The following is a 72,089-nucleotide window of genomic DNA, read 5'->3' on the forward strand; positions in this document are numbered from 1 at the left end:
TGCCTCTACTCCCAGCTCCATACCTCATTCCAGCATTGGACTCAAGACTCATTATTTGTTAGGGTACAATTCGTTATGTGCAGTATATTGGGTTCTCAAATTAAAATTCAAATACATGTATTTGTCCTTCTAAAAGACAACACTATTTGTGTCTAACTGATCAATACAACTATGTGTTTGAATTTAATTGAAGAACTTAATGTATTGCATCTAAGATATTGGAATTATATTTTAACAACAAATAAAACAACTCACAACTAGATATTTTAATTTTTGAGAGCTCAAATGAACATATGTTGGTCAAGAACTTCATGGGGCTATTTCAAATCAATAGTCAATGACTTACTTTTCCTTCTTGGAAAATGTTAGAGCCATAACTTTTACCATGACTTTTGTCACAACTTGCTTACGTGACAAGTTGTGACTGATGGAGTAAAAATGATGAGTTCACAATTTCCCTACTCACGACTTATCATATATGTAAGTTATGACAAAAATTGTGATCCTAACATTATTTGCTGTCTCTTCTAAACATCAGTAGTTTAGTGCCCTAGCCATTGGTCTTACCATCACCACTAAGTTTAAAATGCTCTCCTGGGTCCGCTGATCATGCAAGGTAGCCTGATATGCGAGTTTACTGAGCCCTCGGAATTCAAATAGCCCGCCAAAAGTCAGCAAATGAAACCCATAATTTATAGATTCTCCATCTCTCAACCCATATGGAGAAAAACCCAGAGTCTAGCTTTTAGCCATCTCATTGAAACCAAGAAAGCTCATGCCCATGACTTTAAATTAGGTACCTCAGCTGTTCAATCGAGCAAAGCCATACCATATCACTCTGAATCAACCGCATTCTTGGATGCTCGTAAACTGTTTGACGAAGTGTCTGACTTGAGCGTGGTATCTGCCACGGCCATAATTGGCCGCTTTGTTCGCCAGCACCGGTATGAAGAGGCAATATATCTCTTCTCAAGGATGCTTGTGTCAAATGTTAGACCCAATGAATTCACATTTGGCACGGTAATTCACTCATCAACTGCACTAGGAAACTTTAATATAGGCAAGCAACTTCATGCTTGCGCAACAAAGATTGGCCTTCACTCAAATGTCTTTGTTGGTAGTGCGCTTTTAGATTTTTATGTCAAGCTGAGTACCATCGAGGAGGCTCAAAGAGCTTTTGAAGATACCCGTGAGCCGAATGTGGTATCTTACACAACTTTGATGGGTGGCTACCTGAAAAAGGAGAGGACTGAAGATGCTTTTCGGGTTTTCCGAGAGATGCCAGTGAGAAATGTTGTTTCGTGGAATGCTATGATTGGTGGGTGTAGCCAAATAGGCCACAATGAAGAGGCTGTCAATCTTTTTATTGAGATGCTTAGAGAAGGGTTGATGCCTAATCAATCTACTTTTCCTTGTGCTATTAGTGCAGCTGCCAATATAGCAGCACTAGGAATGGGCAGAAGTTTTCATGCTTGTGCTGTTAAGTTCTTGGATAAGCTCGATCTGTTTGTTGGCAACTCTCTTATTAGCTTTTATGCCAAATGTGGATCCATGGAAGATAGTCTCTTGGTATTCAATAAACTTTCCGAAAGAAATATTGTTTCTTGGAATGCTGTGATATGTGGTTATGCACAGAATGGTAGAGGAGAGGAAGCCGTGAACTTCTTTAAAAGGATGCGGGACATAGGTTGTAAACCTAATAGTGTTACACTTCTTGGCCTATTATGGGCTTGCAACCATGCTGGCCTTATTGATGAGGGTTACTCATATTTCAATCAAGCAAGACTTGAAGACCCTAGCATGCTAATGCCTGAACACTATGCTTGTATGGTTGACTTACTCTCCCGCTCTGGGAGCTTCAGACAAGCTGAGGAGTTTCTTTGTGAATTGCCATTTGATCCTGGAATTGGGTTTTGGAAAGCATTGCTTGGAGGCTGCCAGATTCACTCAAATACGGAATTGGGGGAGTTCGCAGCACGAAAAATCCTCACTTTGGATCCTGAAGACGTGGCATCATATGTAATGCTATCAAATGCACATTCTGCAGCTGGTAGATGGCAGAGTGTGTCAACAATAAGAAGAGAAATGAAGGAGAAGGGCATGAAGAGGATTCCAGGTAGCAGTTGGATTGAAATCAAAAGCAAAGTTCATGTCTTTGTAACTGGGGACAAAAGACATCAACAAAAGGATGAAATTTATATGGTCTTGAGGTTTTGTATTGAGCATTTAAGAGAGGTTAAAGCTTCCAATTTTATCGAAGATGAGTTGAATTAGATTTGAAATGATTTAGAGTGGCTCAGCTTTATAAGTTGGAGTTGTAAATCTGAGAGGACCTTCCGAAGCAGTTTGAAGGAGATTTCTCCAACCTATTGCATGACAGTTCAAATGATCATCCACCTGTATTTTTTAGATGACTCATTAAGTCATTTAACAAGTCTAATGACTAAAAGTGAATGTGAATTTATGCTCATTTGGTTAAGTTCAATAAAGCTCCTACTGGTTTATCAATAAATAAATAAAGCTCCTACTGCTAACTTATTCAAATATATAATGTAACTTCTCTGAAGTTCCTAAAGTGGTTTGCAAGAAATAAGTAGAGCTTTCCTTGCAGGCTGTATCTAGCATTCCAAGAACCACTACTGGATGCAGCACTGGCAACATCGTACTCAACAACCAAAACCAGAAACTCGATTGGGGCTACCATGGTTTTGAGAGGATCTGCAAAACTGACATTTTCTCAAGGAAGTAATCTGTCCTAGTGACTGTATTTATTTAATATGTTATAAAAATTGTACATGGCATTTTTTTAGTATATGGCATTTTTTTCCTGCAATAGGAAACAGAATCTCATTCGCTAAACCAGAGATTGGTTATAACAAGATCCATTTGTATATGTAACTTTTTTTTCTTTTTTTAAATTTTTTAGGAGTGTATGTAACTCTTGAAAGTTGAAATTTGCCTTTGTTACTGTTGTGCAACTTAATTGAAAGCATTCTTGTATTTGATCTTATAAGCAGCAATCATGACATTGGTGTACCATTTACCAAGTAATAATATTTGCTGTCAGTCATTATGGTATTTTAAAGGGGGCAAAGGTGGAACGGTAAGTTTTTTATGCACATGATAAAAGGCATCAGCAAAGAATCATCAAAATAAATAAATAGCAACAATTAAATATAAATGCAAGAACTTGGTTCATTAGTATGATCTCACAGGAGTTCCAACTTTATCTGCATCTCAGTTATTTCTTAAACAGGCTTGTGGTAAACTACATTGCCAATTTTGTTAGGAACCTCCTAATGGGGATGCAAAGGAATTGTAGGGGAATGTATGAGAATTGTAAGGGAATTGACTTAATTGAAGGTGATCACCCTCCATACTCCATAGAGAAATATTAAGAATAGTGACGAAGCCATATTTAGACCGAAGGGGCCTTGGCCCCCATAATTTTTATGAATACACAGGACCGTTCTTATGAGCTTGATTGTTTCTTTTCTTAGTTTTGTGTCTGGGAAAATTTTTCTAGTTTTGTCTGACTGACTTGTTTTCTAAATCTTTTTGTACTTTACAGAATTTTAAGTCCAAAAATATTTTAATATTTGCTCTAATTCCAAGAGATCCCCATGTGTATGGTTTAAAAACATTACGCTCAAAAAAAAACTGATGAATGATTTAAAAAAAAAAAACTAATGGCTTTCCTTCTCTAGTTCTTGTATTCTTTATTTTTTAATAAATTAAAACTATACTATTTTGATGAATGATAAATATAGTATATTATATCGCATATAAATATAATACATTATTATTAATTTGACAAAAATATATGATTGGTTATTCACTTATTGGATTATATTCTTTCAATGATTGTAGTATTTTATTTATAATTCTATTCTAGACTATTGTACATAGAAAAATGCTATGTTCACAACATTTTACTATACTTTCACAATATTGCTACTTAAGATTTGTTTTGAAAATGTTGTAAACGTAGCACTTCTCATTATACATAATATAGATGTAATATATATATATATATATATATATATATATATATATATATATTAATATATAGAGGAAAATTTTATGATCTCATTTTTACTTGGCTCCCCCAAAGATAAATTCCTAATTCTGCCATTGATTAAGAGAGAGGAAATGTACTAAGCAATCAATTAGTTTATTCATCAATATCTAATGTTGAAATTACAATCATGTACTTATAGAAGACTAGCTCTAATCTTATTGGTCTACATGACTTAAGATAATTAACTAATTAAATGAACTTGTGCTCTAAGAATTACGCCATGTGTTAAATGAGGTACATGTGTACTCAATTCCCAACTAACTTATCCTTATCTCAATCAACCAACTTGCTAACTAACTAAAGGGAATACAACAATTACTAAGAGATTACAAGGCATATGGTATAATTTGGGGTTCCTAACAAATTTACTATTTATGGCATGCTGACAACATTTGCAATTTCAAACTCACAAGAATGATATAAATCTAGTGCTTGGTGCTCCCCTTAACAGAGAATGCATTCCAAAAAAAAAAAGTGCAGATGGTTCAAATACAACCCATAGCCCTGCAAAAACCGAATAAAAGTATATATGAAGTCAATGTAATTGCAGTTCCATCTCTCAACACGAGGTTCTTAGACATTTTTGAGTTTGAATTCCTTATCTTCAAGGACTGTTCTAACCATCTTATATCATTGCAATTGTGTTTATCACATCTAACATATCCACTTCATGATAATTGCTCTTTATCATGATGCAAGATACCAATTGATTTTGGAGTATATTAAAGGAAGATCAAGAGGAGTAAGCTCGATTCAAGATAGAAGTTGCTGTCTACATGCTGAAGCTGCTATACGACTTGCAATTCTATATTCCAGCTGTAAAGCTACAAGTAGTTTTGCATAATAACTTAGTATTTATGGAGACAACTGTCAATTACTAAAATGTATTAGTGGGACTTGTAGTTAATTCTATTGGGTGTGGTTTACCTTCAATACTTTTTAAAATGGACATTTCCTGTTATTTTAAATATACACTAGCAAGTGGTAGTAAGTTCTAATCTCCACATTTTATTTAGTTAATGGGTGATGTGACAATTTTTCATTAAAATAAAAGGAGATTCCAGTTAAAAAAGTACTGGAGATAAGTCAAACTCAATTTTATTATATTAGCTGTTAGGAAGTTGTTAAGCAGTTAGCAAATATCTGGTTAGTTTCTTCATCTGTTTTTGTATGCAGACACTGGTTTTATTATTATTCATTAACATTTTAGCCTCTGAAATCCTAAAGCAATTACTCCCTCAAATTCTAACAAAATAGACAGGATTTGTTTTAGGTTAATTTATTCAACAACAAGAAATATTATCGGTTAAGCGAAATAGGGGTCAAACCTTTTTTTTATAGGATTGAGGCCACCTTAACCTTTGCCTATTTGGTATTTTTTTAGAAATTTTTTTTTTAGATACATTAGAATTTCAATTATGATGTTTGTTTCTCAATGCAACTTTACAACTAAGAGCCAAGTTAACCAACCAACCAAAAAAAAATTAAAAATTAAAAATATGCAAATTACAAAAATAATCAATTGTTTGTCCAGAAAATGATAATGGGCCTTGACATCGGCCCAAAACTGTGGGCCCATGAACGTTCAGAGAGGCAACACTGTGGTCCTCAAGGGGACGACCGAGAGAGAGAGAAACAGTGGTCCCCGAAATAATCCAAGCTCTCGGGGCCCAGCTCTCTTTCTCCCAAACCATGGTTAGAAACACACCATCGATTCGAGTTTAGCTTCTTCGCTTCAGGTTAATCTCCAGATCCGCTCAGTCCACTTCTTCGAATTTTGATGAACCAAAAAAGCTAGAAGAAAAATTCTTTCAAATCCGACTCAAAAATTCGTGTTGGATTGGATTTGTTTGGTTTGATTTGATTCTGGATCAGCTCGAAGAATCTGTGAAAATTTTGAGGATCCAAATCTTAGAGAAATAATCGCGTCGTCTTCGTCGCTAAAAAGAGCGAAATTGGAGAAGAAGAAAGAGAAAATGGAGACTCAGAGGATCATAGAGTTTCCGCACAAAAACATGGATAAGCGCCCAAGGAAGAGACCGCGTTTGACTTGGGACATGCCTCCTCCTCTTCCTCCTCCAAAGGTAATATTTGTATTTCTGTATGGATTTTTGCGATCCTTGAATATGAACCATAGTTCAAATTTGCTACAGAGTTTCTAATTCTTCGCTTTAAACGAATTATATTTTTTAATTTACAAGAATAATTTTGTGGAAAATTTTGGTTTTTTTTTAAAAAAAAATACTATATATCTGTCTGTAAATTACAGAATTGCGATTTAGGTTACTTATTTACACGAATTGTTGATGTTAATTTATTTGAGCTATTGTTGTTATTTTGGTAATGCAGGTAATTCCAGGGATGTACTGTGGGCAGGAGTTTGGGGGGGCGGCGGCAATGCCTAATTATGGGTATGCTTCATCTATGTTTTACAGGGGAGTGCCTCCAAATGGCTCCCCTCCTTGGAGACCGGACGATAAAGATGGTCATTTTGTTTTCGTGGTTGGAGAAACTTTAACTCCTCGATGTGAGTTATCCTTTTTCAATATAGAATTGGAATATATTGCAATGTGCTTGTTTTTTGCTTGTGAAGTTGCTGAGTTGTGATGATAGCACTATAGGACACTGCCTGAAGAGCTTTCATATTTTTCATTTGGAAAAATGGTTTTTTGATAAGTTGTGTGGAAAATTTGTGGAAACTCTTGTAATGTGGCTTCCTGATTCTAACTTGGATCTGTGTTAAAGAGTTTGGATCTCCATTTGTTGTATTATGACTAAAACCTTGACAATCTGTTTTTCAAGTTTGAAAAATATGTATAATCCTTCTAAGTCCTAACATGGAATCGTTCATGCGCTCATTTATGCCATTGTGTTTTTCGTGGATTGACTTGTGTCTTTTTCTCATTCTGATTCTTGAGTGCTACTCATAACTTGCTTACCAGTGACTGACCTTTTCTCATCATAATTGCAGACAGGATTATTGGCAAAATGGGTGAAGGTTAGTAGTTCGATAAATTTTTCATTTGTCCTTAAATCTTTTCTATGTTTTGAATTTCATTAGTCTTTTATGAAGTGATTTCCACTTTATATGGAAATTTGTAAATGTTATCTATTTCTTTTTTCCTTTTTTTTTAAATTTTATTTTTAGGTAATGGAATGAGTAGATATTTCATGTACACAGGATGTGTACACAAATTCTCCTAAAAACTAACAAATATGAAAGAATTTCATTTGGAAAGAGAGGGTGTGTAGGAATTCTACCATTGAATATATATCACTAGCTCCAAGAATCGTAGACCATTCAAACAACAATCTCTCGAACAAAGTTTTCACTTTTCATCTACACAACTGAGACCTCCACATCAGTAAAAGTATGATTGTTCCTTTCTATCCATATTACCCACATGAATCATATGGGAGCTATTAAATATTGGATCTTAATGTTCAGTGATGTTTATAATCATCTCTGTGATCTTTTACTCGGAACTTATGTAGGGACATTTGGGCAAGTCTTGGAATGCGTCGATAATGAAAAGAAAGAAGTTGTGGCTATCAAAGTTGTCCGTTCCATACACAAATATCGAGAAGCAGCTATGATTGAAATTGATGTCTTACAGAGGCTCGCTAGACACGATGTTGGTGGCACCCGGTAAGGATGTTCTCTTTTTCCCATATTGGCTGTAGTACTTCAAAGTGATTTTGGTATAAGTGGTTTCATTCTTTGCAGTTGTGTGCAAATACGGAATTGGTTTGACTATCGTAATCATATTTGTATTGTAAGTATTTATTGGTACTTCTGATTTGATTAATTTGAAGGGGCAATGTATGTTCCTTCATGCCTGAATATTCTGTGAGTTAAAGAACTTGCGGATGAATTTAAATGGTTTCAACAGGTATTTGAGAGGCTTGGACCAAGCTTATACGATTTTCTTCGCAAAAACAGCTACCGTTCATTTCCCATTGATCTTGTTCGGGAGCTGGGCAGACAACTTTTGGAGTCTGTAGCATGTGTGTGGGCAATTCTTGCACCATTTTATCTGATTCATTCTACTTGATGCTCAAATATATTTAAAATGATACTGAGATTTGGGCATCTATTTACTTCATTTCCATTTTAAAAAGATTTCTCCATTTTCAAACCCAAACTTTTTTTTTTGGGGACAAGTGAGGAATTGATGATTTAGAAGATAACTATTTTCATTTGTTGACTCATTTGACTTGTTTATGTTGTAGTTATGCATGAATTGCGCCTGATTCACACTGATTTGAAGCCAGAAAACATTCTTCTTGTTTCCTCTGAGTATGTCAAAGTGCCAGATTATAAGGTATTGTTTGATTAAACTTGTTCTTTGTCTAGGCATATCATTTTTATTTTTGAATTTGAATGTCTGATCAGAGGAAGGCTGTTAACTAAATAAATACCTTATTTGACCTGATGATACAATTATTATATAATATTAGATAATAAGACAATTATACAATTATTATATGAAATCTGTTTTTTAAAACACAGATTTTTTAAAGAGGTACTACGTGATCTCATGTCTTATTTTGATTGGAAGACATGGGTGAATTTTGTGCTTTTGAGCCTGATTATTGGTTGAATTCAAAGCCTGATATTTCTTTTGTTCTTCAATGGCTGCAATTAAGTTTCTATCACGGTCAACAAAAGATGGTTCGTATTTCAAGAATCTTCCCAAGTCAAGCACAATTAAACTCATTGACTTTGGAAGTACTACATTTGAACATCAGGATCACAGTTATGTAGTGTCAACTCGTCATTATCGTGCACCAGAGGTTATATTGGGTAAATATTATTCCCTATAACACTACTGCAGTCAGTGTTCTGCTTCATTGCTTCTAGATAATTTTCGCTGTGGGCAATATCTGCAGGTCTTGGATGGAACTATCCTTGCGATTTATGGAGTGTGGGTTGCATACTTGTTGAACTTTGCTCTGTAAGTACCCTTCTGTGTATAGGTCCCCGTTCGTTTACAGTGTAGTCAAATTGACTTGATAAATTTAACAGTCACACATTCTACTGAGTATTGTTTTCGGTGATTCATTTGGGAGGTTTAATGTGGAAACTGACCTTTTATGATATGTGGCACACTTGAAACTCTTCTTCCACTGCTGAAATTTTCCATTGTTGTCTTTCATGTAATGTGAATGCTGGGGGCATCTAATTATTGTCTAGAACATTCATTGCAAAGATATTCTCATTGAATTTTATGAAATGGAATGTTAATGGTGAAGATTGACTTTGGAGCTATTGCTTTTATTAATATACCTGAAGCTAATTTAATATTTATATTTGGTTTTAGGGTGTTTTAATTATAGGAATTTTGGACTGCTTCTATATTTGGCTATAGAGTTTGGATGCATGTTACCTTTTAAATCCCTCTATCATTTATGAGCAGGGAGAGGCACTTTTTCAAACACACGAAAACTTGGAACATCTTGCCATGATGGAGAGGGTTTTGGGTCCAATACCCCAACATATGGTGCTTAGAGCTGAGTAAGAGTGACTATATTGTTCTTTCTGCAATGTTTCTCAGTTTCCTACGTGGGTGAAGTTCTTATGTTTTGTACTTGTCCCTGTCTTCATGTAGCCGTCGTTCTGAGAAATACTTCAGGAGTGGTGCACGATTAGATTGGCCTGATGGTGCAACATCAAGGGAAAGCATGAGGGCAGTTTGGAAATTGCCCCGCCTGCCGGTAATCATTCAGAATTTGCAGCTTCAGAATTGTTCATATAAATTTGGACCAGATTTGTCCATTATATTTATCTTTTACTTTGATGTTTTTCTTCAGAGGGGTTTATAAGATGTAAGAGTACAGTAATGCTTACTAGGAGTCTTGCATAACCAAGTGATCCTCAATAGCCCTTCTTAGGTTGATGTACCTGCACAGACCTTGCTAAATTCTGACTAGTTGGTTACTCTACCCAGCTTTTCTCTGTAAAAAGGCTGAGATTTCAGTTGCTATATAAGCATGCATTCACCAATTGTTGTCTCTATCTGAACCATACTAACTAGTTTGTAATTTGTAGGATCTCGAAACATAAGTCTCATACCATCTTGAAATGGACTTACTGAATTATCTATTTGAAAATTTTCTTTATTTTCACCCCAGTTCTGCCAATTTGCATCCAATATTTATTTAATCTTCTGTTGTTTTTTCTGCAAAGGCTAATAAATAAAAATTGATAAAAAAAGAAAGTCAATTGATTAGGTTCTGACATGTCAAAACACTTACAACTGTGCTAAACTAGCTTGTAATCTGTAGGATCTCAAAACATCAATTCTCATTACATCTTGAAATTGAGCTGCTGATATAGAAAATTTTCTGGAACTTCATTTTTCACACTGGTTCCGCCAATTTGATCCAATATTGTATTTTATCTTCTGTTAATTTCTGTCCTCATAGATAAATAAATAAATAATTATTAAAAAAAATCAATGGATTTGGTTCTGTTATAAAAACATTTGCTACGATGCTTTCTTGAATTACCTAGAGAAATAATACTAGTTTAGTTTGCTGCCATGTTATAACTTGGACAAACTTGTATATGGAAGATTTCTTTGAACCTTTTTTAATTATACACCATCTTCCATGTGTAATCATATGAACATTGAACCCTCTGTTGCAGAACCTAATAATGCAGCATGTTGATCACTCTGCTGGCGATTTGATTGATCTCTTGCAAGGGCTCCTACGTTATGACCCAGCAGATCGTCTGAAGGCAAGAGAAGCACTTGGACATCCCTTCTTTACTAGAGATCCAAGGAGATGTGCGTACCCCTTGTAATTGGAAGTCCTCATTCATGTTAAGTTGAGCATGAGCCATGTATGTCTGACATACTTGTGTTGTTTTGATTGTGTGGTCATTATACAATCATTACTGTATATTTTTAAGCGTCTTCTCTTTCCCTCGTGTGCCCATTAGTTTGTTTTACTGGTTTCTTTTTTGTATGGTGATCCCAATTGACCTGTCCATCAAAAGCTCAGGTTTCTTTGTTGTGCTAATTAGGAGAAATAGAAAGTTCATTAGTTCGCTGTTGGATTACTTTGGTGTGGTGTTTAGTGTATCATCAGTACTAAATCTGAAATGGGTGAACAACTTGCAATGATTTAATTCGGTTTAGAGAGGAAGCCTGGTTGGTTAATAATGTTTCTTGTTTAGCAGAATTGAATGTGGATCGACGACCTGGAATGGCTCTGCAGAGGAGAGGCTTCATTTCATATTATCAATGTTGAATGAATCAGCTAAGTAAATGCTATTCTCCTTTACCTTTGAGAGTATAACCTGGTTCCTTTTGAAAAAGGGTGGGAGGCCACATATGCATCTCTCTTGTTTGGTTGATGAGAGAAAATGAAGGGCAAAGAAAATGGAGTGATTTTCCATCTCTTATGTAATAGGGACATGATAGAATATTCAAATAAACTACCTTTTCTATGCTTTCATTATTTTTCTCTTCTCAACCAAATAAAGGAAATTTATATTTATTTATCATCATTTCCCTCTTTCATGTTTTGTGCCAAACACATTGTGGAAAGCTAAAATAATTTCCATCTTCTCACTTTTCATTCTCCCAACTAGACAAAGTCAGGTGGGTTGAACTGTAACTTAATCAGGGTTTGATTGTATCACTCTCTCCCTTTTTACATTGTTAGTACATATTATGTATTAAATGTGGATGGTCATGAAAAATGTGGATTGTGGATATTTTGTATGGAATATACATTAAGGAGTGTGAAACAATAATTTCTCAACTTGATTGGTCCCATGCAAAAGCCTCATTGGTTTTAGGTGGTTGAAAGCGAAAAAAATTTAGCTTGAATATCTTCTTCCTCCAATCCACTGTGTGACAATCAAAGAGACTGCATGTGTAATTTTAGTCACATGATTTTTATAATGAGTATTGTGACTTGTTTAAATAATACACATAGATAGTCTTATAAATCATCACATAATGGGTTTGAGGAGATTTCTCCAAATTGGTTTGGAGCTAAATCATTGTCCATTAAAAACAATAATTTTTAGGACAAAGTTTGGCTCCAAATGTGTTTGAAACTATCTTTTCCAACTCATTATTTGGCAAATTATAAAACTATCTATGTATATTATTTAAACAAGTCACATGACTCATTAAAAAAATTATGTGACTAAAGCTACACATGGATGGTCTTCAACGGCCACATGATAGGATGAAGCAAGAAAACTCCAAACATGTTTGGAGTCAAAACTTGTTCCTAATTTTTAAATCAAACATCATGTCTACATCCTTGAAAGTTATTGCTTGACTGACTTGATATGGTTGAGTATTACTTGTAAGAAAAAAAAAAGAATAATTTTTTTCTTGAATAATACTGTATAATTAACAAGAGAAAAGAAACTGCACATGAGGAGAGCCAGTTTCAAGTTCTAACTTCCAACAGACTCCTTGGGCCCCAGGAAAAAATAGGGACGAAGGAGATAGGAGTGTTTCCCTCAAAATTTACAAAGGAATGTTTATAGACCTATCAATAAAGGAGTTCAAAATCACTTGATTGCAGTGATGTATCTATGGAACAGTGAGGAGTTGTTGAGTTCTGAATTGATTGGATTACATCATTACATTAAGAGCATCTTCTTACAATATTACAAATTTATGTCCCAGCTCCAATGCTTTCTCCACTGCTAGGTAAGCTACTTTGGCTTCTGCTACGGGGGATCTTGGTCTTTTGCAATTTTTATCCATACAAAGATAACATCTTACATCTCCCTTATTAAGATTCTTGCCCATTGTTGCAATATTATTCACAAGATATGGTTGTGAATAATATGAATTTATGTGTTTTATCTTTAGGGAGCCTTAGTTTTTCTTCAGCATGTATGATCAAACTCATCCAATTATATAATTGAAGTACATGTCAAAAAATTTGACGTGCAACACAAGTCTGGAAAGTTCCGGACTTGGACTTGTTGCTGTCGATTCCAACCAATTAGTACCATTGTATTAATTAAGGCTGAAGAGTCTATTATAAGGACATGTTCAACTCTGCAAATAATAAAGTACGAAAGAAAGCAAATTGGTTGGCATCGACAGCAACAAGTCTGGAAAGTTTGGATCGTCTTTTCTGGACTCTTTTAACAGTCGTCTCACATGGTGTTGGGGTCACTCATGCAGGTTTTGTGTGCGGAGGACATTCACATAGTCTAGACTCTCTTACATGAAAATGAAATCAGTACAGTACATCTCAATTATGGCTTTTGTCATTCTCTCTCTCGCCAGTAGTTCATACTTCATCCCCTTCTTCCACATGGTGTTGGGGTCACTCATGCAAGTTTTGTGTGCGGAGGACATTCACATAATCTAGACTCTCACATGAAAATGAAATCAGTACAGTGCCTCTCAATTATGGCTTTGGTCATTCACTCTCTCGCCAGTAGTTCATACTTCATCCCCTTCTTCCACATGGTGTTGGGGTCACTCATGCAAGTTTTGTGTGCGGAGGACATTCACATGGTCTAGACTCACATGAAAATGAAATCAGTACAGTGCCTCTCAATTATAGCGTTTGTCAGTCACTCTCTCGCCAGTAGTTCATACTTCATCCCCTTCTTCCAGATCTTAGGCTTTGGATTCCTGGAACCAAAAAAAGAAAAAGAAAAAAAACAAACAAACAAACAAAAGTTTTTTTTTTTTAATGAGAAAAAAACGAAAGTACATATACGCAAAGTGTACGTGTCTTTGCCTTCCTTGGGCCAGAGTATGTCTGTCCTATATTTTGGGCACAAAAATGAAGAGATGTATGGTACTTCAGGGTCTCATACAAAAAATACGGTACTTGAGGGGGTTAAAATCTGTTTGATTACAGTTTATTTTACTGAAAATTAAAAATTTATTATTAAAATTATTATAGTAAAATAATTTTTAAAACAAAAACATTGTAGAAAACTTTTTTTTGACCGGAAAAAGGTAGAATAGGTATATTTAAATGAATAAAAGTACAAAAGGTCTAAGCAAGGTTTTTTTTTTTTTTTGACTGGAAAAAAGTAGAATAGGTATATTTAAATGAACAAAAGTACAAAAGGTGCAGGCCAGCTGTATGGCTCAGGACACTGTAGCAAATTTTAATAGTGCGTTATTCACAAGTTGCAGCTCCATGAACAGTACTGTGGGGTAACTAAAAAACGCAAACGCAACATTGGGGGAGAAATGCTGTATCCAAGCGTTATCGGGTCCGTTTGGATTGAGCTTATTGTTACTGAAACTGAAAACTGAAAACTGAAAATACTGTAGCAAAATAATTTTTAAATGTGTGAAAAGTACCGTGGGACTCATTTTTAATACTTTTTAATGCGTGAACAGTGTTACTACAGTACATAAACAGTACTGCTACAGTGCAAAACAGTAATTTTTGTCCACCAAAGTCAACATATGCGGGCAAAAGAAAAAAAAAAAAAAAAAAAAAAAAAAAAAAACGCCAAACCAAAACGTGGACGCAGGATTCCTTGGAATCCAAACGCCCTCATTATGCAAAGTTAGATTCATGTACTTAAGTACCAGTAAGAGGGTTGAGGGTTGAGGATTGTAATAATTGTCTTATTCGATTGAGTAAGGCTACAAACATAATAATTTTCATAATATTTTTTTTTTACCGTTATGTATGCAAGTTTTTTTGAATTCTTATTTCGATTCATCATTTACATTACCTTTTTAATCTACTAATAAGTGAAATCTTTTGTGCCTAACTTATTGGGTTTGATTCGATCAAACTTACAAGTTATTCATGTATGTGGCAGCCTCAATAATATAACCTTTAATGACAAGCAAGCCATGTCATTATCATTTCTGGCACTAATTGCAGGAAAATCTATTATTTTATCTGAATGGAGTAATATTTTAAGCTGCACAGAAGATTAATGTCAAGAAAGTGATCGGGTAATAATGCTTTAGCTAATACTACATTGATTAGATTTTGAAAGTCATGTACGCTATAATGTCACTTCTTCTCTGCTCTCGACTTTTCCCCAGTTGGAAGCGTGCAACTGTAATGATATAATTTTGCATCCTGCGTCAAAGTTTTATCAATCACGGGCAAGAGGGTACATCTTCTCACGCTACATTATATATATAGTTTGATAGGTAGGAAAAAATTTGATTCCTAAACATTTTTGTTGGAAACATCGTTCAAAAAATGTGAGTTAAGCTACAAGATTCTTGACCATACTACATACTAAATAAGCGCCGTAAGTTATAATATTTTGTAACTCCAACCTCCTTCTTCGTTGGAATACGAAAATTTTATGTCTTTAAATATGCTTATGAAAGATTAAAGACAATTGCACTTAGGGTGAGACTCCAAATGTAATATTGAATTTGATTTTATCAATAAACAATTGCTGGAGCATTCCTTTATGTGAGAAGGTAATGTCTTATATTAACAATAGTATTCAAGCGGTAAAGTGGAGACATGTTTCAACTTTAGGATGTTAGAAAAGATGAGACATAACTTTGATAAAATTTGAAAATAGAAAGAAGAAGAAAAAAATAATGTAGAGAAACAAAGCAGGCTTGATGGCCAACATCCCTAAAGAAAAGCTCTTAACGGCTATATATTTGCTATATGAACTATGTTACAATGAATCTATAGTAGAGTAATGTAAACCCTAGACAAATAGGATTACAAGACTTGCTAGGATTTTTTCTGCTTGCACATTAATTAGGATTATAGTTGAGTTTGACTAAGATTGGAGCTTGTTATCTTGTGTGGCATACTTTGATAACACGATAATTATCAGTTGTTCCAAATATATAAGATATTTGGAAAGAATGAACCCCAAGGGTTGGTCTAGTAGTTCCCAAAGCCTCATGAGATCAAATGAGGTTTGGGTTCAAAACCCCTAGGCATTATCTTGGGTTACACTCAAGGGATTCATCCCTATGATTACTTGATATATATGGAATAGGAGAATTATATACACCCAAGAGAATAATTAGATGTTCAAAAAATTCTAGACACCCACATTTAGTCAAAAAGAAGTATTAAGAAACAGAGAATTGAATAATTTATAATAGGACTAAAAGGTTAAATCAAGTTTTTGAAAATAAGGTGAAGGTGGGACTCACTCTCAACCAATTAGGCGACAGGTATTTTTGTGGGCGTGAGGGGAAAACAAAGATTCTAGTAACACAAAGTTTTTGTCACGACTGTCTATGTGGCAAACTGTGAGTAGTTGAGAAAATGTTGTGGATCTATGTGAATTTGATAGACAACTAGTTATAGTCCGCCATGTATGATAATTATGGCAAAAATTATTACTTTTTATGTGGAACTAGAATTACTTAGAGAAAAAAGAAAAGAAAAATAGAATTAGAGCAAACATTGCTTCTAATTTAGTGTTCAAGGTCTCTCTAGTGAAGTAATTAGCAGCCACCATGATGACGTCTGATTATTGAGGAATTTTGATTCTTTCACCCATGATTCATGATTCATGAATTCAAAATTTCCAAATATTTTTGAGTCCTTAACCAATTTCAACATCACTATGTGCATGCTGTCGGTACCAAATCAAAATGCACTATCTAAACTATTTAACAGCACATAATTTACTCCACCACCTTTTTCCAAGGTATCTAAATTTTACATTCATATGTATACTGCATATATACGAGTACTAAGTTACTAAGGTCTATGTTCATCAAAAAAAAAGTTACTAAGTCTATAGAAATTTTTAGGAGAAAAGAGACACGTTTATTTTTTGGTATAAAAACCATATTAAAAAAAATTTAATAATAAGATTTTCTAATAATCTAATTTATAAATTAGGTTAAGTTGAAATTCTTTTTTTTTTTTTTTTTGCAATAATTCATGGTTACATGCAATGGAAGAGAGAGGATTTAAAACTCGAATCTCTTGAAAACAACAAAAGGTACAAATCAATTGAACTAGACATCTCCTAACCAAGTTCAAATACTTTAGTATGTAAAGCACATTGTTTCCAAAACATAGCGCGTTTAAAAATTTGACTTCAAACTCACCTCTTACGATTATACTCATTTACTTTTCTTTAAAACAATCCAAGATCTTTAAAGTAAAAAAAAAAAAAAAATGCCATTCCCCTTACAATTAGGGTTAGGTCGAGTTGAAAATCCCATTAAATCTAACCCACTTTAATCCGGTTTGTGTTTGGATTTGGAAATTAGCTAGCTTATTTTTTAAGTCACTTTTTTTCTCATAAATTAGCTAACAATTTTTTTTTTTTTAATAGAGCAAATAAGTTCCTAGCCCACCTTGAAATATAAGAGTAAAATATTTTATGTATGCTTTTTTTTTCCCTTTCCTTCTTTAGCTTCTAAGTACACATTAGAACCTTTAATAGTACTATCTATTCCCACCACCACACACATTTGGCGCGATGGTCACTCCACAAGTATAAGTGCTTGTGGGGTGTGAGGGACAAAGGCTAGGATTCAAATCTTCGTGAGAGAGCTTCACACACATATACACTTAGATTAAACTAGAGTAGAATTTTTATTTAGTATCAAAAAAGTACCATGTGTTCCCATAAAAAAAAATATCTATTAATTGTTTAACACATAGACATCATGGATCCACCTCTTACCATATAAATCAAATTAATTATTAAATAATGTCAAAGTAGTTAGCAAATCGATCTATAATTATCTAAAATTTATAATATATTGTGGGGCCCAATGGTCTACGGGCCCGGCTCGCTCGCTTAGGGGGAGTCCACAGGTCACCAAACTAAAGGAGGCCAGGGCTCAAGCCCAAAAATGGTGAGCCCGATGTGGCTCAAAGATACGTCCGAGGACCTCTCAGTCCTCGGAAAGCCCAGAACCCCACTGACAAGAATGGGATACAGGCAAACTTGAAAGATCAGAAAATATCTCACGGAAATAGTCCTTAATACCCTTCATTGACATGACACCGCCCCAAACAGAGCCGGATTTTTAGGCTTTATGGACCATCTCTCACAATTCAGGGATTAGACTGATGGGACAGATATCTGCCCTGGAAAGATCGACCCTACACGTGGACGAGGGACGACGAACGTAGGCGAGTATAAAAGAGAATGTTATGTGACAAAAAAGGGGGACTCCCATGGAGCTTCTGGAGAAAAACTTGATGAAAGAGAGTGTCTGGATAATATACGCCGGACACCATGTAAAAACCCTCCGGCGGGTAACCGGGGACAGCACCATCGCTCCTCGGACATGATCCGAGGAGCCGAATCCTCCTAGAAACCAGATCGATGGGCCTGAATATCCAGCCCAAAGCTCTATCCCATATCGGTTCACCTCTGATCCGGCCCGAAATGTCGCCCTGTGACCCAACGCTGGCCTTTCAAGCCCACTCTCTACAAGTATTATTGTGAGGGACTTACCGCGTGCGAGCCCAACATCGCCGTCGGGCGGTTAAAGATTTTGTGTCCCTACATATATATATATATATATATATATATATATATATATATATATAATTGTTTGACTTTTAGCAGACATTCTAATATTTTTCCACACCATCTTTTTAGAGCTCACAATTTTACATGTCATTATTTTTCTATCCCTTTTTAATTGATTATAAATTATATTATATATTTAAACCCTCTATTAAAATCTTGTCACAACTTTTTTATTTTATTTAAATGGTATAATAAATAATTTCATATACAAACAATCAAACATAGTCATAGTAAATATCTACTAATAACTATCATAATTATTAAATTTCATGTTTAAGAAAAATGAAAGTGAAAAAAAAAATCATATTATGTTAAATTTTTCAGTGCATTGAACGGGTTACTAACTAATGATAATACATTTCATAAAATAAAAAACTAATGATAATACAAGTTTTAAACTTTTGTTGGCTTCTTCTTATATTGCCACATAATCTTTGAAAACCCATATTTCTCATTGAGCTTGAAATTGAATTCTATATATATCTCCAAAAAAGGTTTTTATCAAATTGTCTTTCTTTGTCTTTACAGCAGCCTTATAATGTAAAGCGCCTCAACAACTACCTTCACAGAGTTATTTGTTTTCTAAGAAGAAAAAATAGATTTGAATTCTTTGACATATAGCCAATATTTTGAAGTTTTAGATTTTCAACTACCAAACCAGTCAAAACCTTTTAAGCCTTCTTTATGTTTTCTAGCTAGATACTCTCTTGTGTATGCATATGTGTCCATATAAGAATTGGTTATTTTCGATAGCTTATGTGTATGATATAAAATAAAAAGCTAAAAATTAGTAAATTTTTTAAAATTGAAATATAAATTATTTAAAATAAAACTGAAAGGTAGTATGAGATTTATAAACAGTATATAAAATAAGCAAAAAAAAAAAAACTAACTTTTTTTTTTTTTTGAGAAGAAAAAAAAAAAAAAAAAAAAAAAAAAAAAAAAAAAAAAAAAAACTAACTTATAATCACCTTCCAAAGTCACGTAATTTGCTTTCTTAGATAAAGTTATGGAATATTGTAGCACTCTATGTATCATATGAGGTCTTTGTTGCCTCTGAGCTGCGCAGAATTTGTACAGTACCGTCAACAATTAGAGTATCTGTTTCTGTGTTCTACACTTCTACATACCGAGTTGAATTTTTTTTCCCCTATGTTCGGTTGCTGAATATAGGAAAGAAAGTACAGTCAAATATTTGCGTCTCATTTGTTTCATTTTCCTCTTTTGTTTGTTGAGAAACTAATAAGGATACGAAAATGATTTTATGTGCTGTTTTCTGAATTTTGGCATGTTTTCAACCAACTTTGTACATTTTTGAATCTGATGGTTATTTATTAGAGAAATGTTATGTCCATAATGTTTTCACAATATTTTTCACAACAAATTCTAAGTGGTGGATTGTTATTGATGAGGCAAAAAAAAGTAATTTTAATGATTGATTCAAATTATAACCAATAATAACAAATCATTTATTATTTGTTGTAAAAATGTTGTGAATGTAACACTTTTTAATTTATTATGCAAATCTATCTGTAATATTTCGGATTATGCTTGTCAAATATATCAACCCTACCATGCACCCAGGTTCGACTGGACTCATCTACACCTCTCAAACATTGGTTGCACGGTATTCCACACACCTTATGGGTCTGTCTACACTCTACACCCTTATGCATTGATTCCTCATTGGATTGTTTACTAGTTTCATTTTCAATTTTTTCTTGAATGGGTTCAGAATAGCCTCACTTAAGAGCACTTGGTATATAAAAATATAAAAACAGACAAGTATAGATTTCATACCAAAGAGTAGGGCTGTCCAGCTAAGACCCTCACCAGAAGGTACCATCTGAATCAAGGGAAACCAAACCGAAATTTGTCCGATCTAATCACTAGGTCAAATGACTTCAAGTCTCATCTTCTAGAATCCAACTTTTTGGTATACACGTGTGAGTGAATTCCTAAATTGAATAATGATGAGAATAATGAGTGGTTAATAAAACATAATTAAGCACATACCCATTGAATTTAGGTCTTTTGGGTTAAGGTGTGACGAAGTGTTCATAGTCCCTACCTAGCGGAGACAGAGCAACTCTAAACGGTCCACACATAAAGATCCTGAAGAAAAAAAAACCAACAAAGAAATGTTGCTAATGGTGCTAAAAAAACAGTGTGGTGCAACGTGGTTCCCATAGATGATGTGTTGATGAAGAAAAAAGCCCATAGGCAAGAGAGAGTGAGTAGGACTTGTTCATGACTCACGAAGAAGTCTTGGAGCCCACAGAGAGGTAGAGACTCACACGTGACTGAGAGATTGTTGGGTACACACATGTGAGTGAAGTCCCACATTGAATAATGATGAGAAAAATGAGTGGTTAATATAATATAATTGAGCACATACCTGTTAGGCTTAAGCCTTTTAGGTTAAAGTGTATCTCTATATGTTATATTAATTTTGGATTAAAGTGTGTTTCTATATGTTATATTATTCAAGGAAACTTCCCAAAGTGTTTATCTCCCCAATATAATATTGGGTTGAGTGACAAGTCTCCTCTTTCAAAATCAACTATGATTGACTATAATGGATCCAACAGAAAGCTATCGTTCTCCACCTTCAAAGCCATCATTCTTCAATGTGTGTAATTGTTCTCTGCAAATTTGGCAAGAACTATGCTAGATCTAGAAAGATCATTGCCAAATTTGGGAACATCACAGCTAGATCTAGTGAGTCTCCACTAGATATAGTAACTCTACCACCATGTGTTTTTACCACCAAACCTGAGGCAATTTTGATCAATCGGACCACCAGAACAAAGGAGCCTTGGAGGTCGATAACTCGTATTTTCACAGTCGGCAACAGGGTATGCAATTTCAAACTCGTCGTCATCAAGTCAGTTGTTGGTTTGATCTCAAAATCAACTTCAACCGACCTATGCACAGCCCTACCAAAAACAATGTAAAACTTATTTGCATTAATTTTATTCAATCAAAACAACAATTAGCGAGCATTTTCACTCAATCTTTGCTAAAGTACATTAGCGATTACCACCCATCTACATCACACCCCCTTAATTTAATTATAATGAAGTGATAAATTTGTTTATCTATTTGGGGATCTTTTCTCAATGCTTCTCTTTGGATATTTAGGCTTAGGATGAAAGTTACTCATCGTATGAACCCTTAGATTTAGTTGGGTATAGGTTTGACCTAGTCATCTTCATGTTTTTTATAGTAAGTATAGTGTAAAGAAAACTGTTCTATGATCACAACAAAATCTCACAATATTTTCACAAAAGTTGAGGTGTTAACCCGTCATAAGTCTAAAATAAAATAAATTATATGTGGGCTCACCACAGCTCAAAATAAGATTTTTGTTAAAATGTGGTGAGATTTTGTCTTGCCCACACACTTTCTCTTTTTTAAAATAAATAAATAAAAGCCTTCAAGTCTTCACCAAAACCCAAAGTTACAAGGATTTTCATTTTTCCATTGATAGCATCATCCGTTTTTTTAGATGCAATTTTAAGTGACCCCCCTTTGATCACACCCAAATGGAGAAATTTGAGGATTGCTAATCTTATAGGATTTGATTGTCTAAAGACTCTAAACTTTAAATATTAGCCTCTCTCTCTCTCTCTCTCTCTGAGACACAAGGAACACTACAAACGATGCTATTACCGTTAGGCTATCACTTGAATCTTGAATCTAATTTTTAAAAAAGTAGTATTTAAATTGGAAAAATTACAGTTCATCGTGTTGTATTAAATTTTGCATTTTATTTTCAAATTTAATTAGTTAGCTCAATTAGTAAACTCTCTGATGATTGAATAAGAAATCTGTGGTTCAATCCCTGGCTACACTAAAAAGCCAATTGATATTTTGGTTTAATGATAAAGAGTTATCATTATAAGCAGACGTCATAGGTTGAAATTAAAAAAAAAAAAACACTTATCCCTTGTAAACTTGTCATAAATTTGTCCTATAAACATTTCATTTGTTACAATCTAACCCATAAAATTTAGAATAAAATGAAATCTTTAATGAGTTGTTGGATTGAATCCTAACACTTTCACTTTAGTCTAAATCTTATAGTTTCAAATGAAACACTAAAAAGTTTGTGGAATTGAACTTAATAAAACCGAAACAATAGAGGCTATTTTTGCATATTGCAAATTTCCCGTTTAAATTTTTGAAGCTACTTTGCAGGGATAAAAAGATTCTTCGATAATGTTACCTAAGTACTGCTTTGTTGGCATATGATATATCGACAAGTACATAATGTTATTTTCTGGCGTCATGGTACCGTACTCTACTGCTCTCACAATGTCTGGGAAATATAAAAGAAAATGCCTGGAGTGCGTAAATAAACAGCCGCAGCAAAATATGTCACTGTCACTTCTAAGCTGTAAATTGGGCTAATTGCACCAGCAAATATGATTTATTTATCATTATTTGAAAAGTAATATTTTAAGCTGCATAGAAAAATTATATATTTACGATCAATTCTTACATAGTCCAGGAGCACTGCTCCGAGCTCTCATAAAGGGGATGAGCCCCATGTAGATCCCATGTGTGGATATATTGGGAGGTTCAACTATCTAAATTTTTTCTTATGTCTACATAGAAGAGAGAATCATCAATTGAGAGGTTCAACGGTGACTTTATAAATTCTTTGTAGAGTAGTTATTAAGAAATTTAAATTATAGGAAAATCTAAAAAGTTAGAATTTGAATATATTGGCATTACAAAAAAATAAAACACGCTAATACCTTAAGTTTTACAATTCTCTTTCACTAACAAAATGAAAAACAAAAAACAAAAAAACAAAAACAAAACAAAAATAATTGATGAAAGAAAAAGTGAGAACTAAGAATGCTAAGATGGGGTAATAAAGTGAGAGAATGTTTGAAATGATGAGAGAGAGAGAGAGAGCAACGAATGATACTTGTTGCGACTGTGAGCTTGGCCGTTAAGGAGAGCACTACTTGTGTCATCAAGGAGAACTCATGATCTCAATATATCTTTTTGCTCCGTTTTTTAGGAAAAATGAAATTATGGATTATTTTTATAAAATGAGTTGAATGAGTTACAAATATAAATAATTATGATTTTTTACTATTTTTTGTTTTTGAATAGACTTTTTGTTGAATATTTTGGTCATTTATTGTTATTTGAACTATCTTTACTATTATTTGGGATTTTATTTATTATTTGAGAGATTAAGGATTATGTTTGAGGAGTCAAAATTATTTTTGTTTAATCCAAATTCATGGAATTATCAAGTCAGGGTGTTTAATTTTTTTTTTTTTAAGGTAGACAAAACGCGTTAGTTAATATATATTTATATATTTCATATGAATACCCTAGGGCCTAAGCTCAATGTAGTGACGTTCAGCCACCTAAGGACAACACTTTACCCAAAAACTGAAGGAGTTTGAGCACAGTTATATTATATTAATCACTAATTCCTATTATCATTTATCAGGATACTTACTCATATGAATGTTCCAACAATTAATATAAAACAGTAATAGATGATTTCGGGAGGTGGAATAGACTCAGTAAAGTCGACAGAGGGATAATGTTATAGCTTACGAAACTCACGAACACTACAATGTCTCACTCACATAAGTCATAACCTGCTTAGAATAATAGAATGATAATTGATAAATCACACCGTGAGTTGGAAGGGCTTAATTATGGATTTCCATTTCTCCCTTCATCAAAGTTTTATGAAGATGATCTAAAAAACAAACAAAAAAAAATTATCAATATGCTTAGATGCACCTTGAAATATTTAATTGGGGTCAAGAGGATCTTAGAGTTCATCTTTTTTTGGGATAAGATCCCCTTTATTTTTTTAACAAATATGAAATAAGTTGTAACTTGTATTTATTAAATTTTGTAAAGTTTATATGAGTTTTTTAAAAAACTATTGGATTTCTTAAATCTTATATATCTTATATCTGAATTAAAATTATAAGGGACTGGAGGATTTAAATAGGAGTTAATCATTTCCCATATTTTTTTAAGTCACCACACATTCTTAAAGATAAGATAATCAAATAAGAGAAGTAGAATTTATATGAAGAATTTGATAAGATGTGGAATGAAATGACTTATTGTACTTAAATGGTGGCTAAAAATGTACTTAGAGAATCGAACGAATATAGGTAACCAACTAAAGGAGACTTAATGGTAGAATAAGGAGGTCCAAGCAACAATTAGTTAAAGAGAAAGCCATAGAAACTTACCTAAATATAAAGACAATGTTGCTTATGAAAATTATAAAGTATCAAAGAGGAATGCAAAAATATAAATATAAATATAATTGACCAATACGCTAAATGTAAGGCTTATGATAAATTATGTAGCAAATTGGAGACAAGAAATGAAATTAAGAAACTTAAACGGTGTCCAATGCATTAAAGATGAAGATGAAAGAGTGTTAGTAAAAGAGATATTTATTTTTATAAACTTTTTAGTGGAAGTGATACAAAATATTGGAGCGAATTGAGTAATCTAGTGGAGGATAGAAAGTGTAGGTTTATTTGAAGAATTAGGTTGACTGAGGTAAAAGATGCATTGAAGAGGACCAATATGGAAAAAGTTGTGGGACCGGAAGCAATCCCATTTGATGTCTAGAAGTGCTTTGATGATGTGAGTGTATTTTGTTTGACTAACCTTATCAATAAGATCTTAAGTGGAGGAAAAGTACTGTAATATCTATTCACAAGAATAAGGAGGATAATCAAAATTATACAAATTACTATAGAATTCAATTTATGAGTCTCACTATGAAATTTTGGGAGAAAGTGATTGAATATAACTTATATAAGTTAAGACTTAGGATACAAACAAAATATATATATATATATATATATATATATATATATATATTGGAGAATCAATTTTGTATTATGCTAGGATGATCTACCAGGGAAGTTGTAGGGTCACGTTTCGGGGCCTAGGCCCAACAGGTATGGAGTTCTGGTCCAAGGAGCCCAAGACAATGAATTTGTAGAGAGCGGGTTACAGAACTAGGCCCTAACAAAGTGAGTGTTAGTTAACTTTGGGCCATGCAACAATTGAACATAAGAAAATCTCCTTCACGTCCATTGGATATTCAGTCCGAGGATACGTATGGGGTGCACCTCTATTCCTAATCAAAGGCTATGGTCTTTCTCTCCTTCTTCTGCTCTAAGTTCTTCTTTTTTCCCCCTCCTCCTCTTCATAGGGAGTCCCCTCTCTTATATAACCCCATTGAAGTCATCAGAACCTTACACTTGTTGATCATCTGGACCTTCAATTGAGTGCCCCATCCCATCAGACATTTCCCCTATCTTTCTGTGAGTTGTAGTAGCCAAGGTAACACTGTTCGCTAGTCCCCTCCACATTAATGCGGCCAGAAAAGCAGCTGCCATGCATTTAATGTAGCAGCTGTGGTCTCTCCCTTAACATCCCATACTCTCTTCCCTCTCACAGGCTTGTGGGACTCATCCCTGCTACTAATACTCGTTGGAGTCGTTCTTTATTACTGGTAGGGTGCATGTTTGAGTCATACTTAGTACGTCCGAGGAGACACTTCTCCTCGGACGGCCTTTTAAACAAGTCTAGGCCCATAAGGATTGGGCCGGGAGCCCTTTTGGCGCCCACACCTTCTCCTCGGACACAGTCGAATTCTATATAGGGCCCAAGGCCCATTGTTTGACCTGGGGACTTTACCCCTACAGAAGTTATTTTCTTATTTTGAGAATATTATATTATATTTCTCTACTTATCATTTTCTTAATTAATTAAGCATTTGTTTACTTATATTAATTGATGTTTTTGAAATTAATAACCTTTTATTTAATCTTCTTCCTTAGACTAAAATCTTGACTTTACCTATTTTCAAAAAGAAATCTTGACTTCACCACTAAATTTAGAATCTCTTGCTTGACAAGGTTTCCAACCAATAGTCCTTCCAAGTGCTATTCGTCACCATCAACACCCCAAACTCAACATCATGGTCATCTCATATTTCATCATCTCCTTGCTACTGCCATCTCTTGAGGACCATATATGGCATCGCACTTGCTATATATCATTGACAATAAACGTCTCTTTTTGCCCAAGATTCTCTCACCACCACTATTCTCTTCGAGCTTGACGATAATATGTTTGATCAAGTATTTTCAGACCATAGCCTAATGCACCTTCAACTCTGTTAGCTCGGTCCTCCTTGCCAACATATTTGGTGGCTTGATCGCCCTCACCCCAGGTATCACTTTATGGTTGTTGTTGGTGCAAACATAATAATAATGGAAATAACACAATGAGAAACTGAATAATACTTCTGAATATTATTAATTTAAAGAGAAAAATTACACAACACCTCCACCCTTCACCTCCCCTTTGCGCACGTATCTTGCTCAATATCTGAGACAATTCATATTAGCCCATTAATCACCACAATTAAAAAGAACAAAATAGTCTCTCTCATTTTCAATATAGGATTAAACATTTTCACTAACTCCTCATCTTCCATATTCACTCCCACATTTTTACATTTATGTTGTAATATTTATTCATTTTAATTAATTAATATGAAAATGCTCCAACAATCTCCTACTCATTTTAATATATATATATATATATATATATATTTAATTATATAGAGATTACCAGGCAAAGATGGGTCACTATGCATCATGAAGGTGTGCTCTGCATTGAACCTTCACTTAGTAAAACAACGATCTTAACTCCAAAGTCGTAGTGGTCTCTGACTTAAACTAAGACTACTTTAGAAAAATTAAGCGTCACTGCTTACACATAACAACCCAGGTGTTGACATGAACTTTTATAACTAGCACTTTACGGCTGTGTGCTGATCTCAGTTTCATGAGTGTATTTGAGATTAAGTCCAAATCTCACTGGGAGGGGCCCCACCCCCACACTCACATAGGTGAAATTTTGTCAAAGGTGCTGCTATAACTCTAACACCCCACTTATACGAGCTACAAATTTCATTAAGAGTTTTTTACTCAACCTTTCCACATTACAGGATAAATGCACTTACATCATAGGGATGAGCAATTAAAAAATTATTTACAAAATAATTAATTAAAATAAATAAATACTGCATTTCTTACGACCATCATATGATTCGTTTTTCCCATTAAACCCAATTCTCAGGATCCCTGGTCCTTGGGTTGGGTATCCTCATACATGGCTCATGATTCTATGGACTTTAGTCCCATCCCCCTCAATGTATTCCAGACTATCTTTTGCCAAGGCCTTGGTAAATAGATCTGCAAAATTATCATTAGATTTAATATAATTCATAGTTATGATGCCACTACTCAAATAAGATCGCACGGTATTGTGCTTTCTTCTTATAAGTCTAGATTTACCATTGTAATAACGGTTTTTAACTCTACCAATTGCGGCAGTGCTATCACAATGAATTAATATAGGTGGAATTGGCTTTTCCCAAAGTGGAATTTCATATAACAAATCTCTAAGCCAATTTGCCTCTTAACTAGCTAAAGTTAATGCAATTATTCGGCTTCCATTGTTGAATTAACAATTATTGTTTGTTTTTTAGATTTCCAACAAATAGCACCACTACCTAAGGTAAAAATATAACCAGTGGTAGAGAGAAAATCACCTGACAAAGTATTTCAATCGGCATCACTAAAAGTTTTAATCATAGCAGGATACTTTTTATAAAATAAGCCATAACTTTTGGTACCAATTAAATATCTCATGACTCGCTCAATAGCTAGCCAATGATCTTTATTAGGCTTGCTAGTAAATCTACTTAGCACTCCTACTACATATGCAATGTTAGGTCTAGTACAATCAGTAGCATAACACAAACTACCAATGATACTAGAATAATCCTTTTGATTAAAAATCTCATCATCATTATTCACAGGAAATAAATGAACACTAGAATCAAAAGGAGTAGCTACATTTTTGTGAACGTGAAAATTATATTTTCTCAATATATTCTCAACATAATGTGATTGATCAAGAAATATTCCATCACATGTTTTTGTAATTTCATGGCCAAAATAAAACTAGACTCACCAAGATCTTTTATATCAAAATGGCTTTTAAGCATATTTTTTGTCTCATTTATAATATGCATATTTGAGCAAAAAATTAACATATCATCCACGTAAAGGCTAATAATAACATGTAAATTATTCCATGATTTATAATAAATACATTTATCATATTCATTTGATTTATAACTATTCTTAATTATGCAGGAATCAAACTTTTCATGCCACTGCTTAGGTGCTTGTTTTAAGTAAGGTTTTCAGATCCAGACCGTTCATTGAACCGTAAAAGGGAGAGGTTCAAAGTTTTTGAGGTCGAACCGGGATCGAACCGTGATGACATCATAATTAATTTAATAATTAATTAAAGCCTAAATATATATATATATATATATATATATATTAAATTTATAAAACTAGCGAAATTGACAATATATCTATATATATGTGAGGGAAATTTAATGATTTTCAAGCATATATTTAATAATTAAATATGAAAGTTAATAAAATAAAATAATAACCATGAAAACATTAAAATTTATGATTAATTTTTGAAGTAAAGTTGAATATCTTTGAAGGATTTTAATTATAATTTTTTTTTTATTCCTTGTAAGAGATGGATAATTTAATTAAGTAGAATAAAATTGTGTTAAATTGTCTTTAAATATAAAATAAATAAATAAATAAATAAAAGTGCTAAGGGGTTTACAGTTCTTGCCACCGGTTCGTGTGGTCTAACCCTGATTTTAGGGGTTCACGGAATTAACAAAAAATCCGGTTCTTTATGCTTAAAAAATCGGATTTCATCCCGGTTTCCGATTTACACGGTCCGACTTCTCGGTTCGGTCCGAGTCTGAAAACCTTGATTTTAAGCCATATAGGGATTTAATTTAGCTTACATACCTTGCTTTCTTGTCCAGACTCTACAAAGCCTTCGAGTTGATCTATATAAATCTCTTTCTCTAGGTCCCTATTTAGAAAAGCAGTTTTTACATCCATTTGATGAATTTTCAAATAAAAAATTGCAGCAATAGCAATTAACAATCTAATAGATGTAATTCTTGTTACCGGAGAAAATGTATCAAAGAAATCAAGATCAGCTTTTTGTTTAAAGCCTTTTGCAACAAGTTTAGCTTTAAACTTATCTATTGATCCATCTGGTTTCAACTTTTTTTTAAGGACTCATTTACAACCTATGGTCTTACAACCCAGTGGAAGATCTACTACTTTACAAGTTCTATTAGAAATTAGAGATTCTATCTCATCATTTACAGCCTCTTTTCAAAATATAGCATCAGGTGATGTTAAAGCCTCTTTTAAATTTTGGGGATTTTCCTCAATGTTAAAAACATAATAATCAGGACCAAAATCCTTTTCAACTCTAGCTCTTTTACTCCTTCTAGGTTCCATTTCAAAATTTTCTTGATTTTGTAAATGAGAGGTAGAAAAACTAGGTTGTGACAAAATATTTTCTTCACCCCCACTATTTTTCAATTTTAAAGGAAATTTTTCTTCATGAAAATTTGCGTCACCAGATTCAAAAATTATGTTGTCTTCAAGATCAAAAAATCTATAGGCTGCACTATTAATCGCATAACCAAGAAAAGCACAAGTAGTAGCTCTTATACCTAATTTAGGTATTTTAGGGCCAGTAAACCTTACATAAGCAAGACAACCCCATACTCTCAAATATCCCAAATTTGGCTTATGTCCTTTCTACATCTCAAAAGGTGTGATATCAGGTATGCGACTTTTTATGTGGCACCCTATTCAAAACATAACATGCAGTTAAAATAGATTCACCCCAAAAATGTAAAGGTGCACCAGATTCAATTAACATGGCATTTGTTAACTCAATTAGAGTTCTATTTTTTCTTTCAGCCACACCATTAGAAGTTGGTGAATATGGTGTAGTAGTTTCCTGGATAATTTCCAAAGACTGAACAAATGAGTTAAATGCACTTGATTCGTACTCATGGCCTCTATCACTTCTTATTCTTTTTATTTTTCTACCGAATTGATTTTCAATTTCTTTTAAAAAAATCTTGAAATTTTTCAAAAGCATCACTTTTATTTTTCATCAAATAAACAATTGTATATTTTGAGAAATCATTAATAAAAGTGATATTATATCTATTTCCCCCATGAGTTAAAATTCTCTCAAATTCACATAAATCGAAGCGAATTAACTCCAGCAATTCGGTATGTCTTACAACACTTTTATGAGGCCTTTTTGTAATCTTAGCTTGACTACAAGTTTCACATTTTTCAAAATCTTTTAACAGTCTTGGAATTAATTCTAAACTACTCATAATTCCCACATATCTACTATTTATATGACACAAACGAGCGTGCCAAAAATTAATAGAAGAAAGCATATAAACTGAACTGGTAGATGTTTTATTATTCTCAACATTCAATTTAAACATTCCATCACAAGCATAACCCTTGCTCACAAATAATCCATTTTTAGTGATTACATAGTTATCAGATTCTATAGTTTGTTTGAAGCCAGCCTTGTTAAGCAAAAGACTTGACATCAAATTTTTTCTTATGGACAGAGTGTAAAGTACATCTTTCAATGTTAGCACACGTCCAGAAGTAAATGTCAATTCAACCTCACCACTTCCAAGAATCTTGGTTTTGCTAGAGTCACCAAACATAACAATTTTTTCTTCTTCAAAAGGATTGTACAATTTGAACCAATTTTTGTCATAGTAGACATGCCTATTAGCACTAGAATCTGCCCACCACCCTTCAACATATTGCACCATATTGATATCTGTAATCATAGCCACTAAAGGCTCTTCGATTACGTTAGCCTGTGGGACAGATTCACATTTTCGAAATTTGTAAAATCGAGAAATATGTCCACTCTTGCCACAGACAAAACAGGATCTATTAAATTGATCTTGTGAAGGGGGTCATTGGTTTTTATTGTAGTTTTATTCGGATTTCCCCTTCCTTGAGGTCTATTGTTATTTTTGAAGGCTCTCCTTTTAGGCTTCAATTGACCATTTCTAGGAAAATGATTTTTGGGCATATTATTATTGGCTAAAATAAGGTTTACCTTTGTGGTGGAATTACTATTGCTCTCTTGTGTCATTAGTGCATCTTGTCCTCTAATCTCCTCCTCCACACGGATGCGTGTGATCAAAGTCTCCAAGGATGTCTCCTTTTGTTTGTGCCGCAAAGTCTTTTGGAACTCCCTTCAAGATAGTGGTAGTTTATCAATTATGCCAACTACCACCAAATTGTCTCCGATCTTTATGCTTTCAGATCTCAATTCTGCTACAATCATTTGGAAGTCTTGTGCTTGATCCACCACCGATTTTCCATCCACCATTTGGTAACAGAAAAATCTACTAGCAGCATACTTCTTTGCACCAACCTCCTTGGTATCATACTTGCTTTGTAAAGCTTTCCAGACCTTTCATTTCCGCCTCTTAAAGTGGGCTCCCTTAAAGCGAAAGGGCTTGTTAAGATCTCCAACAGGCTCATTTGGTTTCTCTTGTGTAGGCTTCGTGTATTGAATCTCCTTAAAATTGTTGGTGCAAACACAATAATAAAGGAAATAACACAACGAGAAATTGAATAATACTTCTGAAAATTATTAATTTAAAGAGAAAAATTACACAATACTATTTGGACTAAGGCGCGACACTCGCTCTCTTTAAGGAGATTCAAGCCCTTGGTTGACTAAACTTTGTAACCGGTGAAGACCTTCTCTGACTTGCCTCCCCCATGATACAACAACCCAACAAGTGTCATATGGTAGAACAACCTCTGCACAAAGTATTCAAGCCCAAAACTCCACCAGAAAGAACACCCTTCTTTGCCAAAAACCTCTCTATTTTTTTTTTTTTTTTTTTTTTTGTGTATGTTGCAGTAACTTGGATTGGGTCTAAATGAGTCTTTTTATAAATTCAATAGACCTCACGAAATTACTACCCAAATTAATCTGATTAATTAGGTCCATTATTTTGATGTAGTGGGTGTTACATGATTACCTCCACCCTTCACCACACGTATCTAGCCCAATATTTGAGACAATTCATCTTAGTCCATTAATCATCACAATTAAAAAGAACAAAATAGTCTCTCTCCTTTTCATGTGGGATTAAACATTTTTATTAACTTCTGATCTTCCATATTCACTCTCACATCTTTATATTTATGTTATAATATTTATTCATTTTAATTAATTAATATTAAAATGCTCCAACAGTTGTGCTCAAGTCTAAGAAAGGAGAGAGATCAATGAGGGATAAAGAGGAGAGATCGGTGAAAGAGAAAAGAAAAGAAAAAAAAAAAAAAAAAGGTAGCTATCATGCATTCTTACAATTTCGGCAACAAGAGACTTTACCAGTTAAACTAACTATAACCCACTTAAAATTGTGTAAGTTTGAGTTTACATGAAATTTGATAGAAATGAGGTTAGCAAAATTGCATTGGGGACTAAATTGACAATGATATAAAATCGTGAAACTCTTAGTTTTATAATATAAAAGTAAGGCCTAGATTGTGAACTGAAGGATAATACATGCCGACCGAAACAAACAAGTGAAACTAAGTCCTTCAAATCGTTCATTTGAAAAAGTTGAATTAACATTGAAAATAACATAACTTTGAAGGTTAAATTGACATGCGACAACAACATTTCAGTTTTTTTTTTTTTTTTTTTTTTAAACATAGAGAGACTAAAATGTTTAGTCACAATTAAATGCTCATCTTTAAAAATTATGAAAATAATTATGAAGATTCATGCCAACATTCAGTTAAAGAATTATAATTTTAAAACGTGGCCAAAAAAAAATTATAATTTTAAAGAGGAGGAATATTACACATAGTAATACTATATACAAAAGAATAAAAATATAGCGAAATATTTACTATATAAAATACACACATTAGAAATAGAAATTTAAGAATAATGATTTGTAAGAAAAATGTTACTGTCTTTTACATAAAATTTTCATTTGTATCTATGCTGATTGGCTATAAATAATTGGGTAATGAAAGATTGGGCGGTGAAAGGGCCTAAACTGTGAGGGTTCTATAATCTCATAAAATTCCAAACATAGAATCCAAATTTCTGGAATTAGATTTGAGATTTCCGTACTCTGCATTTGATTCGAAAGTTGCATTCTTGTAAAAATCCCAAAAATGTAAACATTATTGCATTTCACTAGTCCATAGAACAAAGTTTGCTAGGCCGTGGCTACAAATATTTTATTAAATATGAATTTTGACAAATCAGTTATCAAATTACTTTTTTTATTCTTCTCAAAAAAAAAAAAAAAAAAAAAGCTAAGCTACCAATAAATCATTTAAATTTTAAGTTTTTGTAGTCTTAAATTATAGATAATAATAAATAGTAAGTTTTATAGTTCAAATAGTAAATAACATCTAATCTAAAATAAATTTGACACGCATAATTAGAATATTAATAACATATAATTCAATGGTCAGATTTTTAGTATAAGTAACTATAACCATAACATTCTCACGAATTATCGTAGAGATAAGTCAAAAAATAAAAAAAAGATTTCCACCAATAGTGAAGCTCTTAAGGCTAAACGCAACATTATAAGTTAATAACAACTTTATATTCATAAATAAATAAATAAATAATTATTTTTATAGAATTTCAAACTAGGGTATCTCTTATTCAACCAACTAAAACTTTACCAATCAAGTTAAGTTATTAAGCTAATAGGAATCAATTGAATAAAAAACAACTTTATAAGAAACTTATCCAATTAAACTAATTATAATTCATCAAATAAAAACTAACTTTGTACAAAATTGAAGCCCATAAGAATGTTACTATTGTTCACATGGAATTTAGAATTCAAACTGAGAAATCAAACATCCAAATCCCAAATAGATTCATAATGGAATCCCCTGTCGGGGGATTTCATGAAGCCCCTGAAAGGCAAAAAACTGAAAGCGAGGAGATCGAGTCAAGTTAATGAAGACGCTACGATAAGGCAATTTCACGGGCCGTTGGTTTAAATTAATGTGGGCCATATTGCTGCCTTTGGACTTTGGAGTCTGGCGTAGCATTGCCTTTTAGGTTTTAGTGCTTATGTAAAAAACTAGAATATACTATAGGAGGTGACATGGACCCACATGTCACGTGGACACTGGCCTAGTGGCCACGTAAGAGACAAATAAGGGCTGCTTATAAAATCTCCTCTAATCCCCTCTCCACCAATCGTCTTACTTCTCCCACGTGGGACTTTGGACCCCACCAGTTGCCCATTATATCATACCTTTTATTTTATTATATAATAATCTATTTTAACCTACCATTTTGAAACCATGCTCTCTTTATAAATTCAACCATTTTCCCTTCTTGATCATTAAAAAATTGCTCTCTCTCTCTCTCTCTCTCTCTCTCTCTCTTCTAGCTTCCTCTTTTCTTTGATGTCTTATCAACCTAACTTTCCAGATCGTTCTTTTTCTTCTACCTTTTAATTCTTTTGCAAGAAATCATCTAGAATTTGCTTCCATTTCTCTTGGTCTCATATACATATAGAAGTATATCAGAGATATACCATAAGATCATGGGAGACTCAGCTTCATATATACGCATGGTAAGTTTCTATTAACCCTTCACTGTGTCTCTGATTCAAAAATACATATATAGAGCTAAGAGTCTTGTAGTTCTAATTATATTCATGGAGATTAATACTTTGAGGTGACGCAGGTGCACCACCTGATCGAAGAGTGTATCATATTTAACATGAGCAAGGAAGAGTGCATGGAAGCCCTCTCTAAGCATGCAAATATCAAACCAGTCATTACCTCCACAGGTCAGTCACCTTTTTTATACATGTACACATATATAGTACCCCTTGCATACATATATATATATATATATATATATATATATTTGTTGAAATCTAAAAAAAAGTTTTTATCTTTTTGATTGTGTACAAAAAAGTGTGGAAGGAATTGGAGAAGGAGAACAAGGAATTCTTCGAGGCCTACACGAAGAGGAGGGAAGATAGATCAGCATCTGAAATGGAGACAAAGCAAAGGATTCAAAATATGGTTTCTGAATCTTCCAAAAGAGATACCCAAGACTAGTCGTATTATGATAGTGAGTATAGCTAGTGACAAACCAAGGTTGGGCCAGTGAAGGTGCCAGCTCGTTACTATTACCGTAATTGCATTGGCAACGTTTTTGGTATCGACTGTGGACCGAAAGGTAAATAGAATAAAGGAGAAGAAAAAAAAGAGAGACCAAAAAAAAAAAAAAAATAGTAGCAATCGAAGTCGAAGAAGCAGACATCATAAACGACGTCGTGGTTATATATCTTATTTGTTGTCATATTAGGTGTGTGTAACAGGTCAAACAGTGGGTTGGGAAGCGTGAGCACAGTGCGTGACCGGGGGTTGCTTGGAATCACTACACGTGGTCTACACGTGTCGAGGCCCGGCTGTACCATTGTTTTCGTATGTGTTTGCGTGCCTCCAGCACTAAACTGTAAATCTGTCATCTTTGTTAGACACTTTTTTTTTTTTTTTTTTTTTTTTTACCATGTTAGTAATTTTTATTTTTGTTTTTGTCAAATAAATTTGTGTACACCGAGGATTATTTGAAGGGTTCGATGTCCCCATTATGCTCTTTTTGTTAGGTGATTTTAGATCCATTTGAGAAGGTGACACTGACACCAACGGTGTTTGTTAATTATACCATGAGGAATGCGTGGCCTGCGTGGCATTAGGGCATGCTTATTAATTTTCCTCTTTGGTTTGATTGTTTCCATAAAATGAGAAGAAGTAAAAACAGAGGGCATGCTTATTGTTTAGCCCAAAATCATCTCAATTATGTGCATTCAAATCAAATACAGGAGAATGCATGCTTGTTGTTTAGCCCAAAATCATTTCAATTATGTGCATTCTTTATGTGCGTTCAAATCAAATACAAGAGAATGTATCTGAAGCATCTGATGCATAAAGATAATTATGGAATAAGAAAAGAGATAACCCTTTATTAAAACAGACTATCTTCAATGTATCTAATTTATGAGATAATTTAGGAAGGAGAAAAGAGATAACCCCACTAGAATAGGCTCTCTTCTTAAGAAAATTTGCTTTATAGTGGTATTCATCTTCCTACTAACAAATAAGCCCTCTTTATTCAATGGTCCATTCCACTATTAAAAATCTACTCTCTTTTTTTTTTCACTATAATTAGTCAAGAGGAGGTAAATATATAGGAGTATATAGCAATAAAATATTTTAAAAAAGGGTATACTATACTCCCTAATAAACTGAATCTTTAAGATTTTTGAGTTAGGGAGATAAAATGTAATTTTCTCAAACTAGAATACCCTTTTAATAGATATACTATACTACAAGTCTACAACATCCTTTTTAAGATTTTCTTTCTTTGGTCGTAAACTTGAATTTAACAACTAGAAATGAAAATTAAGGGGGAAATGATGAAAATTTATATGCTATTCATTTCTTATAAAAGAAGGTAGGACATGTATACTTTTTAGGGTAAAATATTATTTTGGTCCCTAAATTTTACCAAAAGTTTGTTTTTCTTCCCTAAATTTTAAGAAGTTCATTTTTTGTCCCTAAACTATTGAAAAGTTTATATTTCGTCCCTAAACTATTGAAAATGTTTTATTTATGTCCTTAAACATTACTAAAAGTTTGTTTTTTATCCCTAAACTATTAAAAAAGTTCATTTTTCATCCTTATTTTTGTCTCTATACTATTCAAAAAACTCATTACAAAGTGTAGGGATGAAAAAAAAAACTTTTTAAAGTTTAGGGGCGAAAAACAAATCTTTAATAAAGCTTAGGGACCAAAATTGTATTTTACCCTACTTTTTAAAAGCTTTGGAAATATTTTTATACTTTTAAGATAATAAATTATTTTTTTTAACTGTTAAATGATCAAATTTTTGTTTAAATTTTTTTATATTTAGATTTGAAAAAGATCATATGTTTTGAATCCTTAATTTATTAGGGGGCAAATAAAGTAAGTTAAGCCAATTAGGAATTAACCAATTATGAAACAAACAATATTCTCACCACAAGTTAATCACCACAGGCCAGCATATCACCAGACGTAAAGTAATAAATAATAAAGTAAAAAAAAAAGAAAGAAAAAAGATATAGTGATGAAGTGGAAACTGATGGAGAAGCTCCAAAAGGAAAAATCATTACAGGATTTCCACAATTCCAAAAGGAATTCAATAAATAAATAAAATTAAAGTTCACGATTTGAAATAGACCCTTATCCCTAATCTCTATATCTAGTAGATGACTTTCTGATACGACCACAATTAAGTGAATTAACTCCCAGCTGCTTGGACTCTTTTATTTTGAATACCTTTCAAGAACTATATCCGTGACTCCAATGATCACCTTTAAAATTTTATTTCCGCAGCAAGACACTGGGAGTTTGGGATGACTTTGTGGCTTCAACTATTGATCTGCACTACTTTCTCAAAAAAAAAAAAAAAACTATTGATATGCACTATGACATCAACAACACCTTAGATGATAATTTTATTTACTCTATGGACTCACGAGTTGATTTTTAGGTTTAGATTTTCTCTTTTGTATTACATAAAACAAGCTCTCTAGACCTCTAATATACTAATACAGTAAGTGTGTGTGTTTGGATTCCACGTCTGCTGCGTTGCGTTTTTGTTTTTGTTTTTGTTTTTTTTTTTTTTTTTTTTTCACGCGTTTTGGAGTAATGCGGTTACTGTTCATTGAACAGTAACCGCAAATATTGACTTTCCACAGTGAACAGTGTATACGTGCACTGTTTACGGATCCACAAATTATACTTTTCAGCAACTTTTTCATTAAAAATTGGTCCCACGGTACTATTCACACATTTAAAAATTATTTTACTACAGTGTTTTCAATTTTCAATTTCAGCAAAATAAGTTTTATCCAAACAGTCCTTAAAGCATCTTATATGTATTTGCATGTATGACACACAAACCAAGGGAAAATCAACTTTTTAAAACATATTAGATTTCAAGTTTCACAATTCTTGATAAATTGAGTTGTTGTCAATGGATTATTGAGAGGCTAGCGATGACACTTGTTCGATCAATTGAAGAGCTATTGAAATCATCAATTTTTGCCTTCTTTGAGTTGCCTCTTGGAATTGATAACACATTACGTACTTAAACAAGATTAATCTTTTAAGTTAATCTATTCTTGACTATATCTTAACTATTTTTATTTATATATTTTACCAGTATAAATTGTATACCGATAGTTATCTGAGATTATATTCAGCAAAATAAAAGTAATCTGAGAGTATAGTGTAGCTGGGTTTTTTTTTCTTTTTAGCTATTGTTTTTGAGCTCCAGGTAAAAGCCCCGCAAAAAAAATAGCAGCTTATTTGATTTTCATGTTTCACGTTTGAGCCTTTGAGGTAGTGTCTTGTCCCAAAATTTCATTGGTTGCGGGTCCCAACTCCCATGTGACCCTCCATGAATAGTAGCTACTTTTTACTCTTTTTTTTCCTTTAATTTTTTATAAAGAAATTTTATTGCTTTAACTACTGTATGAATTTTTCTTAAAAAAAAAAAAAAGAAAAAAGAAAAGAAAACAACTATATGAGTAGTTTTCAATAATATCATGCTTAGTTTGTTTGGATACAATTTATTACTAAAAATTGAAAATTGAAAACTGAAAATACTATAATAAAATAATTTTTAAATATGTTAATAATGTCGTGAGATCCAGTTTTAAAATTATTTTTGCTAAAAAAGTACTTATAAACCTCATAAATAGTGTACATGACCACTAAAAATACTAAACGATGAAAACTTTCAGTTTTCAGCATTATCCAAACGTACACTTGCTGAGTTGGTGAACACTTACAACCAAAATACAAGAAGTAAAGCACAGTAGAGACACGTATACAACATGAAAATTTCCTAATAATCATCGTACATGACAAAAAAATATTGACCAATTTAAATTCCCTTCACACCATATAATTTTGATTGATTGTCATTTTCACCCACTAAATTTAAACATGGTCACTTTGATAATGTATCACTTTAGTTTCCATCCATTACCGTAAAAAAAAATTTCCGTCAACTCTCTTAAAATGCTGTCATTTCTATTTTCAACATTAAAAAATCATTATAAAGATTATTTTTATGCTATTATTATTATTATCAAGCAAGCTCGCCTTCCTTTTATTTTTTATATATTGTTCTTAAATTTTTATGCTTCAATATTTGGTTTTTTTTTTTCTTATTTGTAAGCCATTTACCAAGTATCAAAATATAACTAAGGATTTATTTGTATATCGCTTATTTCTGAAAACTGAAAACACTGTAACAAAATAATTTTTAAATATGTGAATAGTATAATGGGACCTAGTTTAAAGGGTTTTTTGCTAAAAAAAGTATTTGTGGGTCTGGTAAACAGTACACGAGACCCATTGAAAAACGCCCAACACAGCTGAAAACACTTTTCTCTTCCTGCACTGTAGCTGTGGTCCCACATCTGAAAATATAAAACGCAAACGTAAAAGATTTTCATCGCAATCCAAACGGATACTAAATTATGTCGAATCTAAATTAAGGGTCTGTTTGGATTGAACTTATTATTGCTGAAACTGAAAACTGAAAACTGAAAACTGAAAACACTGTAGCAAAATAATTTTTAAATGTGTAAAAAATACTGTGGGACCCATTTTTAATATTTTTAAATGCGTAAATAGTACTGCTACAGTACATGAACAGTAACAAAACAGTATATAAACAGTGAAAATGGTCTCCTTAAACGCGTGAAAGTGAAAAAAAAAAAAAAAAAAAAAAAAAAAGGGGAAAAACGTGGACGCGGATTCAGCAAACGCTGAATCCAAACCCACCCTAAGTCTATTCGTCACTTCATTTTGTCATTGAGAGGACTTTTGGTGTTTGGAAAAATAGATGTTGAATATTGAGACATATGCCAAGTTATATTGGGAGTGATTTAATTTGTAGATACGACACAAATTAAATGAGATGTATGAAAATAGAAAAAGAGGTTATTACTGACACATGATTTTTTCTTCAGATAAACTTGAGATAAAAGTAATTCATAACAAAGTCATAGAATCAATATTAGAACTAGCACATTATACATTTATACTACTTGGTTTGTTAATATTATTGTAATTACCTTCAACATCTTTTTTTTTTTTTTTGGTGAATCTAGTTGATGAACCTGTTGAAATATTTGTCTTCTTGATGTATGGTATAAAACAAATAGATAGCAAATTAAGCTCAAAACATTTTTTTTTTTTTTTTTGTGTGTTATTATTATTATTCAATATTGTTAGTTTCTCATTTGTAAGTTTGCATATCAAAGTATTTTTTTTGGGGGGGGGGGGGGGGAGCTTTCAGTAATTAAAAAAAAAAATCAACTTATTTTGCTTTTCATCTATCTTTTTTTACAGAAATTTCAACAAAATATAAAACTCAGAAAGATAAATAAGCGACTCCCAAACATATATTAAAAAAAAAAAAAATTAGTTCATAGAATGGAGTTGTCCGTGGAGGAAATGTCCATGCAATTCATTCTTTTTTTTTTTTTTTTTTTAATCCAGGATAAAATTTCTACTCTAACCTAATCTAATTTAGTGTATATGTGTGTGAAACTCCCTTTAGAGATTTGAACCCCGACTCTTACCTCTCACACTCCATAAATATAAATACTTGTGGAGTGACCATCGCACTAAAAGTGCACGGTGGTAAATGTCCATGCAATTTTAGTTATGGGGTAATATATAAAAAAGCTCTAATGCTTTTGTATCATCTTTACGCAATGGGCATGCAATGCTTTCAACTTTGAAAATTTCTTCCAACAGGGCTAATCTCATTGTTAGTTAGTGGACCTGCAACACAGAAACGATTTTGCTAATTAATCAGTCCAGCAGTGAAAATTTGTAGAGAAGTTGCCTGAGGTTCATATAATCTTGTTTTCTTTATGGGTTTAGGGCTTTATGGTAGGTGAATTCTGAGTATTTTCTTCGTTGTCTCTTGTTAAATCATTTGATCACTTTTTTCTCTATTACATTGAGAAAAATCCATGGTCCATATACCTAACATCTAAGCCAACCTTATCCCCCACTCTCCAACAAGGCCATTTAATTAAAAAGTCTCTAGTATATTGTTTAATTTATTTCTCTCAAAAAGAATTATATTATTTTTAAAATCCTTTGTGATGCGGCAAACGACAAACAAATTAGCCAGGCCAAATCGGGCTAAAATGTTGTCAACAACAGTTTTTTTTTAAGAAGATTGTCAACAATAGTTGGGTCAGGTGATGCTGGAGTATTGGACTTTTTTATTTTTATTTTTATATTTTTGAGAATCTGGAGTCTTGTACTTTGTTAAAATTGGATTGGCTGAAGCAACTTTGAACCCCATCCAAAACGTCTTCTGATCAAAGCCAAAGGCCGCAATTTAGACAATATATGAAAATTTGTAATTATTTGGTACTCTGAAAGCTTCTGTTAATTAAATTAAGTAATTAATGATTCTTCTCAAAAAAAAAAAAAAAAAAAAAGAAGACATTAATGATAAAGACTTACTGTATATCATTTATGTGAAATGAGAGAGTATTGTTTCATGAATAACTTTTCTATGAAAATTCTCCTCAAAAAAAAAAAAAAAAAACTTTTCTATGAAAATGACCTAATTTTAGTAGCAGCTATTTTCTAGAAATGCAACTATTTTTAAATTATTTAAGCGAGTTTCATTTAATTCCGTTAATAAAATTGGTTTACTTTGCCACCTTAGAATAACGTGATCACTTTTTAAATAAAAAGGAGGAAATTATATTTTAAAATCTATAATTATTAAACTTTATAGTTTTTGTGGAGATAAAAAAATTCAAAGAAAACTAAAGCTCTAGATAATACAATTAATTTATAAGGAAGGGTAAAAGAAATCCATAATAGGAAGATTAAACAAACAATTGAAGGACAAAGATGGAAGATTAAGACTATTTGATTGATAAGTACTGATTACCAAGGTACAATGTGTATCAAAGACAAACTACAAGCTCTTTCTCTCTCTAACTTTCCTTTTCTGATTTTCATGATCCCCATTCTTGTTGGCTATCCCCTCCTTTTATCTTCTTCTCCTTCTTCCTCTCCAGCTGTGTATCTTTTAATTGGATTCAAGGAGATACTTATCCCATCAAACACTCCTCTCGCCGTTTTTTATCATGAAGAGAAACTTTTAGAGTGTCTCTACTGTTCAAACCAATCATTCAACATTTAATGCAGCTGACATTAAGCAAGAACACCTAATTAATGCAGAGGTGATTGTTATGTTGGGTTTTGCGTCATCTTCTTCACATTCCTCAGGAACAGGAACCGAAGTTACGTCCTTGGTGAATCCATTGATTTCTTCTTGGTCAGTTTGTCAAATCTCAGGATGAATTTGTTCCTCGGATTACCTCGGCAGTTGATCCAAATGAGTTATCTTCTCTTGGGCCTGGGCTTTTCTATGTTGGGTTCTAGGTCGAGTTCTTATTTTAGGAGTGTCTCTTCGGTCTTCTTTCTTTGGCCCTAAGTCCACAAGATGGCCACATTCCAACCCTCCATAGTTTATAAGTTACAAGTTATATATATTTTTTAATTTTTCTAAAAAAGAAAAAGAACAAAAAGGTGAAAATGCAAAAAATCAAAATACTTACAAATTTTAAGGATTTGTTTGGGAGTTCATGAAATAATGGAATGGAATGATTATAAATGAATGAAAATAATGGAATGGAACTAAGTAGTCATGTTTGAATGTTTTAAAATAAATTAATAGAAAGTAAGTAACATTGTTTGAGGATAACATAGAGGAAAATGAATGAACTCATTTTATGATAATGTTACTACATTAATAGCATTGGCTATGTTAAATGCTAAAATTTTAACATTTTGCACACCAAACACCGAAAAGGCAAAAACCATAGCTCAAATGTGCCAAAACCAATTTTTTTTACAACATGTTGTTGCCTCTCTCTCTCTCTCTCTCTCTCTCTCTCTCTCTCTGTCTCTCTCTTTAAGCTTTTGACCACCATGTGCAATGCTTTAGCCTCCATGGTTAGAATTGTCACAGCCACCACTCGCCACCATTAGCCAACACTATCACGCTAACTTCTTGAAATCGGCCTCTCTCTGAACTCCTCTACTGCTCCATGGCCAAATCTATTTCTTTCTCTTCTCTACTTTCCTTTTTAACTTTCTCTTTTTCTATTTGTTTTATATTTTTTTTGGTGGATTTGGCTAATGGTGGTTGGGTTGATTTTGAGTGGTGATTGGCGGGAGTGAATTTGTGGATTTAGAGGGTTTCAATCTAGTGGCGGGTGGCAAGTTGCGTTGTAGCTTGTGATTTGTTGGGTTTTTGTTTGCTGCTTATGGTTGGGTTATTTATTTATTTATTATTATTATTAATTTTTTCTCTGTGTATGCATAAATCACAGTGGTTGGCGGTCACAGTGGATTTTGGTTGTTGTCATGGAGGTGGTTGTGAATGGGTTTTAGGTTTAGATTAGAGAAAAGAGCGTCAGGTTTTAGGTTTAGAGAAATTATATAATTTTTTATTAATTGTTGTAAGGGTAGGTTTTGGCTCCTAGGCCCAAGTAGGTAAAAGGATTAAGAACCAAAGAGCCCAATACAATGAATTTGTAGAGAGTGGGCTTGAAACTAGACTTCAATGAGTTGGATAACAATCATAATGGGTTAAAGATGACAAGAAAACAAAGATAAATAAGTTTTGTGCATAGAAAATCTTCCTTGGCAAAGTCCGAGGAAAGTAGCTCTTGTATATATTTCTCTCAGACTTGATTACAATTACAGTTCTTATTGCTACAATGTTCTTTCTACAGATTCTCAGATGATTCTCCTTGTAATGGGGTCTAATTCTTTATATTACCCTGTTTTGCTTTATCTCAGCCTTCCATGTGTAGATCAAGCTGCTAGCTTTGATCCTTGTCCCATCACCACCTTCTTAAAGTCTTTGAGGGTAGTTGTAAGGCTGAATATTACTATTCAAGTATCACCTCCACGTTAATGCGGTCAGGGAGTTAGTTGCAGAGTATTTAATGCGGTGATAGCAACTTTCTGTTAGATATTTCTCAGCTTCCCTTTGTCTTATTCCCTCCTAATGTTTGTCTTTACTAGTAGAATCGTCCGGAGTATTGCTCTCAATGGCAGATCAACCTTTATGACCTCTACTTTGTTAAGCCTAGGAGGCATTTCTTCTCGGACTACCTTCCCAAACCCTTATGACCAAAATCCTTCCATAATTCACTAATTTGTACTTCTTCGCTAACGTTTACTTGTCTTCGGACAAGGCTCATGACCCAATATACATTCTTGGGCCTTTTCATCATTATAATTGTTTATATTATTTTAATATGTTATTATGTTAAAATAGAACATTTGATAATAGTGTATTGTCAAATGCTATATTAAATTAGCAAAAGTACAACCGATGGTAAAATATAACATTTTTTGTGTTATAACTTATATTAGAGCATTCTCATTAGGTGTGCCAAATGCCAAATATTTGGCATTTGACACACTAAACACTACTATTCAAACTTCATGAGGTGTTCTAAATGTTCTATAATTTTAGAACGTGCTACAGTACTGTCTCAAATATGAGATGGTACGAACACAAATGCCATTTCAGAATACTAATTTTTTATTCAACCTTTTCTCTCTCCTCTCAATATTTAATTCAACATTTTCTCTCTCTTCTCACTGATGTCTCTCTCCAACCCATGTTCTCTCTCTCTCTCTTCTTCAGATCACCCTCCCTCACCCTCAAATCAATGGTACGGCGGCCTCACCAATCAAGCCGCCGCCATTGCTTCTCGTTTGAAGACTCCATTGTCGCTAATTTGAAGACGCCATCGTTCTACGTCTCTGTCTGGCATTCTCATTGCCCTCTCGCCACGCCGATTTCGCAATCGTCGATCTCGCCACGTTGATCTCGGGTTTGTGGGTTTGTGTCGGTGGGGGGTTTAGAATGTGGGTTTGTGTCGATCTCTCTGGTTGTGATTTTTTTTTTTTTTTTTTTTTTTTTTGAGGTGGCGTTGGTGGATGTGGGTTTGTGCCTGTGGTGGCTGTCGGTGTTGTTGCGGCAGTGGTTGTTAGTGGTCATTGTTGCGGCAATGGTGGTTATGCCATTGTTGTTGTTGTTGTTGTTGTTGTTGACGATGAGGATGAGGATGATAGGGAGTAATTAATATATTATTTTAATGTGTAGTAAATATTATTTTAATGTATAGAATGAAATATAGAACATCTGATAAATGGTATGTTGTAAAATGATATGCTAAAATGATAAAGTAGGTTTTTTATGTGTCAAAATGACATTTTTTATGGGAGAGCTGACGAGAATGCTCTTAGCATTTGGCATAGCACAATGGTTGATGCCAGTGCTCTTTGACCCTTATTTTAAAACAAAATACTATATATATAAGGGTTTTCTTTTTTTTTTTGGAGTTTTAGTAAAAAATTCATTAAATCTAATTCTATTTCCTTCAATTCTTCTTAGATTTGGGAAAATGAAAATTTAAAATTTTAAGAAAATTGAGTAAAACGAGTGTCCCTTATTACCCATTTCATTCCCTCTTATTTAAAATTTTAAACTCTAAATAAAGAAATGTTCTAATTTAGTACTAAACTCTCAAACAAAAGGAAGGGGATAAATATTTTAAAATTATTTATTCATTTATTTTCATTTCATTTCTCTCCCTCTTCCCAACAAGTTAAAAAACGACCCGTCGTCGGTAGGTTGGAATCAAAGAAACCCAGATATTGCAGCGCAGTACAAACTCAGGGTTTTGAACTTTTCTCATACCCACTCATACCCAAATTCCCTCACAGTATCAGGGTTTTATACACTCTCCCAAGTCCCACCTCTCTCTCTCTCTCTCAAAAATGGAGTCTCTCTCTAAACTGAACTACCGTCACCAACCCATTCACCTCTCAGTCAATCACCACCGTCCATCATTCCAAAGACCCATTTCTTCCCTCTCTTTCAGGACCCCACCATCATCATCATCATCATCATCTCAATCCTCACCGTTCAAATCATTCTCTATCAAAGCCTCATCCTCCTCCTCCTCCTCCGCTTTTCCCCAAAACCCTAAACCCCAGCTCTCCAAAACCCTAGCCCCTCTCCTCAAAACCACATGCGTCACCGTCGCCGCCGCCGCCGCATTATTCTTTATTCGGTTCCAACACAAACCCGCCTTCGCCGCCACCGCCACAGCGCCACCGCCCACGGTGGAGGAGTCGATTAACACCGAAGAAGCGGAGCGCAGCATCGAAGACCGGTTGAGCCAAGACCCAGAAGACGTCGAAGCTCTAAAGTCCCTCATGGAGGTCAGAATCAAAGCTCGGAAGTTGAAAGAAGCTATCCAAGTCATTGACCGTCTCATCGAGCTCGAACCAGAAGAGTTCGAGTGGCCATTGTTGAAAGCAAACATTTTTAGCTACATGGGGGAGCAAGAATTGGCCAAAAGTAAGTTCGAGGAGATCTTGGAGAAAGACCCATTACGCGTCGAGGCCTATCATGGCCTTGTCATGGTTTCTTCTGAACTATCTGATGAGAATATGTTGAAGGAACTTGCGAAAAGGGTTGAGGAGGCAACGGAGAAGTGCGATAAGCTTGGAAAGAAGTCGGACGCGAGGGATTTCAAGCTCTTGGTGGCGCAGATTAATGTTGTGAAAGGGCTCTATAACGAGGCTTTGAGGATTTATGAGCAGCTTGCGAAAGAGGAACCGAGAGATTTTAGGCCTTATTTGTGTCAGGGAATTTTGTATACTCTGCTGAGTAAGAAAGATGAGGCTGAGAAACAGTTTGACAAGTTTCGAAGGCTTGTGCCCAAGAATCACCCTTACAAGGAGTATTTTGATGATAATATGTTTGCAACAAAGATTTTTGCTCAGAGAGTAGAAAGGGAGAGAAAGAGTTCGAGGCGTTGAGAGAATGGCTGATTGGCAATGGGAATAATTCATAGGCGATGACTGCCTTGTTTTACAGTGAGTTTTTCTTTTATTTTATTTATTTTTGGTCTGTTGTTTTTTAGAAAGTTGGGGGAGGCTAAATGGCTGATGCTTTGGGTAGTGGTCTTGTTTGGATAGTAGGAAGGTAGGGTGATATTATTGAAATTAATGAAAGGTTCGGTGGGGTTTAAAGTTTAGTTGAATTGTTATTTGTGTCTAAACTTTTGGTAGATAGTGAGGAGGTTAACATAGTAATGATTCTGATGCGGAAATTGTTGTTGTTTCATTTTGGTTTTCTTCTTATGGCATTATGTTATTGGTATGGTTTAATGTAGCAGCTAATTGGAGCATTTTGGATGTTCCATGGAATATGAATTTGGCACTATTGTCTTATTATTTAGCTATTTTGCGTGAGTGATGCATGAATCATTTTTTACTTCCGTTGCTTTTGTTGTAGAACATGGCTGTGATAGTCCCAATGATAGTGATTTTTGTACTTAAAATCGGTCTTATATCATCATTTCTTTGATACTTTACATTTTTTTTCAAGCATTGGAGGCCTCCTTTATTGGTATTGACAAACGATAATTGAATAAGGGAGCCATGGTTAGTTAGCTTTGCACATAGATTGTGTATATTCACTTAACAAACTGGAAACCCCTGTTGGGTTGACCATTACTAGGAGCCTTTTGAAGATATATTGGATATGTTGAATGACCTGAGAAAAGTCTCTGCTTGGAACATTTTTTGATTGGTGAATGGTAAGCTAAACAGCTCCCTGTGGGTCTTGAACCCATGGCGTTATCCTCCATCCTATTATTGAGGGAGGAGGAAGTACCATTTGAGCTAGAGTGTATTAGCTGGTTTTTGCATTGAACATGGTTTTTTAGTAAAATGGCAAAGATGGGAACTATATTACTGCAGCTAAAGAATGACAGTCAGAGGAACTTTTTCAATTTGTGTATATTTCAGGATTTTGACAGGAATTTGTATGATCAAGAGCTTGCAGCTGAGGGTTTTCTGCTATAGGGATGGCAATGATGTAGTAGATATGGATTAGTTCTTTGGTCACCTGTATTCTGAATAGTTTTATGGTAGCATGCTTTACACTATTTGCAAAAAAAAAGAATGCTTTCACTTGAGGATTTCTACATAGGTCTGGGAGATACAATTCTACTTTCTTCTTCCTTTTATTTATTTTTAAAAATTAGATAAGCAGTGTAATATTCAGGCATGGTAAGGATAGTTCTAGTGTCTCTTGTTGGCAGATATTATTATTTTTCCTATAAAATTGCTTTTTTTTTTGGGTGTAGTGAAGGATGCAAGTTGGAGCTAATATTGTAGCTGCTTGCACTGTTACTTAAATAGCACATTATTCTATCAAATTTATGAAAAGAAAGCAGCAAACAGAATTCATGATTTGGAACTTATCATCCGGTCTGTAGGAAAGGGTTTAAATTATTGCTTAAAAATCGAATCATGCAAACCATAAGAAAGTAGAGTTATAGTCTTATAGGTGTTTGCGGTTGTTCTACCAATGAGCTCTCCTCCCCTTAAGACCTAGGTGAGGGGTCATTGCCATGAAATATGGGGAGGGCAAAGGGGGGTGGAGCACTAGAGTTTGTCGGAGGCTTCATGGGTGTGGATTATGGCAAAGTATTAGTGAAGGGTGGGAGAGCTTTTCTAAGCATTTCACTTTTGTGGTGAGAGATGGTTCTCGTATTCTTTTTTGGCATGATAAGTGGATTTGGGATAACTCTTTAAGAACTCTTTATCCTCAGTTATTTTTGTGTTCAGCCAATGAGGAAGCTTTTATTTATGATGTTTTGAGTCCTCTAGTGGGTGGAAATGACAGAGTGTGGAACTTAAAGATTTTATAGGGAATTCAATGATTAGGAGTTAGCAGGTTCTTTCTCCTTTCTTCACTTGATCCAATCTCAGGTTCCTAGGGGTGGTGGAAGTGACAGCCTTTGTTGGAGCCTCAATGGAAGTGGGAAGTTTGACACTTAATCTTTTTATCATAAGATTCGAGATGTTACTCCTATTTTCCCTTGGAAGGGCATTAGGAAAGTACTAAAAGGGTGACATTTTTTATGTGGATAGCAGCTCATGGCCAAATTCTCACTTTGGATAATCTTATGCTCCGTGGTCGCCCCTTGGCAAATCATTGTTGTATGTGCTGTTGTAATGAGGAATCTATGGATCGCCTTCTTATTTTTTGTCCGTTAGCTCATTCAATGTGAATGCATATGCTTTAGCTATTTGGGATTGATTGGGTCATGCCAAGTTCGGTTCCAAACTTACTATGTCGTTGGCACCATTGGCTTGGGAAATATAATTCCGATATTTGGAATTTGGTACCAGGATGTTTGATGTGGACTATTTTGATTGAACATAATCGGCATTCTTTTGAGGATATAGAGAAATCACTTGCCCAGTTGTTAGATTTGTGCTAGCGGACTCTCAATTGGTCTTAGTGTTGGGATTGAGAAAGATGCCCTTTGGAGACAAGTGTTAGAGATGAAATATGGATGTGGGGAGGGGGGGGTGGGGGTTGGTGTACCAGATCTGTGAATGGCCCTTATGGTGTTGGTTTATGGAAAAATATCATTCAGGGATGGCCTTCTTTCTCACGCCATATTCTGTATGATATTGGTGATGGGTCTAGAGTGAAGTTTTGGCAAGACCGGTGGTGTGGAGAGACTTCTCTTGTTGTTAAATATCCTGACTTGTTCAGATTTTGCAGGAACAAGGATGCCAGTGTGGCTGAGCTTATGAAGTCCGCCAATGGTGTCCTCTTTTGGGATGTGAGATTCTTTAGGGGGGTGCATGATCGGGATCTAGAGGCTATGTCAGACTTCATGGAAACCATTGATGCTTCTCCTTTAAGGGGGCTAGGTGAGGATAAAATGTGTTGGATTCCTAGCAAACATAAGGGTTTCAGGGTTAGTGATTATTATAAAATTTTAGTTGGCAACACTTTCCTTGGTTTTCCTTGGAAAAGTATTTGGAAGCAGAAGATTCCCTCCAGAGTAGCTTTCTTTGTTTGGACTGCTGCCTTAGGGAAATGCTTGATGATTGATAATTTATAAAAGAGGAAGGTGTGGATTTTGGATTGGTGCTACATGTGTAAGAGAAATGGTGAATCAATTGACCATCTATTCCTTCATTGTCCTTTTGCTATGGATCTTTGGTCGATGGTTTTGGGTCTATTTGGAGTAACTTGGGTTATGCCGCACACGGTCTTGGGGCTATTAGAGTGTTGGCAAGGCAGCTTTGGTCGTCATCGAAATGGTTATATTTGGTCCATCATTCCTCATTGCTTAATGTGGTGTCTTTGGAGGGAGAGAAATAGTAGATTTTTTGAAGATATTAAGAGATCTATTCCGGACCTCAAGCTACTCTTTTTTAGAACTTTAAGGGATTGGTTGTTTGCTTTGCAAAAACAATCATTCCCTTCTTTTATTGATTTCCTAGACTCTTGCAATTTTTGTATTTGATTTCTTATCCCTTGTTCACTCCCTGTGTACTAGGGTGTTCCTTTTTTATATCAATATAATCTTATTACTTATCAAAAAGAAAAAAAGAAGAAGAAAAGAATAGGTTTTTGATTCATTTATTTCTTTTTGTTTTTTATGTTGTTCTTTGTTCACTATCTTGAACTCTGTGTATCTTTTCTTCTTTTCTATTAATAATATTACTTTCTTACCCATAAAAAAAAAAGTCCTAGGTGAGAGTGAGGTTGTGTAATTTAGCAATAAAAAAAAAAGTGTTTACGATAGTTCTGGTGCATGATGAGTTGCTGTAACCAGTCTTGCTCTAGACATAGTAATTAGTCCTGTTGCTGGAAATCCTTTTTCTCTCCTCATCCTCGGTGGGATACCAAGAGGAACTATTACTTAAATATTTTGTTATTAAATTTGTAACTTTTGGGATCATGCCAAAATCATTGGTCCATCAACTGATATTTAGTCTTTGTCATACTTTTCTCACTATCCACAATGCATCATTGTTTTATTAAGGACGTTGAAGGCACATGAGGGTTTAGTAAGTTCATGTTGCACTGAAAATTGGATGTAGTAGCTTTATTCATGATTCATCTACACTAATAAGTTTTCTGTTGCAAGATACGAAATCACCAGAACCTTAGTAAAAATCAATTAGATTAGATTGCTAAAGTTATTTTTAGTTTAAAGATTTACGGGATGAGAGTGAATTCTCCTGTGGTCTGTTGTTTCAGATTGGCTAAAGCATAAGTTTTTATCGATTCCATATCTTAATTTGTTTGTGTGCTACAATGGTCTGTGCATGTGTATGTTTGTAAGATGATGATGGCATTGATTAAAATATGCTGTTGCGGTTAATAAAGACTTGATTTTTGTTTGGTAAAGGGCATATGTATTATAACATGCAAAGACGTGTGCGTGTGTGTGACAGATACTTGCACAGATACATTTGGACTAAAGACAAACACAAGCAAAAACCAGGGGTCGCCACTGGTCAGCTCTTTCTGGTTCCTAAGTAGTCCTGCAAGAATTTAATATGTAAATATGTGCATACACATATTTAACATATGATTATGCAGATAGATGTGTAAAACTCTATTGATGTAGATATGTGATATCTATACCTACATATATGCATATAGACCGGACACGTTCTGGACATTTTCAAAATTTTCTTTTATGGTGCCTTTGTTCTTCCTGTTTTCATTCTTATTCTCGCTGTATGAGGCTGTTTGGTTAAAAATAGTTTATTACTTTAGTTCCATTGTGATGCTCACACTATGGGTCTGCTGTATTACAACCTTAATTTGACTGGATAATTAATAATGGGATTTGACTGGATATATGTGGTTATTTCATTATGTTTTTGCCCCCCCCCTTTCTTTTTTTTCTTGTATTCTTATGGGCAAAGTTTAGTGGTAAATTAGGTAAAGAAAGCTGGTGAAGCTCGTGGGACGAGTTCAAACCAAGTCCTTGGTATTATATAATGTTTGAACCTTACCACCTGAATGGTGGCATGTTAAGATAGTTTTTCTCCTTATACTCAATTTCATTTGACCATCACCTTTTTCCATTATTGTATCATAAATTGGCTTGAAGCTCGGATTTCCTTACAAGAAAAGCAATGCTAGCACTCGTTAACAAGACCCATATATTATATAGTTTATCGTGTGTAGATCACTCTTTTACATGTTATCATTTTTTTTTTTTAAAGCATTTGATCGTGTTTCATGTTTCAAAATCTACACATTTTGTATACTGGATCTCTATAAAGTTGAAAAGAAAGCTAAAATCTTAATATGGCCCAACCAGGGCTTGAGCATTTTGCAATGAGATAGTGTCAGCACCAAAGTTGGAACTTTTTTTGGGGTATTTAATTGTTTCTAGACTCTGCTCTGTGTATCACTGCGGCTGTGGGTTTTTCTGGGTGCTTAAATTTTCTATGATTTTTGTTCATGTCAGTGTTGATACGTAATTCACAGGTTCAGTTCTCATGAGATAGTGATTCATATCCATGTGTGCGCCTCTTAAGGAATGATATTACTAATGCAAATTTCTTCTTTTAGTTAGCATCAGTTACCATATGGCAGGCCAAATGGCACCCCCCCCCCCCCCCCCCCACACACACATCAAAGATTCCGGTGTAGTGTGTTCGACCTACCTCTCCTTAGGAATGGAAATGGGTCGGGTTTGGGGCCGGGTTTTTACATACCCGGACCCGTGGCCTGGATCTGGTTCATTTATTATAAATGGATTTTTTTTAGGGGTCCAAACTCGTCCCGTTGGGCTCCATGGGCCCCGCGGGCCTCGTTTAGGTCAATCATCAGTGGCCCAACCCAAAAAAGAAAAAGAAAAAAAAGAATTGAAGCCCAAATTGGGACCTCAAGAACACTCTAGTTTAAAGCAAACCCAACAATACCCAGAAACCAAACTTAACCAAATTTAAAAAGAAAAATCCCAAATTTACAGTAGCAATTGGAAGTCAAATGCACATAATTGAAGTCACAAAAACTAAAAAACACAAACTTTGGCACAAACCCAACAGTACCCAGAAGCCCAAACTCACCAAAATCCACAATTAAAGAAGCTCTTTTCAAATCAAACTTCTCTATGCTAACTTGCTCCCGTCATTATTTTTTTTTGAGAAACCGTGTAGATCATCGTTTGACTAAAAGCTTAGACAAAGAAAACTTTGAATACAAATGCAAGAATGCTTTACAGCTAACCCAAAAACTAACCGTAGTTGGACAATACCAAATACATCAATATATAAAAAATAAAAAAATAAAACAAAAAAAAAAGAAAAAAAAAAAGGAAAAAAGAAGAGAAATAGAGAACAGAACAGATTGAGACTGGCAGCGGTGACACTGACAGAGTAAGGGCGGTGGCACCTACCTCCCCCCACCCCCCCCCCCCCCCCCCACACATCAAAGATTCCGGTGTAGTGTGTTCGACCTACCTCTCCTTAGGAATGGAAATGGGTCGGGTTTGGGGCTGGGTTTTTACATACCCGAACCCGTGGCCTGGATCTGTTTCATTTATTAAATGGATTTTTTTTTAAGGGTCCAGACTCGTCCCATTGGGCTCCATGGGCCCCGTTTAGGTCAATCATCAGTGGCCCAACCCAAAAAAGAAAAAGAAAAAAAAAGAATTGAAGCCCAAATTGGGACCTCAGGAACACTCTAGTTTAAAGCAAACCCAACAATACCCAGAAACCAAACTTAACCAAATTTAAAAAGAAAAATCCCAAATTTACAGTAGCAATTGGAAGTCAAATGCACATAATTGAAGTCACAAAAACTGAAAAACACAAACTTTGGCACAAACCCAACAGTACCTAGAAGCCCAAACTCACCAAAATCCACAATTAAAGAAGCTCTTTTCAAATCAAACTTCCCTATGCTAACTTGCTCCCGTCATTATTTTTTTTTGAGAATCCGTGTAGATCATCGTTTGACTAAAAGCTTAGACAAAGAAAACTTTGAATACAAATGTAAGAATGCTTTACAGCTAACCCAAAAACTAACTGTCGTTGGACAATACCAAATACATCAATATAAAAAAGAAAAAAAAAAAAAGAAGAGAAATAGAGAACAGAACAGATCGAGACCAGCAGCGGTGACACTGACAGAGTAAGGGCGGTGGTCCGACGGAGAATGATTGAGAGTGAGTGAAAGTGTGAGAGAAGAGTTTGGAGAGATTGAGTTTGTGTGAGATGAGAGGCAGCTGAGTGAGTCTAAGGTGTGAGCTGAAAAGTGAAGAGTGAATGTTAGGGTTTATAGGTATATATATATATATATATAGGGGTATTTTAGTAATTTAGAAAATAACCGGGTCAGGTCCGGGCTGGGTTTTTATAAAAACCCAGGCCCGACCCGAACCTAGTTCGGAGTTTTTTTTTTAAACCCAAACCCGACCCTATTCTTTATCGAGCCGGGTAAAACCCGATCCATTAGGGTCGGGTACCCGCAGGTCGGACAAAAATTACCATCCTTACCTCTCCTCTCCCCTCACTATGGGTATTTGTATTAGAAGATTGGTTAAACTCGTGACATAGGAACTGGGGGGAAGTAGGGTTGCCAATTGGACTTGAAACCTGTTGGCCTGGGTGAACAATCAAAGTAACTGTTTTTTGGTGTATGCTTGGATGGAGGGTCCCTTTACTCTCCCTCCATCCAAATGTAGGGTTATTGAACTTTGATAGAGGTTATCTCTTAACAGACTGTTTGCATGGGATCCATGGAAGAGATGGGAAAGGATAGGAAACAAGAGAGAAGTGAAGGGTCTCTTTCTCTAACATTAACCCTTTATTACAAAGATAAGATGATAAGACACTTGGGGTGTTTGGTTTGAGCATCACTCATAGCTCTGTTTCTATATCTCATACCTCTAACTCTATTCCCATAACTTGTATCTCTATCTCTACTTTTTTCTTCACTCCAACATATTTTTGTTTGGTTTCATGTCGTGGGTGCATATCTCAGTTCTTAAACTCAAATTTGTGTATAAAGTGCTGGAGCTCACACATTGTGCTAGGACAGAACAGTAACACCAAACTCGTGTGTGACATTCTCTCTCTTCCTTCACTTTCATTTCATTTGTCTAGCTTTTTTCACTTCCTCTGAAACAAGCCAATTCTCTTTCTATACTCAGCCTCTCCTTCCTCTTGAGTTGGATTGTCTAATTAGGCGAGAGAGTGGTTTGATCTTTGATGGCTCTAAGTGTAGAGATAAAACCATGGACATATGAGAGAGAGAGAGAGAGAGAGAGAGAGAGAGAGAGAGAGAGAGAGAGAGAGAGAGAGAGAGAGAGAGAGAGAGAGAGAGAGAGATGGTGGTCACCTAGGCTAAGATCTCCGAAACTGAAGCAGGTGAGTGACAGACCAAAAGATCAGTTAGGTTTCAAAACTGATTCTTAATGAAACTTAGGCTTTAGTTAGGCTTCTGATCTTCAATTAGGCTGGAGGTGTTCTTCGGATGCACAAAATATTTCAAAGGAAAAAGGAAAGGAGGAAGGAGAGAAGGTTTAGGAAAAGAGAAGACATTTATGAAATGAGAAGATGGGTGGGTGTGCTGTGTTAAGGTTGGAGTGAATTTGTAAATGAGGAGGAGTAAAGAGAAAAAGAGCAACGGTCATACATTGAAATGAGGTGACAACTCATTGACGTGGGCCCCACTAGGATGTATTTATTTACAATACTACCATTGAAACTCTAAACTTAAAACTTGTTCTCATATTCCGTAACTCAAATTCAAAATTTTGAGTTTTGAGTTATGGAAACTCAACTTAAAAACTAAACCAAACAACCATGTTTTAGGTGTGATCCATGATTTTTGAGTTTTGGGTGACGGAAACTGAGTTTTGAGTTACAAAACTCAGCAAACCAAACACTAAGTTGTTGTTGTTGTTATTTTTTATTTATTTATTTTTAAATAAGAGCTTATTAGGAAGGTTTTTAAATTTGCATTAATTGATTTGAGGCTTACATATGCTTGTTTTTCTCTTAATTTTTGGGTTTTAATTTTGTTCTCGACAATTTTTTTTTGTACCCATTTAGTCGTTACTACTTTTAAACACGTCTATGCCACACTATAGACTCTAATTGTTATAGAAAGAAAAACAAAAAAAAGGCATTAATAAACCAATTTGAAAAACAAATCAACATTTTTCATTAGCATTCATGTCATCTAAAACATTCACACAAAATGTACCTCTTCTCTTTTCCTTCACTTTCTTGGTAATATCTTATCCTCTATATTTACTAAGTTTATGGGCCTTTACAAATCATTATTATTTTCCTCTCTTTTCTACCTTTTTCTCCAACTTTCAAACATATGCCTAAGAATTTTGTAGTAGTTACGTTGCCAGGGCTTTTTTTAGCTATGCCATTGGTCCATGAGTCTAACCCAACTCATGGACGACCCAAGTCTTCAATTCTGTTCATAAGGCTAAGGCCATGCATGTTCTGGAGGCAACTCGTCCAATTTAAAAACTCCATTCTAGGTGCAAGTGCAACCTATGATTCAAGCTCAAAGAAATATATAATTTTGTAGCAGGGGAGAAGTGATTTGGCAAGTAGAGAGTAAGGTTTGGAGTGGTTGGCGTGAATTAAGTCTTTGGATTCTTGTCTTTGTCTTTGGATACCCTGCTATGGATGGAAAAATTATTGACTTCATAGACCTCTCATGGTAGTGGTATTAATTATGGCAGTTCACAGCAATCCCTCATCCTTTGTTTGTTTTTTATTTATTTATTAAAATTTGGGATAGAATTTTATTCTAGTATATTCTAAGCATATATGTGTGTGAAACTTCTTTCTGGAGACTTGTTTTGGTTCTTACTCCTCTCATCCCATAAGAACTTGTATTTGTGGAGAACTTGTATTTGTGAAGCGACCATCGCGTCAAGAATGTATTGTGATACTTAACCTTTGTTAGTAGTTAAGAATATTCACTATTTTTATTCTTAATATAAAAGTATTTATTTTACGTATATTGATAGGTTTAAAACGGAGCATCTCATTAAAATGGAGCATCTCATTTATTAACAAATATGCCTTGAAGAGGAGGGTGTTTCATTGGGTTGTCCTTCTCTTGTCTCATTTGTTTGAACAATTGTATATTGGTTTTTGACTTTTGTTAACAAGCATCAAAGTGTACCTATTAAAAGGGAATCAAACGAGTCTTATTACATTGGAAAGTAACAAAAGTTAATAAATAAAGAGTCTTGTTAATTAGTACTTTTAGGGTATATGTTAATTGACCATCTTAGGAAAATTTTAATACCACTTTAATGAGAAATTTAAAAAATTGTTAAAAAAGTTATTTATTTATTTTTTTCCATAAAAAATTTTATAAAAATATTTCCTAAAATAATGCTCTTAGAGCATTTATTAATTTTCCCCATAAATAAATACCTCTTTAATTGCATGTTGCGATGGACTCTTAGTTTACCAATTATAATTAAAAAAAAAAAAAAAAAAAACTCAATCTATAATCAATATACACTACACATTAATTAACTCTTTGTTTTTTTATATTTATTTTAGATAGTTTCAACTTATAATATCTACTTCTGATAATAGTTATTTATTATTAGAGTAAAACACTAATCAGTTTTTGATGTAAGCGAAAATTGAATTTCAGATCTCTTATTCAACTATTAAAAATTTTACCAATTGAAATAACTGGAACACACAACTCTTTGTTCATTACCTAATAAAATGTATCCCTTCATTATAATTGGAATAAAAAAAGCGCTCTCCTCATGCCACAGATATAAAACAAGATCATCAAATGGAGTCACGGATAAGGAATCATGAATTCAAATATTTTTTACCAAAAAACAAAAAATGAATTCAAATATTATAGCACCATATGTCTCCTACTTTGATAGCATAGTCCGCAATACTGGTTGTTTTTACCTTCGCTTTTTCCTGTGCATAGATTCTTTTTCTTGGGCTCTGGAACTAAAATGAGTCACCCCCCCGCGCGCTCTTGACGGAGATTCTCAGACCATTAGATCTTTTTTTTTTTTTTTTTTTTTACCCAGACAGAAGACCATTAGAATTTATTAGAACCAGGAAACTTCAGTCTGAAAAAACAGTTGAACATTTGGATTGTCCTGGTTAACTGGTTAGGTCCACTAGGTCTCTAGAGACCACGTAGGTCGTATAATTTTTCTGTGTGTGTGTTTTTTTCCCGGGAAAATATTCCATTGAAACTTGAAACTTCAAAGATATACAAAAAGGGTTTCCCTTTACCTTGGGATGAACCTGCAGATATATAAACAAGTAAATTTTATTAAAGAAATCATAAACTGTGCAATGCAAAGACAAGCAGCTAAAAATAAAAAAATGCTGCAAATACTTCAACTTTTAGTGCATCTAAACAAGCAGCCTATGCACTTTATTAATAATTAAACTACTAGCATCATCCTTATAATATGGGTGGCAATAGATGATACAAACCCATTAATTAACATGTCCTGATCCAAAAATATGAACCCAGAAATGATAGACTTACTACCCCTTAAGTATTTTGAATTGATTTTGTTCTTTTAATATATTTTTTTTCACCAAAATTCAATCCGAGAACATGTAGATTTTCGCTAAAACTGTGGAAATTACAGAGTAAAAAGAAACTTGGGTGTCCATGATGAGGCAAGCTAATTCACCTTCAAATCGGTACTCGTCAAAATGTGTTCAATGAACCTGCCAGATTCCAGCCATATTAAAAATTGAGTTCCCAGTTGCACTTGCATCTGATATTTAGGGAGGTTAATGTAATTGCTCTTTTAAGCATGTAGAGTGTAGACTCTATATTTTCCTTAGTCCTACATGCAGGACTCATCATCTTTTAATATTACGGTACGTAAAATTTTAAAAATTATAAATTGATAAACTTGTGTCTGTAGTGAAAAGATGAAGTGAACAACAATTGCTGCCTTTCAAATTCAAATGCTCAAGCCTACATATAGGTTATTTTTTGGTATAATATGCCACAGCTTCTGAATTTTTAACTCCAAAGTTTCAAAAAGCAATGCATGCTATAGGGTAGCAGAGAAAAGCAGGTCATGAAAGTCGTCTAAACCTATACCAAAGCATATGCTATTTTATAACTCTAATTTGAGTAATGTCATATCTGACTGTACTGGGTTTGACTAGTTGATCCAAGTGTTCTTCTTGTGCCATCGGTTGACGGGTTTTTAAAGTACTGCCTTTCAATGGGGTTGGGTTACTTTCCAATCTCAAAGGAGATGTATGTCTTTACTTTTTCCTTATTATACTAAAAGCATGTAAATTTGTATTGTAACTATTGCTCAGAAATTACACATATTAATTAAGAATCTTATAACAGTTAAAGCCTAGAGTTCTCCTGAGTGGACTTTTAGCAAACCATTCTATAATTTATTTCTAGCATGGCCAATTTTTAAATGTTTTTTTTGGATGAGAGAAAATGATGGTTAACAGAACCTAAATCTTAATCAGTGGTTTCTTCTAATTTTGTCTGTTCTAAATGTCTTTGAGTTAGCCAGTCAAAATTATGGTGTTTAACCAGAGCCAATATCTGTCAAAAGTTCACATATAAAAAATTTCGGCCATTCCAAAGCCATGATTGTTGATTTCGACCTACACTACATAGAACACTTTATTTAAGGCAATTCGCTTTAGCTTTTTCTTTAATCATGGATCTTTTTTCTCGAATTCTCTCCAGCATCTCCATCCCCAGATGTAGTAGGAGCATCTTTTTTCATTATGTTTTAAAAATATTCTTGTAAGTAAAACATCTATGACACAATTGGTTCACATTCATGCACATAATCTAGTCCTATAACTATTCTGTCCTCTCCAAACCTATATCTTACAAAATTATTGGTGCTGGTTTGTAAAAGAAAACCTATGAATTTCACTGACATGATCAAGTGAAATTTGTTCATATCTCTGAAGATAATTAGGCTCTAGAGAGTCCTTGCTTGTACCTTTTTTGAAGGATGGATTGATTTTGCAACCAAACTCTAGCTCACTAGCTCAACTTTTAAGTTTTGAAGTTCTAAATAATTAGACAACATGCTTATATATTCACTCATGTTGTAGAAAGTGCTCAAAAACCAAACAAAAGAAAGAAAGTTATAGAAATTGCCGAAAGATGCAAATATTGTGATGAACACAGACAAATTTATTTCAAATTATTGACATAAGACAGCGTACATAATAAGTAAGGTTTAGAAAGGAAAAAACGTCATTTCTATCAGGTTTTATGTGATAAAATGGGTGACCAGACATGATTATTCATGAACATACTGCATTATAGGGGTGGTGGGGCTCTCAGACCTCTTACTTTCACATGCTTCTATGAACAGTCGATCCCTCTATGAAAAAGTAAAAAGAAACAAAACATACATAGAAGCGCCTGCATCATTGTGATGAATTGGAAGAACGAACTAGCTAGCTTTATCTTAGAGATTGGAGACAACAATGATCTCATTGTTATGATGCTTTTTTGCTTTGATTCCATGTCACGGAAACAAAGGTGCCAGGCTAAAATCATTCACAATATGTGAAGAGAAAAATTAGAAGGTGGGTGTAAGTCATATCATGTTTGTTTTTGTTTGTTTCAATAGAAAGTATTATTAGCAAAAAAGAAAAAGAAAAAAAAAAGGTGGCATTATAACATATTTCATTCATTCTGCACACTAACAAAACTAGCTAATTATATATGAGGCAGATGGTAAAACCCGAAAGAAAATAAATGAACATGCAGATATAATACACAATGTTTTTTGTTTGACCTCTTTTACCTTTGATTTTGGGTCAGGTAAGTTTTTCATTTTTTTTTTTTTTGGTGGATGATTAAGGCAAGGTTGGCCTCTTTTCTTGATTGTTGCTTGTAAAATTGAAATAATCTAAGCTGAAAGTAAGGGAATAACTATGCAAACGAAAGGAAAGGTAACCTATCCAATTTCATTATGCATGTTAGATGGCATGTCTGTCAACATCATTTGCCCAATTATGAATATAGAGCTTGCTTCTATCACAAATTTCAACGTAATTAAGTGCAAAATCAATTTGTGGTTGCGCATGTTAGAAGGTTTTCCTTCAATACAGAAATCTTGGGATCAGCTATCTCATTTGTTTTGTACACTGTAACCATATGCAACTTGAACATAATGCAAAGTTAGCTTTACTCAGCCCAAAAAAAAAAAAAAAAAACAAGGTTAGCTTTAACTTGAAGTAAAAAAAACCTTCCTGATAGACTGTCCTCACATTTACACACGAACCAATAAAATGAACAATGGTCTTGGTTCGGGGCAGGAGACTTTGTAGCTTAGTGTTACCAAAATCATATATGGCTTTCTAAAATGAACAATGGTCTTGGTTCGAGGCAGGAGACTTTGTAGCTTAGTGTTACCAAAATCATATATGGCTTTCTAAAATGAACAATGGTCTTGGTTCGAGGCAGGTGACTTTTCGTAGCCAAGTGTTACCAAAATCATATATGGCTTTCTTTACACGAATTAATTTATCCATGTCTCAAGGAATCCCAGGTAAATTTGACCCATTTTCATGCCCTAACCATGATATACTAGCGTACGTTATAGACACAAATCCCTATAGAGTAGCAGTTGTATATTTGTATCATTCAGGGAAAAAAATGGTTGTATATATATTTGATTATTTTGTATCTTCCTTCTCCCCAGAAGCCCAGTACAAAACAAAAGAGTTAGTCAACCTCACAAACAAAACAAATTGCAAAACACAGAAGAATTTAACAACACGTACGTACTCTTTTGGCTAACTGGGCTCCTTTAGTTGATTCATTTCAAAATTAGATTCGTTACTTTGTTTGGTCTGTGTCATTGTCTGATCTTACTGATGGGGGATGGTAGTTTTAGACACATCAATCCAAAAGTCTTACACTAAAATCTATACAATATATGTTGTTCACTTTTGTTTTTTTAGAAAGATGTTGTCCACTATGTAAAATTTTTTAATCCCATGTATGGCAATTAATAATACACTGATTATTGTTGCACACAGCCTTTAAAATTGTGTTTTGAAAACACGATTTCAATAATAATCATGAAGTGGTTTCATAATTAGAACTAAAAAAATGTGCACAACATTTTTACAATACTTGCACAACAAATTTTAAATGATAAGTTATAATCAACAGTTACTGATGGTAAAAAAAAAAAAAAAAAAATTAATAGTAAGTTTAAATTAGAACTAGTAATAACTTATTACTTCGAATTTGTTGTGAAAATGTTGTAAATGTGATATTTCTTCAACTAAAATTGTGTTTTGAAAACATGATTTTAGGTGTGTATCTCGTCCACATAGTGTGTAATTATCACCACTCTTAATTATATATAATAATGTTGATTATAACCCTAATAGTCCAAATTAATTCAATAAATAAAAAATGAACTGATGTGTCAGCACCTAAGACGCAACCTTTCGCAATACCGCGAAAATTAATCCTATCCTTTGACATACACATCAAGTAAATAAAGGTTTTAGATTAAGTCATTAATCGTGTTGACAGATTAGGAATATATTTGTATAATATTGTGTGTGTTAGGGAATGAATTGATAATTAGAAATGCCAGTGTCAAATTGTCAATCACCCCAATAATCAGTTGCATGTTTCGGGGCTCTATAATTGTGGACCATCTTAGATATTTAGGCAGAGAAAAAAAAAAATAAAAGAGTAAAAAAAAATCAAGAGTGATGTTCATGATTTTACAAACATGTATCTTAATATTTAAATGTAAAAAAATAATAATCAAGAAATTTATTAATACTAATTACGTTTTTTTTTTTTTTTTTTTTTTTTGTTGAGGAAAGAGGTATCCAGATTTCTTTGAGTATTTGACTATTTTCTTGAATATATGTTGTTTCTTTGTCCTATATATAATGGATTGTTATAGGAAAGAATCCCTTGAGGGTGGCTCTAAGATACTAGCAAGAGGTTTTGAATCTAAAATCTCATGAATATCATAAAATCTTAAGAACTACTAAGCCAGATTCTTTCATATTTATATTGATAATGTTAGTTTGTGAAAATTTTGTACAAAAATTCATTTTAGCATTTTTTTTTTAATAAAAACAATGAATCATGAACCAATTCATTGGACAATAATCATGAATGTGTGTTGCCCAACTAATGACCTAGTAGCCCCATTCGGATTTGCCTATGCACCTATTTGGTAACACTTTATATAGACTTTCCTTACGTTCTGGCTTGAAAGAGACGTTGGGATGAGTCACTGCATGTGAACCAAACATTTGTACTAAATTTGGGATAATTAATGGAAAAATTTAAGGAGAACTTAATGAAATTCTAGAATAGGGAAGATGTTAATTAGCTAGATTCTCTAATATAATCTTTTAAATTTGATTACTTTCTTGGCTTGAAAGAGACGTTAAGGAAGGTGTAATAATCTAACACTTGTACCAAATTTGAGATAATTTAGTAGGAAAAAAAAAACTAATGTGGATTCAATGAACTTCTAGACTAGGGAAGAAGCTAGCTAATTAACTTGTTTAGTGTAACCTATTAATATTTTAATAAACAAAATTGATGCTACTTTATCCCCAACCCAAGAGTTGTAGTAGAATTATCAGCACCTTTCAACTTTCTTAGTTGGCTTCTCATTTTTTTTCTTATTGGGCATGGGGTGAGAATTTCGTATTCACTACCAACCAAATCCATACGCCGAGCAGGTGGGAAACGCAAAGCAACTCAATAATTTTCATAAGAACAAAACTTATTAGTGTTTGTGTTAAGTAGCCACGTTGCTCAATTTTAGAAAGAGAACGTAAGATACAGGACATAAAATATTGTGTTTAAGTTTTCCTCTTTTCACAGTGTCGCCAGAGTTAAATGGTAAGTTTTTACAAGGTAAGAAAATATATTACAAAGTCGTTAATTTAAACACCATATATGCCATGTTCATAATTTAACACATAATGTCCACATTTTTTAAGTATGTTCAAATTTAACAAATAAAATAGGTGACAAGTACAAATAATGTACATTAACATTTTTTATGGTTGAATAAGAAATTTGGAATTGAATCTATGTCTACACCAAAAATCAATTGGTATCTTTGTTTGACGATAAAAATCATAATTATCATAAATGAATGCCATAAGTTGAAACTCTATAAATAAATAATACAAAAACAAGTGGGGCAAAAAAAAAAAAATTCAAATATATATATTGATAAACACAATATTTTTTACAACAATTAAGTTGATAAGCTTTTATGATTTTTCATAATATCATAAGTTGAAACTCTATTTTTTTTTGTTTTTAATTACTATTAATAATCTAACGCATTAGCAACCGGATATGAATCTAAAAGGGTTGGCTTGGTGGTTCTTAAAGTCTCATAATATTCATGAGATTCGGATTCAAAATCTTTTGCCAGAATCTTGGAGCCACCCCTATTAAATTTTTCTCTATAATAACTTGGTGCGTGTAGGACTGCATATACTTAAGAAAATAATCAAATACTCCAAGAATTCTGGACATTCTCTTTTATTAAAAAAAACCAATAGATATGAAATTTTTTTTGCAAATATAGGACCCGTTTGGTAATGTTATTCTAATAACACTGTTTGTATTTTTTAAAAATACATATAAATGAAAAAAATGTATAAAAATACATATAAGTTTATTTATATACTAAAAACAGTAACAAATGTTTATCCACTTTTTCATGCCAACTTTCGGCAATCAATACATTCCAATAAAAAATAGACACGTTGGAAAAAAAGCAAAGAAACCTACGTGGCATTGTAATAACAGGACACGTTGAGTGGGGGATGGCACGGTCACATGAGAGAGTTTTAATAGAAATAGATAGAGCAGTAAACAGTAACACAGGCCACTTGCCCGCCCAGAGACTCCAGGTCCCTCTGTCACTCTATCGGTATTTGAAAGTTCAAAAACGTAACTTACTAGACCCACTCACTCTATCTCTCTCTCTCTCTCTCACTCACTCACTCTCCTCACCCACCCCGCTCTTCATCCACGGTTTCTAACGGACCCCTCATTAATACTCGCCGTCCTCTCTCTCTCTAGTTTCCCTCGCGACTATGCAAACCTAATTTGACTCTCTATCTATCTCTCTCTATCTCTCTCTCTCTCGCTCTATAAGATCTGGATTTTGGCTTTTATAGCTGTTTTTTGAATGAATATGAGCTAGAACTAATGAAAAGCTCTTTCTTAGGGTTTTGAATTCTTTCTACTTTTTCTCAGTTCCTTTTTGTCTCCTTTGCTTTCTCGCGAGCTTCTTTCCGTGATTTCGGATCTAGATTACTGTGTGCTTGGTTTTTTATCCTTAGTCTGATAGGAAATGTGCTTTCGATGAGTGTGGAGAATGGAGAAATTTCGGCAAAAGAGGTCTAAGATTACTAGCATTGCTGATCGGAGCTCCTCCGATAGGTTTTACTCCGCGGAACGAGCTCACCGGGAAGGTCAGATTGTCTTTTTGTTTTGTTTTGTTTTGTTTCACTTCTTATGTTTTTCACTCTGTTTGGTTACCGAGAAATCCAAAAAGCATATTTTGAAAATGAAAAATTTTATATTCATTTTCTGTTTGAAAGCAGAGCCGTACATTTAAAAAGTAGGCTCAGATGATTAAAAAAATGTATGATTTTTTAATTTTTTTTTTAAATCAATGTGTTATTATTTTGTATTTTTTGCATTTTCTTAGCTACCGGTTTGAGCCTGTCCAGCCGTTTGGTCGCTGAGAAAAAACTCAAGAAAATTAGGGAAAAAAGAAGAAGGAAATCGAAATTCTTCGTGTTTTATATTCCTTTAGCTTTCCGAAAATGCGATAATTAAAATTAAATAAAACAGTTGAAAATGGTAAAGATGTGAAATTTTAATTTCTGAGTAAATTTTTTTCTTCAAAAAAAAAAAAAAAAAAAAAAAATCCTAGCTCATTTTCTTTTTCATTTGATAGTACCATTTGTGCAACGTAAAGATCATGAGCTAAGTTTTTTTTAGTCTTGGCTATGCTCGTGCTTTTGATAAAGCAATTTTCCGAGTAGCAAGTGTGACTTTTTTTCTGTAGTGGAATCAGCATGATTTTGTTTTTGCTTCCATAATGAAAACTCTAGAGATATGATGAGATATCATTGCATCGCCAGCTTGACTACTGAGTGCTCTTCAAAAGCATTCTCTTTCATATAATTATTATTATTTTTTAAAGTTGTGAATAAGAACCTTCCCCACTTTTACTACTCTTGGATGGTCTTGCTAATATTATATGGATTCATTTTCAGGAAGCAGGCAAGTTCTGATGCAGAGAAACTTTCCAAAATTGGCTTCCGATTCTAGCTCTTGCAGTAGTGGTTTTACTGACGAAGATTCGGTGCGCACCTTTTCTTGTTTGTGTTCATTGTGCTTTATGAGTTGAGTTTTTTTTTTTTTTGGTCATATTAGTAGAGAAACAAACTTATCAAAGATATAAAGAAAGTGGAGAAGCAAGCTTGCTGAGTTAATCATTAGGAAAAGACAAAGTCTCCTGAGCCTTTGAAATGAAAAAAGTAATTTAGTATCAAATGATATGACATTAGCTGTATCAAAATCCAACAATTGAAAAACATGTATGCAAAATAACCACATCAGCATTTCACTACTACTTTCGGGGGTGTTTGTGGGTAGTTATTTTTTTACGCACGTGTCTCTCATTTAATTGGATTTTTATACGGTTGATGTGGTATCATTTGATACCAAGTACTCTCTCCTTGGAAAGGGGTATGGGGTAGTAACGTACCATGTATGCTGGCTTTCTTTGTATCAGCAGCAGCCTACTTACCTTAAATAAACCTTATTAAAAGGAATGTGATGGTTGTTAATAGATGTATAATGTAGTAGTTCCATTGTTGATTTTTTGGATCAGGAGTCTCCATTTGTAAATCTTTGAAGACGCTCCTTTTTTGAGTGATTCTCAATTTTCCTCTTTAATATCTTCTCTGTTTTTCTTTTTAATTATGTATTGAATAATAAAATATTGACCTGACAGTTATGTTCAAACACATTTGACCTTTGCAGTTTACGTTTGAATTGGGGTTGAAATCTTCAAAACAAGCTGTTGTAACTCCTATGAAAAAGTTATTGGCAGAAGAGATGTCGAGAGAAACCGAATCCAAAAGAAGGTCTCCAAGTGTTATTGCGAAATTGATGGGTCTAGATGGGTTGCCACCTCAGCAGCTTGATCATAAACAACAAAAAATGTCCTCAGATATCTCTATAAAAAGAGCAACATCAGTAGAGAAAGCTCCAAAGAGTGGAACATTTTATGACTGTCAATCGTCTAGGAGTAACTCAAAGGAGCAGCAAGAATTTAAGGATGTATTTGAGGTTTCGGAAACATCAAATATGACGAGTAGTGGTTGCTTATCGCAAGGGATGACAAACTCGAATTTTGCTGATGCTGAGATGGCATTTATTCAGCAGAAGTTCATGGATGCTAAACGCCTCTCAACTGATCAGAAGTTACAGTATTCAAAGGAGTTCGATGATGCACTTGAGGTGCTAGACTCCAACACGGATCTTCTGGTGAAATTTCTTCATCAACCGGATTCGTTGTTTTCAAAGCATTTGCATGATATGCAGGGCGGTCCTCCCCAAACCCATTGTGGTCGCATATCAGCTATGAAGTCAGATGCTCAGCATTATGAAAGCAGTGACCTTGGGAAATCAGATAGACAGACTCCATGGAAGAATTACAGTAGATCTCAGAAGCATCGTGATGGTCAATTCAGCCACTCTAACAGCAGGCATGCTACTTGTTCTTCTCCCAATTCATCAAAAATTCGATTTGAAGGCAATGATGAGTTGGCCACTCTACCTACCAGGATAGTTGTTCTAAAACCAAACCTTGGGAAGGCCCAGAATTGTGCAAAATCTGCTTCATCACCTAGGTCTTCACATGCTTATCTGTCAGATTGTAGGGTGCACTTGGAATTTCCGAATATTAAAAATAGGGAGGGAGACACACATGGAACGAAGAAATTTTCTGATAATGTTGGGCTTTCAAGGCATAACTCCAGAGAATCTAGAGAAATTGCTAGAGAAATAACTAGGCAAATGAGAAATAGCTTTTGCAGTGGTTCTATGAATTTTTCATCTACTGGGCTTAGAGGATATGCTGGGGATGAGAGTTCATGTGACATGTCTGGAAATGAATCAGAGGTGATTATGGTGACCTCCAGAAATTCTTTTGACTTGAGTAACCAATACAAGCCTTCATCTTCCCGTTCGACTGAATCCTCCGTCAGTAGAGAGGCCAAGAAGAGACTCTCAGAGAGGTGGAAAATGACTCACAGGTCTCAAGAGTTGGGAGAGCTTGGTAGGGGCAGCACACTGGCTGAAATGCTTTCTATCCCCGAAAAGGAATTGATACCAGCAAATTTGGATGGCATGATTGGTGAGGATGGAAACAGTGGAAAATTTTCTAGTGATGATGGGTCTACTAGGTGGGTTGAACCCTTGGGAATTAGCAGCAGGGATGGATGGAAGAATGGGTGTGTCAGAAAGTTATCAAGATCAAGGTCTCTTCCTGCTTCTTCTACTGCCTTTGGAAGTCCTAAGAGAAGCATGCGCCGTGAAACTCTTTGTGATGACAGGTATCTAATGCCAAAAGAGGCTTTGAAGAAAGAAAGGAGCAGGAGAATAAAGGGTAATTCTGATTGGAGAGATATGTCAGTTCCTAGAAACTCAAAATCCAGTACTAAGAAATCTCATTCTTCTAGCTGCATGGTTAGGGACAGCAATGCGTTTCCAGCAGAGATTCATACAAATCAGAATCAAATGAAGAGCACCCTTGAAAAGAAGGATCCATATGAAGGAGATGCGTTGATCTTTGAGACATTAGTTAGTAATGTCAATGATATGAGTCCAGTTCCTGAAAATGTGGTCAATGTGGGATGTGACAATATGACCATGGCTTCTAAATCTCCTGAGGGGTTGCTATCAAACGTATCAGCTGGTGTTGTTAAAGATATATCTACTGGTGGCCAAGATATCTTAATTCCACAGGTTTGGTTTATAACATTTTCCTGCTGGTGTATAGATTCTTCACTGCATATCACTAATGCAATAATGACAGTAAAAATTTTTTGCAATAAATTCCTTCCAATATATCATAGCTAATGATAGCTGAATCAGCCATTAAATCACTTCTTCTTTTTCCCTTTTGTAATTACCTCTTTTTTCAGAAAATTAAACAGTTGCATATGGGTCATTGCTAATCTGTGATAAGCCTTTAGCCGTGTGTTTGTCTCTTTTTGTTCAACTGGACTTTAGTATCACTTTAATGGATGTTAAATAGTTTTGTACGTTAAGTTTGACTCTTTTTTTTTCCTCTTTCAATTAAATTTTCAATCTCTATGCTGGTTATACTTTCCTTTTGCTTTGATTCTTCTTTCAGAGCTGTTATGTATGATTTGATCTACCCAGAACTTCAATTTGTAAAATGCTGTTATGGAGCACATATATTTCAAGTTAGATTGATTTAATATTAAAGAATTCAAATATATGTATATATATGGGTGTGTGTGATCCAAATGCCTAGATAATCTGATTAACATAGCCCTTTAAAAAAAAAAATCCACATCATTACCTATGAGGTCAGGGACGTTTTATGCATTGCAGTAGTCTTTTGGTATACATGGAGCATTTTTTTGAAAACCGTGTCTACATGTGTTGGGCATATATACTAGTCATTCATGTGAGATAAGGATTCAAAATTTGTACTTTTGATTTTAAAGTTGCAATCTTTAACTACCGTATTGTGTGATTTTAGAATAATAAGCATTCCATGAGGACCATGACAACTTATATCCTAGTCTAGGATAGATTCAAGGAATACCAATAATCATGCCACCATGGATAGAGGCCTCTGGTCTGCACATTTGTGTTATCTTCAAAACTCTTCATACCCTAAAAATAATTACTAAGTAATACTAGAATCATACTGTTCTATGTAAAAGTGGTTTCTGTAATAGAAAATTATAATGAATTAGTGAATGATTTACAGCTTAACTGGAGATCTCATTTGCATTAGCTATACATGTATGTAGATGCATGTTAGATATTCCCTCCAAATTTTGTGTTGTGTTTTATTTCTGCCGATGAGTTTTAGTTCAAATGCCACATCCTTCCTTCATAATAACATGATTGAGAGTGAGGTCATGGGTTTACCCTTGTGGTGATGCATTACTTATTAATAAAAAAATAAAAAGTATGTGTTACTTATGCACCTTCAATTTTGCATCAAGGATATTAAGGTTTCTCAATATTTCATGATATTTCAGGAACCACCCATTGGGCCATCTGAGGAAGGTTCAGTCCCCTTGCTCCACCCTTCCCCTGGACTAGAATCTCCAGTAAGCTCTAAGGAAGCTGATCAGCCCAGTCCAGTTTCAGTCTTGGAAGCTCCTTTTACAGATGATCTTTCATCATGTTCTGAATGCTTTGAGAGTCTCAATGCTGATCTCCATGGTAACTTCAAATACCATTTATTTTTGAATTCTTAGTTTGTGTTTAGATCCCTCTAGTAATCAACATAATGGCATTCCATTTTTCATAGAATATCCATGTGCTCATTTTTCATTTAGAATGCCGTGAAAGCAAGTATTATGCATAAAAATGAGTAAACTATTGTATTTAAAATTCTAAAATTTCAAAGATGATACAAAATTTGAAGTTAATTAGTCGTTTTATATAGTGTGATGCACAAAGGGACAAAAATTGTTATTTTCTGCTGCTTGTTGTGGCCTCACTGTTGAGTGAATTATACAGTTCTGATCATAAGTGTGGGTCATGTGCAATTCAAAGTTAGTGCAAATGCTGCTAAACCTTAACTAAAAGACCTAGCTCATCTATTATGGATCACATATGCAAGTCCCTTTTCACTGTTTTGCTCTATGAGCCTATTTTCATTTAAACTCTCTCCACTTTTGAGCTTAGACTGGTTCTTGTAGCACCTGCAAATTACATTATCTCACTCCTGTTGCACCTCACAACTGCAGTCAAGAGTGCATTTGGGATCCTCTTTTTTTAGCCTGCTTATTTACTTAATTCACTTTTGTCTCACCTATTGTCAAATAAGCAAATAAATTAGCCTTTTTTTTTTAAAAAAAAAAGCCAACTTATTTGTCTCATCTATCAACAAATAAGCTAGGGGAAAATACAGGATGCCACAACCAGATGACCTTAGCTGATTTGCACTAAATTTTGTCTCAAGGGGTGCTGTCCTCATCTCCTCCCCCCCACCCGCCCTGGCGGTTTAAATGATAATCTCAAGAGGTGTTGTCTTCTACTCATATTTACTATAATTACTGGATTCGTCCCCTAAATTCTGTAATTATAACTCTTAATAGAATAACAGGCTTTTAGCGCAATTAGAAGTCTCTAATGGGATTTGGA

General features: G+C 34.0%; 5 protein-coding genes across 9 annotated transcripts in view; all 5 read left to right on the forward strand.

Moving 5' to 3' along the window:
• The first annotated feature begins 370 nt into the window (after positions 1-370).
• LOC126691683 (pentatricopeptide repeat-containing protein At5g42450, mitochondrial) lies at positions 371-3,013 on the forward strand. The gene has a single exon (XM_050386777.1). The coding sequence runs from the start codon at positions 679-681 to the stop codon at positions 2,272-2,274; it is 1,596 nt and encodes a 531-aa protein (XP_050242734.1). The 5' UTR covers positions 371-678; the 3' UTR covers positions 2,275-3,013.
• A 2,706-nt stretch (positions 3,014-5,719) lies between these two features.
• On the forward strand, positions 5,720-11,600 carry LOC126691684 (serine/threonine-protein kinase AFC1). 2 transcript variants are annotated; one of them, XM_050386779.1, is made up of 13 exons: positions 5,720-6,165; positions 6,431-6,608; positions 7,053-7,079; positions 7,577-7,730; positions 7,809-7,857; positions 7,975-8,089; positions 8,315-8,406; positions 8,732-8,888; positions 8,975-9,039; positions 9,502-9,599; positions 9,694-9,799; positions 10,734-10,875; positions 11,271-11,600. In XM_050386779.1, coding segments are annotated over exons 1-13 (1,293 nt in total). In that variant the 5' UTR covers positions 5,720-6,057; the 3' UTR covers positions 11,273-11,600. The 2 variants fall into 2 exon arrangements, with proteins under 2 accessions (XP_050242736.1, XP_050242735.1); XM_050386778.1 differs by having other exon boundaries at positions 5,721-6,165; positions 10,734-10,931.
• A 23,378-nt stretch (positions 11,601-34,978) lies between these two features.
• On the forward strand, positions 34,979-36,446 carry LOC126691685 (uncharacterized). Its single transcript, XM_050386780.1, has 3 exons — positions 34,979-35,208; positions 35,322-35,427; positions 35,559-36,446. The coding sequence occupies exons 1-3, from the start codon at positions 35,179-35,181 to the stop codon at positions 35,702-35,704; spliced, it is 282 nt and encodes a 93-aa protein (XP_050242737.1). The 5' UTR covers positions 34,979-35,178; the 3' UTR covers positions 35,705-36,446.
• Positions 36,447-46,379: 9,933 nt separating this feature from the next.
• Positions 46,380-52,785, forward strand: LOC126691686 (protein SLOW GREEN 1, chloroplastic-like). 4 transcript variants are annotated; one of them, XM_050386784.1, is made up of 2 exons: positions 46,380-47,665; positions 52,563-52,785. In XM_050386784.1, exon 1 carries the CDS (start codon positions 46,559-46,561, stop codon positions 47,606-47,608), a length of 1,050 nt encoding a protein of 349 aa, XP_050242741.1. In that variant the 5' UTR covers positions 46,380-46,558; the 3' UTR covers positions 47,609-47,665; positions 52,563-52,785. The 4 variants fall into 4 exon arrangements, with proteins under 4 accessions (XP_050242741.1, XP_050242740.1, XP_050242739.1 ...); XM_050386783.1 differs by lacking the exon at positions 52,563-52,785 and adding an exon at positions 52,046-52,315; XM_050386782.1 differs by lacking the exon at positions 52,563-52,785 and adding an exon at positions 52,067-52,315.
• Positions 52,786-65,542: 12,757 nt separating this feature from the next.
• The window catches only part of LOC126691688 (uncharacterized), a 7,664-nt gene continuing 1,117 nt past the window's right edge, over positions 65,543-72,089 (forward strand). Inside the window, exons 1-4 of the mRNA XM_050386785.1 lie at positions 65,543-66,124; positions 66,938-67,026; positions 67,710-69,698; positions 70,976-71,162. Coding sequence (XP_050242742.1) covers positions 66,028-66,124; positions 66,938-67,026; positions 67,710-69,698; positions 70,976-71,162 — 2,362 coding nt within the window. The 5' untranslated portion in view covers positions 65,543-66,027. The remainder of the gene's footprint in view (positions 66,125-66,937; positions 67,027-67,709; positions 69,699-70,975; positions 71,163-72,089) is intronic.

The sequence above is a fragment of the Quercus robur genome, chromosome 7 (assembly GCF_932294415.1).
Source record: "Quercus robur chromosome 7, dhQueRobu3.1, whole genome shotgun sequence".
Lineage (NCBI taxonomy): Eukaryota > Viridiplantae > Streptophyta > Magnoliopsida > Fagales > Fagaceae > Quercus > Quercus robur.

Bases quoted from the DNA above. Each gene is read 5' to 3' on its own strand.
- LOC126691683 (XM_050386777.1), top strand. From the start codon at position 679: ATGAAACCCATAATTTATAGATTCTCCATCTCTCAACCCATATGGAGA.
- LOC126691684 (XM_050386778.1), top strand. From the start codon at position 6,058: ATGGAGACTCAGAGGATCATAGAGTTTCCGCACAAAAACATGGATAAG. The intron at 9,040-9,501 runs GTAAGTACCCTT...ATTTATGAGCAG, and splicing joins TACTTGTTGAACTTTGCTCT to GGAGAGGCACTTTTTCAAAC. The intron at 9,800-10,733 runs GTAATCATTCAG...CCTCTGTTGCAG, and splicing joins GGAAATTGCCCCGCCTGCCG to AACCTAATAATGCAGCATGT.
- LOC126691685 (XM_050386780.1), top strand. From the start codon at position 35,179: ATGGGAGACTCAGCTTCATATATACGCATG. The intron at 35,209-35,321 runs GTAAGTTTCTAT...GAGGTGACGCAG, and splicing joins CAGCTTCATATATACGCATG to GTGCACCACCTGATCGAAGA. The intron at 35,428-35,558 runs GTCAGTCACCTT...TGTACAAAAAAG, and splicing joins ACCAGTCATTACCTCCACAG to TGTGGAAGGAATTGGAGAAG.
- LOC126691686 (XM_050386784.1), top strand. From the start codon at position 46,559: ATGGAGTCTCTCTCTAAACTGAACTACCGTCACCAACCCATTCACCTC.